This window comes from Staurois parvus, unplaced genomic scaffold (genome assembly GCF_062004578.1).
Source record: "Staurois parvus isolate SC_StPar_1 unplaced genomic scaffold, SC_StPar_1.0 ptg000154l, whole genome shotgun sequence".
Taxonomy (NCBI): domain Eukaryota; kingdom Metazoa; phylum Chordata; class Amphibia; order Anura; family Ranidae; genus Staurois; species Staurois parvus.
Genome location: NW_028317950.1, coordinates 17,651,666 through 17,723,754, shown reverse-complemented (window position 1 = coordinate 17,723,754; position 72,089 = coordinate 17,651,666). Strand labels below are relative to the sequence as shown.

General features: G+C 43.5%; 3 protein-coding genes across 4 annotated transcripts in view; 2 read left to right on the top strand and 1 right to left on the bottom strand.

The window, feature by feature from the left end:
* Nucleotides 1-7,670, top strand: part of TPRN (taperin) — an 84,888-nt gene extending 77,218 nt beyond the window's left edge. The window contains exons 3-4 of the mRNA XM_089675134.1: nt 192-298; nt 2,880-7,670. Coding sequence (XP_089531260.1) covers nt 192-298; nt 2,880-2,942 — 170 coding nt within the window. The 3' untranslated portion in view covers nt 2,943-7,670. The remainder of the gene's footprint in view (nt 1-191; nt 299-2,879) is intronic.
* Nucleotides 7,671-31,836: 24,166 nt separating this feature from the next.
* On the bottom strand, nt 31,837-37,696 carry TMEM203 (transmembrane protein 203). Of its 2 annotated transcripts, none has more exons than XM_089675131.1 (2): nt 37,602-37,696; nt 31,837-32,411 (listed from the first exon to the last, which is right to left on the bottom strand). In XM_089675131.1, exon 2 carries the CDS (start codon nt 32,331-32,333, stop codon nt 31,923-31,925), a length of 411 nt encoding a protein of 136 aa, XP_089531257.1. In that variant the 5' UTR covers nt 32,334-32,411; nt 37,602-37,696; the 3' UTR covers nt 31,837-31,922. The 2 variants fall into 2 exon arrangements, with proteins under 2 accessions (XP_089531257.1, XP_089531258.1); XM_089675132.1 differs by having other exon boundaries at nt 37,584-37,646.
* Nucleotides 37,679-70,413, top strand: NDOR1 (NADPH dependent diflavin oxidoreductase 1). Its single transcript, XM_089675130.1, has 15 exons — nt 37,679-37,761; nt 41,521-41,655; nt 45,043-45,120; nt 49,012-49,109; nt 49,986-50,084; nt 50,680-50,781; nt 53,737-53,940; nt 54,287-54,408; nt 55,334-55,554; nt 56,052-56,159; nt 57,469-57,583; nt 62,642-62,785; nt 62,872-62,990; nt 63,785-63,879; nt 67,309-70,413. Exons 1-15 carry the CDS (start codon nt 37,741-37,743, stop codon nt 67,451-67,453), a joined length of 1,806 nt encoding a protein of 601 aa, XP_089531256.1. The 5' UTR covers nt 37,679-37,740; the 3' UTR covers nt 67,454-70,413.
* The last annotated feature ends 1,676 nt before the right edge of the window (nt 70,414-72,089 follow it).

Genomic DNA, 72,089 nt, shown 5'->3' with positions numbered 1-72,089 from the left:
GAATTGCTTCAATGATAAAATGTAGAGCTTTATTGACAAATACTGTTACGAGTGGAACACCTAAGAAATTAATTCACACAGAGTCGTAATGTTACTGAAATGTCCACTTTAAGAAGTATGGGAGGGGGCACTTGTATGCATATAGATGTAAGGATACTATGTTTTATTTAATCATCTTCTTATCCTTTCAGGTCTATCTAGTTACACCCCAAAGCACTCCGTAGCGTACAGTAAATGGCAGGATGAAAAGACACAGGAGCGACCGGCCTCTCCAGACAGTTTGGACAGCGAGGGCATGGTGAGTACACGGAATAGGGGATTTCATAGGTACATATTATCAAAAGGGGGGCATCATGGAAAGCAAACGAAATTCTATATGTGCCATGGTGTGCTCATCTGATATCAGCTAGCAGACCTTCTTTAATTACTGCACGCTAAACCTTGATTGGCTGCTGTAGATTACCGCATCTCCTTGCTTGATACTTAAGCCAGCCATACACGGGTCGAATTCCAAAACAATTTTCTTTCTAAAATCTTTTCTAAGAATTTTCGTTTGAATTTCACATCGGTGGTGGGCCACAGCAATGGCCAATTTTCGAGCAACCATCGAATTTGAGTGATCGGGCATGTTGGATATTTTTTGAAAAACGAGCGAAGTTCTAATCAATAATGGGAGAATTGTGTGAGAAATGTAATCGAAAAAGAAATGAGCATGAGCTGGAAAGAAAAGAGAATTCTTAGCCACGAAAATTCTTTTCCGTAGCAACATGAGGTGAAATTAAAGTCTTGGTTGGTCGAATTTCAATATCAATGGTGGCACCATCAAATTACAAAAGATTTGCTAAAGAAAATTTGTTTGGAAATCGACCCGTATATGGCCTGCATTAGTGGGTGAATGGTGTGTTGTACAGTAACGTTCAGCAGGTGCTGTGCTGCCACACAATGTTCACTGCCGTCTAGTAATCTAAAACCTATTCCTTTTCTAAGAAATGATTCCTCTTTGTATTACACCCTCGTACCGCTAACGATTATGGAAGAATGTGATTGCTTTGTTTGTATTTGGCCACTCCTATCTAGGCAAGTGTGAACCAGGAAAATAAAAATATGAGGTCCTATGATGGGCATTCAGTGTTGGCTTTGCCTGTTTGTCACTCTCCCATAATGGAGATTGTTGGGAAGATGATTGGCCAGTTATAATGAACACATCTACGAGAGGGAGAGCAGCTGACATGCAGATCCAGTTTTTTTTTGCCTCCAGCATGGCTCAAAAAGAAGCTCAAAAGGGAATAGTCCCTTTGCATTATTGGAATTTTTCTCAGACCTGCTCGGCTATACCATCAAAGGGAGGTCACACAAAAACCAGAGTGATCTCACTGGGAAGTGAAGCTGAGATCCGACCAACAACCTTGGAACAATGACCGCTCCTAGGTTGTATCCTGGAAAGTCCACTTCAAGCTATAGGCAATATGTAGTGTGGCCTTTCAATAGACATATAGTACTTTAAGGCAAAAAACTGAACACAGCTCTAATATGAGGCCTGCCATCTTTCTGCCAAAATTCAATTCCAGTGCCCCCTTGGATTTTCTGACCCAGGTAAAAGAGTATATATGTATAAATCTCATGGAGAGAAGCCAATCAATCCATGATCTTCCCTTTTTTTTTATCTTTTTAAGTAGAGTGAGAAAATTTTAGAACTTGTCACCCATTGGGGGAGATAATCCCTCACTTCCTGTCCCATTGACCACACAGTTCAATGGGACACAGCAAACCTGTGTTTAATCCATGCAGGGCAAAGAAACAGGGGAAAAAGGTTTACTTTAATGCCACCCCCACCCCACTTTTTTACACTCCAGAGCTGAGCCAATTACTATGAAGGGGGGGGGGTGCAACATGCACTGTAAGAAGCAGGTATTTTCTAAATGAAGTGGTGCGAAAGGAAGGGTTTATGTACTGCTAGGGAATTGGGGGGAAGTGAACCTGTTACTTGGCCTGCTTGGTTCAGCCTAACTGTATTGTTGGGCATGGCCAACAAGTATAGCTATTTGATTATCCTTTTATTGATTTCTGTGTGCCTGGGAGCATCTAGATCTTGGGTGCAAGCTGTACACATAGATTCTAGTGCGCAGTGGAATGTTAAATCCAAGGATTTGAAAGAGAAATATGGGTTGTGGGGAGAAAAAAAAATTATTCTCCCCTATGTAGATGCAGCATCGATCCTATGCCGCATCTGTCCCCTGCAAGCTCTGCACTGAGAACTCCGCAATCAAAGGCCGATGATCACTCAGTTCTCCCGTTAGCTCTGAGCAGGGAGCGGTCATTGCTCTGTGCACTGCCTCTCCAGGGTTCACTGGAGCGCTGGGCTGTGGAAGGGGCAGGAGGGGCTAGCTCAGGCTCTAAGCAGCATGCTGCGAGGCTGAATCAAATGCTGGTCTTTTCAGAGCCTGGACTGGCTCTGAGGCATCAGCCAACGGCAGACTTTAACCCACTAGTGGCTGAAAACAGGTCACAGGACTGCAGAACAAAGTGCACTCCTGTGATCCATAGGAGAAGTAGGGCCAGAATAGCTTTGGCCATACTTCTCCTCCTTTTATTGTCAGGTGGTGGCTGTAGCTCGAGCTGGCCAGAATCTGTTATGTCACATGTACGGCCTGGTTCCTGGTGAAGGTACTAGAAGTCACTTTAGGATGCTAAACTTTTTGGTAGCACATTGACCATCCTGACAAGTTTCCTTTAGAACACTGGACTCTTATTACGTAGAGATGTTAGTTTTTTTGGATGGCACATTCCCTTTAATAGGTTGCATGTCTGCTTTTCCAGCTGTCACAAGTTATATAGAAAGATCTTGCAAGGTCTCACGTTATCTATCTTCTCCTTCACAGCTCACACCTGACTATGGCGACTCCCACTCTCATTTCCGCAGCGAGCCGGCCCTATACTTCTAGCGATGGAGGACGTATGGACACTCACAGTAGTATTTTCACTGCCCTCACATAGTTTCCTCCAGCTTCTACTCAGGATCCTACCTATACAGAGACTGAGGCCTGGCCATCTTTGTGCCCATGCTGCAAAGGATCTTGGGAAAGTATGCTTGCACTCTTAGCATCAAGATTGTCTTGGAGCCTCTGCACTGCTCTTCAATCACAGGAACATAATCACAATGTCGATTCCAATTTCTGATCCCAAATTCGGAAGCGTAGCAGATTCTCTTGGTGCCTGCAGTGAACCAATGTTAATTATATTAATTAACATGGTGTGTGTGTTGGATGAAAGATAATTGTATCGTGCGAGAATTTCTCACTCCCAGGCTTTGTCTCTAAGATGCCTGAGATTTGTACATTCGTTCATTTTCTGTAATGGCTCGTTGGTTGGGGAAACAGTGATTTTTATTTTCACTGTTCCATTTTTTTGGTCTGACATTCTGCTGAAGTCTGGAAAGAGGATGATTTGGGGTTCATTGTTGTAATTAGGCTAGTTGGTACTTAAAGGGCAGCCTCACATGTCTCGCAAAAGACAATTATTACCCATCTTGATTTGTTATGCTACTACAAGCCTTTGGAATATCCACTGCGACTAGTAGAAGATGCTGGCGTAAATGCATGAAACAGCCCTAAAAAGCCAGTTGAAGATAGCAATGGTCTCTCACAATGTGGTAAAAAAAAGAAGAAAATGTTTCTTCTTGGTCACTTCAATTATTCTCATGACATATTCTACAGACTTTTGAACGGTTTTCAGTTGATAATACTGCCGTCTTAAAACTTGATTTGGCATTTTGTACAATACACAAGAAGATTTAAGGATCAGGTACATTAAAGCCTAAGTTTAGTCTAAATTAGAAACAGAAAAATTGGCACAAGGGACATAACTTCCATTTAGTATGATGTGTCCCTTGTGCTGATTCTTCTTGTTTTAGGAGAAATCCTCTTTCCAAACCCCACCCCCACTGCCGTAATCTTTCAGCATGGCAGAGGTTAATACAGCTGAGGAGCTCTCATTAAGAGAGGCTGACAATGCCCGCCCCTTCCTGCCAGATCTGCCATTTATAGAAGCCATACTACAGCTTCTGTGAATGGATCTCTGAATTGGGAACAGGCAGATGATTAATAGATCTTGTTGGCTCTGATGTGAAAAAACGGACAGCTCTTTCTAGAGACACATTTTAAAGAAAAGTACCTGTATGTCAGAGGGTCACTCTCCCATTTGTAGCAATTTTCATACCACAGTTGAATGGTTACTCCAGGAATTCTTTGCCATCATCATGTGAGCTGTTGCATTTCTATGTAGTCACTCCAGCACTGCACTTTGTGAGGACCTGTCTACTTTTCTTACAGTGGGCTTTAGCAAGTGGAGCAACACCTAATGACAACTATTCATTGATTCTTTCCTTTAATAGCAGGCCTCTTTTGCTGTGGGTTACACATCATTAATATTCTTTGCACTTCATCAGTCCTGTGATACTGTTTTTTGCTGGGAGTCTCTCCAAGCAAGTTACTGAAATCTACTATAATACCCCTTTGTGTCCCTCACTATGCACCTTCTGTGTGTCTGATTTAGAAGTCATAGCACAGTAACCTCCACTGACCAATCTGCAGCCATCTCCCACTATTTTGAATGAAGGATGCAGTGGGTTAAAGCACTTTACATAAACACCACCTGCACCTTGCCATGCCTTACTAAATAGGTTCAGAAAAAAAAAATGGTTTGATCCAATTTCTCTTTTTATTATTCAGATAGCAGTATGATTAAGGCCTTGGTTAATTGTACACAATTTATAATGGTTATTTCAACAGAGTTGGTTAAATACATAGGGGGGATTAATCAAAATGGAGCAGCCATGCATGGCCACCCATCAGCTTCTAGCTTCATTTTGTTCAGCTTTGAAAATTAAAAAAGGTTGATTGGCTGCCATACACAACGGCTCCAGTGTTGATAAATTCCCCTCGTTGTATGTCATTTATCTGACCAGCAAGCTGAAATGTTCAGTTCATGTTGTCACTGAGTAAAGGCCAGAAATGTTCAAGGACCCCAAGGCTGTCTCTGCTTTATATAGTGGGGAACTTTGAGGCTCCTCTCTTTTTTGAGAATTCTAGTTGTCTGGTTGTCAGGCTTCATTACATTGAAACACTGACCTAGGACAAGCATGTAGATTAGAAAAGTCAGAGTAAGGTAAGTCTGACCTCCTAAGCTGCATACTTGTTTCAGGTCATTGTCTTGGAAAGTTCTGAAGCCTTAGAATCGGTTTGACAGCCAGGGAATTAGTATATTCAGAAAGTAAGCAATGGTCACCTTCATACTTCCCTACAAATTTCCCTAAACCCAGGCCATTAGGATATTTAGGGACTGATTACTAAAGAAGTAGTACCCCCGCTTGTGCTTGCTGCATATGTCCATTTAGTTCCAGTTCAACCTTTATTTCTTTAAATGTCTCTGGAATCTGTATAGATGTTGAAGCCAACAAAAGCAGGAGTACACTTGTCAATCCTATAATACCTTAGCCCAGGGGTGTCAAACTAGAGGACCTCCAGCTGTTGCGAAACTACAAGTCCCATCATGCTTCTGCCTTTGGGAGTCATGCTTGTAACTGTCAATCTTGCAATGCCTCATGGGACTTGTAGTTTGGCAACAGCTGGAGGGCTGCCAGTTTGACACCCATGCCTTAGCCCCTTAGGTATACCATATGAAAAGCACAGAATTGAAGTATGTCGAAGTGATCAAGCGTGTCATTGCAGGTAGATGCTGGTAAGTAGCTCTCCTTTATTGGCACTCATCAAGCAGCATTGTGCATCTTTGCTGAGTAGCTGACACTTCCAGATTTATTAAAGCTGAATTCCAGGAATTCAGCAACTTTGCAAAAAGTGCAGGCACACAGTCAGTTAAGTCCAATTAGGTGCATGTCACATCCGGGACTTCTCTCTATTATTTATATGTGACAGGTTTATTACACTTCTACGCTTGGGCTGTGAGAGAAGAGAAGCACAAAGAGCAGCTATGTCCACCCCTTCCCTCTGCACATAATATAAAGTCTTCTGTAAATGGGTATCACTTATACACAAAATACAAAGGCTTCTGTGAATGGGCATAGCAGTTCCAGCATCTCTATCTATCTGAGACCACAGTGAGCAATGGAGCTCTGGAAGTTATCTTCCCAGAGCATAATAAATTTGTCAGATGTTGAATAACTGAGAAGTCTAGGAGGTGGCAGGCATCTCGTTAGACTGAACTCATGGCATACCTGCAGTTTTTATAAAGTAGCTGAATTCGCTTTAAGTACAAGGCAAGGAGGAGCTATACAGTGCAATAATCAGGTTCTAAAGCCTGATTGGCTGCTCTTGGCCTATTACACGCTCTGATTTACTGAATGAGCCTGTTGGAAGGTGTTGCTGACAGCTCCTAATTGGTTTGCTGATCTTGCACACTCCATTGCTTGCAATAGTCACACACTTTTGGGCAATTTAAACGAGCTTTCAGTTTCAAAACACCTGAAGAGATTAAACAATTTGCCACTGAGATCTTGGATCATTTTCATGTCACTGGAAACTTTCCGTGGTAGGTTGCATTGATTCATTCACACGTTTTGTAAAATTGCAAATGACAAACCTTCTAATTTCCATGTGTGTGGTTAGCTACAGGCTGCATTCACACTTGAGTGTTTTGTAGCTTGAAGCTCGAAGCTCCAAAACAGCTCAAGTTTAAAAAAATCAGTTGTTCTCTATGGTGCCTGTTCGTGCAATCATGTGTGAACAGGCACCATAGAGAACTGTTGATTTTTTAAATTTGAGCTTTTTTTTTTTTTTTTTTTTTTTTTTTTTTTGGAACTTTTGAGCTTCAAGATTCAAGCTACAAAACACTCATGTGTGAATGCAGCAGAGAGCAGGACCTTCACCGGGTTTACCGATGGTCTCTTGTATACAGGTTTCCTTTTTCTAAATTTGCACAAGTGGAAAGCAGTGGTTAAAAGAATGGCTAACCAGAAATGGGTTTCAGTTTTGTGTGGAGTCACATTCTAGCTTCTTTTGTCTCCACACTGGACCGTCATAGAGAGTAAGTCAGCGGGTGGTTCAACCTGTCTCTTTCCGTTTTGAGAGGTGCTGACCCCTTTAAGGGAACACATTCACATGGCATGCTGGGAGATATAGTCCCCTTGCAGCTAGATTGGCATTGTGCTCCTGCTCTGCAGTTATATGTGGGGCATTTTTACACATTCCAGGGACTTTCTGTACACTCCACCCTCTCACAAAATAGTGCATTTACCTAGGGTAACCAATCAGAATCCAGCAGCTTTTTTTTTTTTTTTTTTAAATTTGAAGCAGTCACATGATTGGTTGCCATTGGCAACACTTGCGCTTTTTTTTATTATCTGTTTAGTTATTTTGTGTTGACTTTATAAAGTAAAAGAAGTCTACTTTGCACTTGATTTTGTAAAGTTTATAAGAAATAGAATTAATATATTAAGAGATAATAAGATTTCTATAAATGTTTCTAGTCTGTTCGTAGCCAGTTGTGGTTATGTGGCCAAAGTCTGTCCTTCTGTATCCTCCTGTAAACTTCACATGTAATTCCTGGCTGTCATTTTTGTATTATTACAGCTGTAGATCCAGGACATTTACCGACCTTGTAACAGAATATTGATGTAAGCAGCTGATTGAATAAATATTTTCAATGCAGGAAAATCATCTTTTGTCTGTGACTTTTTATTTTTAAATGCACTCCTGTCAAGAGTGAAAATTGATAATGGGGAAAGATCACTTAACTCTTAAAACTGCACAAAATTCTTTCATTTTAATCCTTAAAGCTGAACTCAGGCACAAAAACTCACTTTAACCTCTTGCCTTCCAGAGGACTTACCCCCTTTCCTGACCAGGCCATTTTTTGCGATACGGCACTGTGTTACTTTAACTGACAATTGCGCGGTCATGCAACACTGCACCCAAATGAAATTTACGGCCTTTTTTTTCCCCCCCCCATAAGTTGAGCTTTCTTTCGGTGTTATTTGATCGCCTCTGCGTTTTTGTTTTTTTTTTAATTTTTTGTGCTATAAACAACAAAAGACCGACAATTTTGAAAAACAAAACTATATTTTGACTTTTTGCTATTAAACATATCCCGTAAAAAAAATGTTAAAAATCAAATTTCGTCATAAATTTAGGCCAAAATGTATTCTGCTACATGTCTACTAGAAAAAAAAAAATCCCAATACGTATAAATTGGTTTACATGAAAGTTATAGCGTTTACAAATGGCAGTATATATACGGTTTTTTTTTTGCTAGTAATGGTGCTCAGCGACTTGTAGCAGAACTGCGGCGGGCATTCTGACACGGGGGGGACTGACTTGTCACTGACATCTCCAGTGACACCAAAACGTGATCACTGCTAATAAAAAGCACTAACGCTGTACTGACACTGGACAGGAAGGGGTTAATGTGAGGGGCGATCAAAGGGTTAAATGTGTGCTGTTTTACTATGTGGGCTGTGTGTGTTTCACTGTAAGCACACTGTATGGCTGTGCTATGTAGAGCCATACAATGCAGTGTGCAAGAGCTGACGGGGGGGAGAGATCTGCATTGTTTACATACAGGTCTCTTCCCTGTCGGAAATCCTCAGAGATCGTTTGGTGCCAGCGGGGAATCACCGGCCAGGACCCATGATTGACAGCGGAGGCCGCGAATGGCGATGCGGGTAAGGCGCGCACATTCCACCTACATGGAACTGCAAAATCACGTATAGACACATGCTTTTGCGCACCCGAGCCGCATACTGCTACAGGGTGGCACGGAAGTTAATAGATGCCTCAATAGCTATGGGGGATGAAAATCTTTGTTGTGAGCACCAAACACCTTTTCAAACCCAGTTATTACTTTGCATAAGTAGCATTACCATTGTTGTGCTGTACACAGCCTGTGCAGCCTCTGTTCCTGTGAGCTGTGTGAAGGAGCGGTGTGTCCCTTCCCTCCAATCACCTCTAAGAGTTCTCCTCGCTGATGTAACTCAAGCTCCCCACCCACTGCTTTTCAGAGCTGAGAGCGCCTGTGTAAATTCTGTACTTTGAATGGATGTATGGGTAGCACAGTGGCTAAATTGTTAGCACTTCCACCTGGCAGTACTCGGGTCGTCGATTTGAATCCCAACCATGGCACCACTTGCCAGGAGTTTGCATGTGCTCCCTGTGCCGACGTGGGTTTCCTCTGGTACTACGGTTTCCTCCGACAATCCAAAGACTTGTGTGTATTTATTACATTCACATCAGTCCCTAACCCTCTACGGGTGTACAATCTAAGGTCCGTAACGCACATACATACATACATACATACATACATACATACATACACATACTAGGGCCAATTTAAACAGGAGCCAAATAACCTATTAGCATGTCTTTGGCGTGTGAGAGGAAACTGGAGTACCCAGAGGAAAACCACGCAGGCACAGGGAGAACATGCAAGCTCCAAGCAGGAGGTGCTGTGGCTGGGATTCAAACCAACCATAGTACAGGTGCATGGTTAGCTACTGTATTTCTGTGTTAAATTACACATAATAGGGCCAATTTAGACAGGAGCCAAATAACCTATCAGCATGTCTTTAGAATGTGGGAGGAAACTGGAGTATCCGGAGGAAACCCACGTATATACATTATATATGTGTGTGTATATATACGCCTATACAATGTGTATGTACAGTGCTGTGTAAATTGATGGCGCTATATAAGCACCTGTAATAAATAAAAATGTAGGAGATAGACAGGTACAACTGATTAAGGGTGTATTTGTTTCATCTCAGTGTATAACCTGAGGCCATTGACTGCACTAAGTATATGTAAGGGTTTACAACCACTTTACCAGCCTCCCGCCTGCCATATAGTAAAATGATGGGCGCAAGGCGGTTCTCTCATTCTGGGAGGATGTCATATGACACAGCGGATCACTGATCATGGAAAGAGCTGAAGATGTCCGCTTGGTCATGTCATCAGCTGTGTCCAATCACAGCTGATCACATGTAAACAGGGAAATGCCGGTTATCGGCATTTCTCTCCCCACAAGCTGTCACGCTGACAGCTCATGAGGAGAGGAGAGCCGGTAATCGGCATTCCTCGGAGGGGACATGTACACTGATCATCAGAGCACTGATGATCAGTGTGCCCTGATGATCTGTGTAGCCCCAGCAGCGCCACCTGTCAGTGTCCATCAGTGCTCATCCATGCCACCTGCCAGTGCCCATCAGTGCCACATCAATGCCAGATATCAGTGCCTATCTGAGCTGCCTTTCAGTGTCACCTATCAGTGCTGCCTAACAGTGCCATATGAGTGCAGCCTTTCAGTGCCCAGCAGTGATGCCTGTCAATGCCCATCAGTGCCACCTACCAGTGCCTCCTCATCAGTGTCCATCAGTGCAGCCTATTAGTGCCCATCACTGCAGCCTCATTCGCGCACATCAGTGAAGGAGAAAAATCACTTATTTGCAAAATTGTATAACAAAAAATAAGACAAAATGTTTGGTTTTTTTCAAAATTTTCAGTGTTTTTTGGTTTGTTTAATAAAAAATAAAAAATCCAGAGGTGATTAAATACCACCAAAATAAAGCTCTATCTGTCACAAAAAAAATGATAAAAATTTCATATGGGTACAGTGTTGCATGACCGTGCAATTGTCATTCAAAGTGTGACAGTGCTGAAAGCTGGAAATTGGCCTGGGGAGGAAGGGGGTATAAGTGCCCTGTAGGCTAGTGGTTAAAGAAAAAAATGCAGCACCTGCATATCACCAGCAAGGAAATTCCCTTTGCAGGGGCTGTTTGCAATTTGACTTCAAAATCTGTGCAGGCGTCACCAATCACGAGCAAGAGACTGGAATTTTGATAAGTCAGCACAGAGTACCGTGGCTGTGGTTCAAGGACCCAGAGTTTGTATCTGCTAAAGATTTGTACTTCCTAAAACTGCACTGAAGTTCCCCTTTACAACAGACCTTCATCCAAAGCAATGTCGTTTGGTTTGGCTGGGAGAACTGGTAGACTATGGTTTTCATATGGTCTTCCTGTAGTGAGCGCAGCAAAGTGACATACAAGCTGAAGACAAGGAACAAGCCTCGGGGGATCTTTAGTAAAGCTATGCAGGTGCTAGAACTGTTGTCAGTAAATTGTGCCAGAGGGCAGAACAAGGCACGGCATTTATAAGGTTTCTTTCCATTGCTTTGAAAACACTGATCCTTCATGCCTAAAGAAAAGTGTCATTGCCAGCCGTCCCCACACACCAGGAAATGCTCTTCATTTTCCAGATTGGGCAACTCTACATTAACCACTTGCCCTCCAGAGGATTTTCCCCTCTTCCTGATCAGGCCATTTTTTGTAATATGCCGCTGCTTTACTTTAACTGACAATTATGCAGTCATGCAACACTAAACCCAAATGAAATTCACATCCTTTTTTTTTCCCCCCACAAATTGAGCTTTCTTTTGGTGGTAATTGATCACTTCTGTGGTTTTTAATTTTTTGTGCTATACAACAAAAAAGACTGACAATTTTGAGAAAAAAAAATATTTTTGACTTTTTGCTATTAAACATAAATTAAACAATTTAAAAAAAAAAAAATCAAATTGTGTCATAACATTAGGCCAAAATGTCTTTGCTAAACAAAAAAAAAATTCCAATACATGTAAATTAATTGGTTTACATGAAAGTTATAGCATTTACAAATGGCGGTATAGATAATAGATTTTCTTTTCTATACTAGTAATGGTGGCGATCAGCGACTTATAGCAGGACTGCAGCGGCCATTCTGACACTGTGGGGAACTGTCACTGACATCCCCAGTGACACCAATACAGTGATCAGTGCTAATGGCACTAAGCAGGAAGGGGTTAACATCTGGGGCAATCAAAGGGTTAACTGTGTGCTAAGTGTGTGCTTTAGGCTAGGTTCACACCTATGCAGGTTGCGTTTGAGCCATTTCTGCATTGAATTTTGTGTTGCATTTTTTACATTTTTTTTTTGCTGCGTTGTGCTTTTTTTTTTTTTTTTTACTTGTTGCTGGGCAGATTTAAAATGCATTAAAAATGCAATACATGCTTTTCTGCAGCGTTTCCATTGAAATCTATAGAAAAAAAAAACGCAACTTTTTGCGTTAGAAAAAGTCCCTGACGCTTTTCAAAAATTACATCGGGTGAAAACGTGGAGATGTGAACATGTCCCATAGGAAATCATGTTAAATGGCCTGTACTGTGTTTCTGCAAAATGCAGCAGAATACGCTTAGGTGTGAAGCTAGGGTTACTGTGTAAGCACAGTGCTTTGTATGGCATCTGCTGTGACTGCTATAAGGGGCTCCCACCATCCCTGCTGGATTTGTATTTCTTTTATACTATGGAGATTGTAACAGAAGAAACTGGAACACACAAATGTGGAAGGGAACCGAGTTGGGAATTATGGCTCACACTGTTTGACCATCCAAGACATAAGAAGCCAGGGGCTGCCTCGGTCCACTAATCAGTCCCCCGTAACTAAAATATGGCTTTAGTTGGACAGACCATTTTAAGATCACACAGACATCACTGTGCTTCCAGCCTGATTAGACAGTGAAGAAGTGGCAGCACTCTGGTAAAGTCATCTTTGTGCTCCACCCTCCTGTAAGAATGTTCACTGTGCTAGATTGGCAGCATTGTGCAAAGACAAAAGGGCTGACTGGCTGACGCCGCTGGCCCCTCCTTTCTGAATGCCGCTGTGCAGGAGGTTACAGAAAACTGACACCAAACTTACCGCTTTCCCGACGCCCTATAGCAGAATTACTGCTACAGGGCGGCAGGACTGCCCAAAATCATGTATATGCAGTATACATGATTTTTCATTTCCGGGTAGGGTGCGTACACATGCCCTGCCCACGCCGCCATTGGCGGCTTCAGCTGACGATCACTGGGTCCCAGATGGTAATTCCTCGCTGGCGATCGCAGAGTATCACTGACAGGGGAGAGACCTGTATGTACACAATACAGATCTCTCCCCTGTCAGCTCCTGCACATTGCTTTGTATTGCTTTGCATAGCAGAGCAATACAAAGCAATGTTCTGACACAATGAAAAACACACAAAGAACACAAAAACAGCAAATAACCCTTTGATCACCTCAGATGTTAACCCTTTCCTGCCCAGTGTCATTAGTACAGTCAGTGCTTTTTATTAGCACTGATCACTGTACTTGTGTCGCTGGGGATGTCAGGGACACCAAGTCAGTTCCCCCCAGTGTCAGAATGCCTGCCGCAGTCCCGCTATAAGTCGCTGATCGCCACCATAACTACCAAAAAAAAAAAATTCCAGTATCTATACCACCATTTGTAGACGATATAAGTTTCATGTAAACCAATTAATTTACACGTATTAGGATTTTTTTTTAGCAAAGATATGTAGCATTTTCGCCTAAATTTAGGATGAAATTTGGTTTTTAAAATTTTTTTACTGGACATGTTTAATAGCAAAAAGTGAAAAATACAGTTTTTTTTTTCTCAAAATTGTCAGTTATTTTTTTTGTTTATAGGGCACATAATAAACACAGAGGCGATCAAACTAAAAAAAAACAAACTCAAAAAAGCCTATGAAAACGGTATCAGGGGCATCTCATGGGGCCCCCTACTGACCTCGGGCCCTCGGGCAGTGCCCGAGTTTCCAAATGGTCAGTCCGCCCCTGCTACTGAGGGAAATCTCACCACTGTGGGAGGGGCGGAGACAACTACTGCAGGGACAACACACCAATGGGGGAGGGGCGGAGACAACTACTGCAGGGACAACACACCACTGTGGGAGGGGCAGAGACAACTACTGCAGGGACAACTCACCACTGTGGGAGGGGCGGAGACAACTACTGCAGGGACAACTCACCACTGTGGGAGGGGCGGAGACAACTACTGCAGGGACAACACACCACTGTGGGAGGGGCGGAGACAACTACTGCAGGGACAACTCACCACTATGGGAGGGGCGGAGACAACTACTGCACGGACAACGCACTACTGTGGGAGGGGCGGAGACAACTACTGCAGGTAAAACTCACCACTGTGGGAGGGGGGGAGACAACTACTGCAGGTAAAACTCACCACTGTGGGAGGGGGGGAGACAACTACTGCAGGTAAAACTCACCACTGTGGAAGGGGGGGGGAGACAGCTACTGCAGGGACAACTCACCACTGTGGGAGGGGGGGGGAGACAGCTACTGCAGGGACAACTCACCACTGTGGGAGGGGGGGAGACAACTACTGCGGGGAAAATTCACCACTGTGGGAGGGATGGAGACAACTCACCACTGAGGGGGAGGCGGGGGGGGGCAGAGACAACTACTGCAGGGAAAACTCACCACTGTGGGAGGGGAGGAGACTACTGCGGGGAAAATTCACCACTGTGGGAGAGGAGACAACTACTGCGGGGAAACCTCACCACTGTGGGAGGGACGGAGACAACTACTGCAAGGACAACTCACCACTGTGGGAGGGGAGGAGACTACTGCAGGGACAACTACTGCAGGGAAAACTCACCACTGTGGGAGGGGGGTAGACAGCTACTGCAGGGACAACTCACCACTGTGGGAGGGGGGGAGACAACTACTGCGGGGAAAATTCACCACTGTGGGAGGGATGGAGACAACTCACCACTGAGGGGGAGGCGGGGGGGGGGCAGAGACAACTACTGCAGGGAAAACTCACCACTGTGGGAGGGGAGGAGACTACTGCGGGGAAAATTCACCACTGTGGGAGAGGAGACAACTACTGCAAGGACAACTCACCACTGTGGGAGGGGAGGAGACTACTGCAGGGACAACTACTGCAGGGAAAACTCACCACTGTGGGAGGGGGGTAGACAGCTACTGCAGGGACAACTCACCACTGTGGGAGGGGGGGAGACAGCTACTGCAGGGACAACTCACCACTGTGGGAGGGGGGGAGACAACTACTGCGGGGAAAATTCACCACTGTGGGAGGGATGGAGACAACTCACCACTGAGGGGGAGGCGGGGGGGGGGGCAGAGACAACTACTGCAGGGAAAACTCACCACTGTGGGAGGGGAGGAGACTACTGCGGGGAAAATTCACCACTGTGGGAGAGGAGACAACTACTGCGGGGAAAACTCACCACTGTGGGAGGGACGGAGACAACTACTGCAGGGACAACTCACCACTGTGGGAGGGGAGGAGACAACTACTGCAGGGACAACTCACCACTGTGGGAGGGGCGGAGACAACTACTGCAGGGACAACTCACCACTGTGGGAGGGGTGGTGACAACTACTGCGGGGACAACTCACCACTGTGGGAGGGGTGGAGACGACTACTGCAGGGACAACTCACCACTGTGGGAGGGGTGGTGACAACTACTGCGGGGACAACTCACCACTGTGGGAGGGGTGGAGACAATTACTGCGGGGACAACTCACCACTGTGGGAGGGGTGGAGACAACCTCTGCGGGGAAAACTTACCACTGGGAGGGGCGGAGACAACTACTGCAGGGACAACTCACCACTATGGGAGGGGCAGAGACTACTACTGTGGGAAAAAGACAAGTAGATGTAACCATGAGACTTCGCAGCCAAAACTGAAATATCCATTTCTGATGGAGCTTGATGATTTGGTGAACTTTTGCCATAGTTCACACTATACTGAAATCACGGGACTTCCACCATCTCAATAAGTGGTGCACCTTAACTTATCTTCTATCTTTACAGGAATTCATCACCGCTTTCCAATTCCAACACCCAAGGCTACACCATATCATGAGATCCCGGCTGGAGGAGCAATAAATGCTCTTTTTTTTTCCCCCTCTCTACTTCCTTGTTTGTACTTTACTTAACAACAATAAAATGTTATTTTTAAAATAAACTTTAGCATTTCCTCTACATATCAAGGTCCCAAGGGTCATACTGTGAAATACTAAGCATGATCACTAGAGGTAGGTGCCGGATGTCACAGATAAACACCTATTCACAAACCCAAGAAAAGCCAAACACCTGAGTGCTTAGGGTACAATGGAAGCTTGCAAGAGCTTCCCTGGGAGATTTAGGCTCCGTTCACACCAATGCATTTTTTAGTGCTTTTTGCAGAAACACTACAGTCCATTTAACATGATTTCCTAGGTGACATGTTCACATTTCTGCTTTTTTAATCTGCTGCATTTTTGGAAAGTGTCAGGGACTTTTTTAAAAGCAAAAAGCAGCATTTTTGCTACAATAGAGTTCAATGGAGAATCTGCTGAAATGCATGGTAGTGCATTTCGCATTTTTATTCTGCCCAGCAAAAAAACTTCTACTTTAAAAAAAAAAAGCAGGACAAAATGCATCAAAATGCGTACCCCTGAAGATATGCATGCACACGAAACGCGTTGGGTGGAGCCTTACGTGCTGACGTCATGCCGCCGCAGCCAGGGTTCGGAGCGGTGGCCATCTTGGTATGCTTTTATGCATTTAACTCTTTGCTGTATCCAGGTGGATTGCTTTTAACTATTTGCAATAAATACTACACTATATTACCATACCTTTGGCTCCTGTGGTGAGCTTCTCCCCCTAGGAGGATCCTTTGCTGGTTCTGCATAGCCCTGACCCTGGAGAAGTCCGGTCCCTATTTATGGCATCCTGAGACCCCCCATCCTAATAGCATTAATGCTATTATACAAGTAGCATTCTGGTAAATGCATATCCATAGAAGGTGGTGGATTCCCGTGTTGGATCATGTGCACTCTCGAACATTCCATCTGGTATTGCTGCACCTTGTAGTTCCACGATCAGCGGGCCTTACTGTGACCTGTAGTGCCACGGACTATGTATAATCACTAATATTGCTAAAAAGCACACATGTATCACTTGGCACTTCTGTGACCTGCAGTGCCATGGACTATTTATATACAGATTTTTATGATTCTATGATTTTATATGATCTGAGCCTTTTTATTGTATGAACACTTCTATTCACATAAGCACTCTATGATTGCATTTGTCACTTGTGCTTTAGCGTTGCACTTACATTTGAATTGAAAACACATCAAAAGCGCATCAAAAAACGCGTGTAGAAAAATGCAAAATGAACTGCGAAATGCACTGCAAAACAGACAAAAAGCAAACTGCATAGGTGTGAACGGAGCCTTAAGAAAAGCTAATATTCATTTGTGCGATGCCATTAATTTAGAATAATTTAACACATAAATACAGTAGCGAACCATGTACCTGCACTATGGTTGGCACCTCCTGCCTGGAGTTTGCATGTTCTCCCTGTGCCTGCGTGGGTTTCCTCCGGGTACTCCGGTTTCCTACCACACTCCAAAGACGTGGTGATAGGTTATTTGGCTCCTGTTTAAATTGGCCCTAGTATGTGTATGTATGAATGTGAGTTAGGGACCTTAGATTGTACACCCCTTGAGGGTTAGGGACTGATGTGAATGTAATAGATTGTACGCTCCTTGAGGGTTTGGGATGGATGTGAATGTAATAGATTGTACGCTCCTTGAGGGTTAGGGACTGATGTGAATGTAATAGATTGTACACTCCTTGAGGGTTAGGGACTGATGTGAATGTAATAGATTGTACACTCCTTGAGGGTTAGGGACTGATGTGAATGTAATAGATTGTACGCTCCTTGAGGGTTTGGGACGGATGTGAATGTAATAGATTGTACGCTCCTTGAGGGTTAGGGACTGATGTGAATGTAATAGATTGTACGCTCCTTGAGGGTTAGGGACTAATGTGAATGTACAATTTTTACACTGCTAAAAAACAATTAAAGGAACACTTTGAAAACACATCAGATCTCAATGGGGAAAAATCTCATGCTGGATATCTATACTGATATGGACTGGGTAATGTGTTAGGAAAGTCAGGATGCCCCATTATTTGATGGAAATGATCAACCCACAGAGGACTGAATTCAAAGACACCCCACCGCCAAGACATTCACACCAGTGGCCTGCTGGAGGTCATTTTGTAGGGCTCTGGCAGTGCTCATCCTGTTCCTCCTTGCACAAAGGAGCAGATACCGGTCCTGCTGATGGGTTAAGGACCTTCTACGGCCCTGTCCAGCTCTCCTAGAGTAACTGCCTGTCTCCTGGAAAATCTCCTCCATGCTCTTGAGACTGTGTTGGGAGACACAACAAACCTGGCAATGGCACATATTGATGAGTTGGACTGCCTGTGCAACCTCTATAGGGTCCAGGTATCGCCTCATGCTACCAGTAGTACAAACAAGAGATCCCTGTGCTCAAATCCCAACAGCTAGTGCATGCATTTATCCATCAGGTGCTAAAGGGGTGTAACCACATATTAACACTAGAAATTCTGAGGACCCTCTGCACACTGGTATATACCCTTTCAAGCAGACTATGCAATAAATAGGGATATTTAGTTCACACATATTGCAATACATGCTTAAGCTGGCCAACTGCGTCAAAGTAATCCCTCTATGGCCAGTCCTACTCTGCTCTGCCTACGCAAGTGCTACTGTGGACACAATGCTAGCATAGGGGAAAAGACACAATGGGGAGAGCTACAAGGTTCAGGTCTGGCTTTGACGCAGTTGGCCAGCTTAAGCATGTATTGCAATATGTGTGAACTAAATATCCCTATTTATTGCATAGTCTGCTTGAAAGGGTATATACCAGTGTGCAGAGGGTCCTCAGAATTTCTAGTGTTAATATGTGGTTACACCCCTTTAGCACCTGATGGATAATGCATGCACTAGCTGTATGGATTTGAGCACAGGGATCTCTTGTTTGTTGTAATGTTGGGTCAGTAGCCAGACCTGAACCTTGTAGCTCTCCCCATTGTGTCTTTTCCCCTATGCTAGCATTGTGTCCACAGTAGCATTTGCGTAGGCAGGGCAGAGTAGGACTGGCCATAGGGGGATTACTTTGACGCAGTTGGCCAGCTTAAGCATGTATTGCAATATGTGTGAACTAAATATCCCTATTAATTGCATAGTCTGCTTGAAAGGGTATATACCAGTGTGCAGAGGGTCCTTCAGAATTTCTAATGCTACCAGTAGTGACACTGACCCTAGCCAAATGAAAAACTAGTGAAAAACTGTCAGAAAAGATGAGTAGGGAAACAAAATGTCAATGGCCTCCACCTGTAAAACCATTCCTGTTTTGGGGGTTGTCTCATTGTTGCCCATCTAGTGCACCTGTTGTTAATTTAATTAACACCAAAGCAGGTGAAACTGATTAACAAGCCCCTCTGCTACTTAACAGACCAGATCAATATCCCAGGATTTTTATTGACTTGATGCTATACTCTGATTAAAAAGTGTTCCTTTAATTTGTTTTTGCAGCGTGTGTATATATATATAAAACTCTGCATAATTTGATAATTTGCACTATATAAGTACCTGAAATAAATAAATATGGTGCAGAACACTTTCTAATGCATTGAACTGCCTGCTTTCACCTGATTAGTGATGAGCAATCGTAGCAAATTAAAATAAATAAAAAACCCACAAACCCTGCGTAGCGCCCAAACCCCATTGAAGTCTAAGGGAGCCAAGTCATCTGACTTTTTCTTTGCCCCTTTTTAAAGCCAGTCTGCAAGCACCAGAGGGGAGCAGTCTTCTAATAGAGTGTAAAGGTTGACATTAAAAATACAAAATTGTACTGGATAGTTCCTTAAACCCGCCATGAAGTGTCATGCCTGTACAATGAGCACCAAGAAAAAAAAGACACCTGTGGCTGTCATTTCCCTCATTACCACTAGTGGTTGGGAAGGGGGCATAAAACCATGTGGTTCTGCTGCATTTCTACTACCGCCGAACCACTCCCCCTTTAGCTGAAAAGGTAGTGGCTGGGGGTGTACTCATGCCGTGGGCTTCACGATTGCAACAAGAATTATACTACCTGAATGGGGCCACCATGCAATTGCAGGCAATGCACATGCTTGCTGCCCAGTAGACCAAGATTTGGGGGGTTGGAACAGGTGGTGAGTAGGCAATCCAAGACTTCTCAAAGTGTAAACAAGGCCTAAAAAAAAGTCCAGGACACCCTTCCCCCACCCACTCAAAATCCATATTATACTTCTATCCTTGGTAGAGTCTTCTATGTATTTGGAGGGGACCCCAAGCAAAAAGAAAAAAAAACACAGTGTGGCCTCCCCACATTCCAAACCATACCAGGCCACATGACCTCAACATTGCAGGGGCCGGATAGTGTAATTCACCATATATGATCACTGATGCCACCTGGCTTGTTTAGAATCCGAAACAAAATGGCGGACAGAAAGTCTTTATTCAGTGGCGGTGTTAATGACTTCTGGGTAAGGCGAATTGACCAAATCTGGCCATTTAGTTGCATGTTAGGCAAACTTCAAACAGCTCGGGTTTGGGTTGAACTCATGGTTGACCCGAACCTCATCCCTTCTAGTGATTTAGAAAGTACTGAAGCCTTGGAACAGAATGAAAGCCAGGCAACCGGCATTTTAGGAAGAAGTTCTAAATATATCAGTGGTTCATATAGTGAACTCGGTGTGGAGTTATTCACCCTGAGGTCATCATAGAGGACAAGGGGGCACTCTTTATGTCTGGAGGAAAAGAGATTTAATCTCCAAATATGGAAAGGTTTCTTCACAGTAAGAGCTGTGAAAATGTAGAATAGACTCCCTCAAGAGTTGGTTCTGGCCAGCTCAGTGGATTGCTTTAAAAAAGGCCTGGATTCTTTCTTGGATACACAGAATATAACTGGATACTAACATTTATATTGGATCATACTGTGCTGGGGGTTTTTTTTTGCCTTCCTCTGGATCAACTGTGGGTATAGGATTATAACTTTTTTTTTTGGTTGAACTGGATGGACTTTTGTCTTTTTTCAGACAGACTAACTATGCAACTAAGCCATCCACAAAATCTTTAGGTTCAGGGGCACGCTGGCCTAGAATGCACAGGTCCTTTATAACCCTCCTTGTAACAGTATGTACTATTTTTTTGTCCCTGACTTACACATGAGATATAAAACTATTTCACATCAGCATTATCTATCTGATAAAATTCCAGAATGTTGTCACAGTGGATCAGTTATAGAATGGGACCTTGGTCTCGTCATTCTCTGCAGAAAGAATGAGCAATGTGTGTGATCCTCAGGTCACAGTGACTCATCCATTGTAAAAGTGTCTATAAGGAAACCATGTGTTGTCCAGAGCAATCAATCCAGTTCCTGATGTCTCTGTCCCAGAGCAGGTACATAGAGAGGAGCTGACTGGCAATCACCCTGCAGCTTCCTATATGTGGGAATAGGTCTTGAACATAGAGTCTCACTCCTCCTGCTGCATTCTGCTCCCATCTGCATCTGAAAAAGGTAAATCACATAACTCCATAATAACAATGAGTAAATTACAAAAAGAACATATTCAGTCTATTGTATACTCACATTTTATCAGGTTAAAAATGCCTTAAAGCGGTAGTAAACCGCAACCCTTTTTCTTTAAAAAAAAAAAAACCCTGCAAGACAATATCATTATTTATCGCATGCTAGCACATTATGGGAAACTTATCTTAAAGTGAAGCCCCCCAGTGGCGCACTGTCACCACGGACAGGGCTTCCTTCTTCACCCGGTCTTTATTCCTGGTTTGTGGGTAATGGCAGCTAGAATGCCACGATGACATCACTGCCGTGCGTGTGCGTGGGAGTCACTTTTTACGGCACACAGCTCTGAAGGAACGACATGCCTGCATGTGTCAGTGCTCTGCAGAGGTAAATATCCCCTAAATGGTACACATTTAGGAGATATTTACAGTACCTATAGGTAAGTCTTATTATAGAAATAAATTGAATAACTCAAGCGCTAACTATAGTGAAATAAAAACAAAGAATTAAAATTAAATATTGTAGCCGCTAGTGCACACAATCCATGTCTCAGTGGGGCAAATTATACAATCATAATATGAAGTGAAAAAATGCTGCGCTACGTGAAACAATGGCACAATCCTTGTATAACCAAAAAACAAAGAAAACAATAAAAATATATTAGGAGATAAAATAGCAGAAAAAATATTAATATTGAAATAAAAATATATAAATATATATATAAAAAACAAAAACCACACACAAATTAAAAAATAAAGAATAATTTTTAAGTAGGAATCAAACAAAAGCCATTCAAAAACTCAAGTTCAATCAAAGTGTTCATTCAGTGAATCCTCCTTTGGATAATATGTGCATCTGTCATCAATTCCTGTGCAAAGACATCCTCCACCATATATCTGCTCAACTCACATTATACAATGTTACGGTGTAACTGCACTTTTGGTCCCATATGGACTCAGAAGATCAGCTTGCTTAATGAAGACTTCAAAGTAAGCTCCCTCCTGATAAGCATCTTTGTATCAGCCGTATTCCTCATTAAAAAGAACTCAACATAGTGCTTTATCCTTTTAAACTTTTATTCATCAATTAAACATAAGAAATACACTCACGTTCCGGAGGTGTATTTTGCACCAGGTATGATGAATATCCAGTGATGTACTGATTAGACACTAGATGGCAGTATCATCTCAGCAGCAGAATCCTGTATATGCTCAAATCAGACACCATCCGTAATGTAATGCAACGCAAAGCACGGGCCAACCTAATGAATGCTATTGCCTGCTGTAATGTCGTTCCAAGAGCCATTTGTAGAGTACTACAACCGCTATCCCGAGGAATGGTAACGTCATGACATCATCTGCACACTCCCTCCGACGCGTTTTGTCACTAGTCACGTGACTTTATCAAGGGGATATCGTAGCCATCTTGTGTTTAATCAGTACATCACTGGATCTTCATCATACCTGGTGCAAAATACACCTCCGGAATGGGAGTGTATTTCTTATGTTTAATTTATGAATAAAAGTTTAAAAGGATAAAGCACTATGTTGAGTTCTTTTTAATGAGTATTACGGCTGATACAAAGATGCTTATCGGGAGGGAGTTTACTTTGGAGTCTTCATTCAGCAAGCTGATCTTCTGAGTCCATATGGGACCAAAAGTGCAGTTAGACCGTATCATTGTATAATGCGAGGTCACACTGCGTGAGGTGAGCAGATATATGGTGGAGGATGTCTGCATGGGAATTGATGACAGATGCACATATTTTTCGTTATCCAAAGGAGGGTTCACTGAATGAACACTTTATTGATTAAACTTGATTTTTTGAATGACTTTTGTTTGATTCATACTTAAAAATTATTCTTATTTTTAATTTTTTTGTGTGGTTTTTGTGTTATACATATATATATTGTTTATATATATATGTATATATATATATACAGTGAAGGAAAAATTTATTTGATCCCCTGCTGATTTTGAATGTTTGCCCACTCACAAAGAAATGATCAGTCTAAAAATCGAATGATAGGTGTAACACTGAGAGACAGAATAGCAACAAATAATTCAAAAGAAATGAAATGCATGCCTAACAAATTAAGCACTGATTTGCATGTTCATGAGGGAAATAAGTATTTGATCCCCTATCATTCAGCAGAATTTCTGGCTACCAGGTGTCTTTCATACAGTTAACAAGCTGAGATTAGAAGCAGTCTCTTAAAGGGAGTGCTGCTAATTTCATTTTGTTACCTGTATAAAAGACACCTGTCCACAGGAGCAATCAAACAATCAGATTCCAAACTCTTCACCAAGGCAAAGATCAAAGAGCTGTCCAAGGATGTCAGGGACAAGATTGTAGACCTACACAAGGCTGAACTGGGCTACAATACTATCGCCAAGTAGCTTGGTGAGAAGGTGACAACAGTTGGTGCAATCATTCGCAAATGGAAGAAACACAAAACAACTGTCAATCTCCCTAGGCCTGGTGCACCATGCAAGATCTCACCTCATGGAGTGTCAATGATCATGAGAACAGTGAGGAATCATCCCAGAACTACACGTGAGGATCTTGTCAATGATCTCCAGGCAGCTGGGCCACAGTCACCAAGAAAACAATTGGTAACACACTACGCCGACAAGGATTGAAATCCTGCAGTGCCCGCAAGGTCCCTCTGCTCAAGAAAGCACATGTCCAGACCCGTCTGAAGTTTGTCACTGAACATCTGAATGATGCAGAGGAGGACTGGTTGAAAGTGTTGTGGTCAGATGAGACCAAAATCAATCTCTTTAGCATCAACTCACTGTGTTTGGAGGAGGAGGAATGCTGCCTATGACCCCAAGAACACCATCCCAACTGTCAAACATGGTGGTGGAAACATTCTACTTTGTGGGTGTTTTTCTGCTAAGGGGACAGGACAACTGCACCGCATCAAAGGGGCGATGGACGGGGCAATGTACCATCAAATCTTGGGTGAGAACCTTCTTCCCTCAGCCTGGGCATTGAAAATGGGTCATGGATGGGTGTTCCAGCATGACAATGACCCAAAACACATGGCCAAGGCAAAAAAGGAGTGGCTCAAGAAGAAGCACATAAAGGTCCTGAAGTGGCCTAGCCAGTCTCCAGACCTTAATTCAACTGAAAATCTGTGGAGGGAGCTGAAAGTTCGAGTTGCCAAACGTCAGCCACCACACCTAAATGATTTGGAGAGGAACTTCCAAGAGGAGTGGGTCACAATCCCTTCTGAGATGTGTGCAAACCTGGTGGCCAACTACAGGAAACGTCTGACCTCTGTGATTGCCAACAAGGGATTTGCCACCAAGTACTAAGTCATGTTTTTGTGAAGGGGACAAATACTTATTTCCCGTCTGCTCACAGTGCTCTCTACAATGTACACCAAGATGCACATGAGTTCCATAGGACTACATGGTCACACGTTTTCTTCCGCTTTTTTTTTACCGCAAAAGCAGAATAAAAACAGATCAGTATGAGAGCAGCCTAACACATGCTTCTATTACCAGCACCACCTTCATGCGATAAAGAAAAGCTGAAAAACACCCCAGTTCTAGTCCCCCTGAGAACATCTGAAGAGGTAGTCCACTCTTACAGCCTTAACAGTCATCAGCTGATATGGCCAATCCAAAGGCTCCGTTCACACCAATGCGTTTTTTAGTGCTTCTTGCAGAAACGCACTACAGTCCATTTAACATGATTTCCTATGGAACATATTCACATCTCTGCTTTTATGAGCTGCTGAGTTGTTGGAAAGGGTCAGGGACTTTCCTGCAGCATTTTTGCTACAATAGAGTTCAATGGAGAAGCTGCTGAAATGCATGGTAGTGCGTTTTTGCCACGTTTTGCATTTTTATTCTGCCCAGCAACAAAAAAAATTTCAGTTGAACAAAAAAAAAAAGCTGCACAAAATGAGAAATGCGGTAAAATGCGTCAAATATGCATCAAAAACGCATAATGAACTGCGAAAAGCACTGAAAAACAGACAAAGACAAAACTGCATAGGTGTGAACAGGGTGTAAAAGACTGATTACTTCTACAGGAAAGATTTCACTTTTTGTTAGTGTATGCCCAGGTATTACCCAACAAACCTCCCCCTCCCCCTACTGTATATTCCAACTGGGTTTTTTTTTACATAACCTTTGTTCCAGTAACAAGAACGTTTTTTCACTCTCCAAGACACCACCAGGCTTGTAAAATTTTACAAGGGCAGCTGCTTGGATCTCAGGTTACAATGAGGTGGGCATGCTCCCCAGATCTACATCTCCCAAGAGCCCTTTTCCTTGTGTGGGCAAACTCTAGGGGGGGTCAAAGAAGATGCCTTGTTTGACTGAGAAAGAAATCTATGGATTGTGCAGTTATGCAGGAAGGGCTGGCGATGCTGCTTGGGATATCATTGGGGCAAAGACAGTCAGCCCAAACAGGCAGTTAGGAGTTACACACATTTCTGTCAGATCAATAGATATTTTATGTACTTGGAGCATAATTACAAGAATAAAACATGCAGGATGCTTTCTCAGTGAAGTTCTTATTTAATCTCCAGTCCGGATCAAATGACACCTCCGGAATGTGATACTAAGGGGACAATATATCTTTCCTGGTCTTCTCTCAGAACAGTGATATTTAAAAGGGTCTCTTCCTTGTGCTTTGTGCTGCTACATCGTCCCTCCCTGCTTGTGTTACAGACCTTCCCCTTTTAATGACAATAAAACTAAATGGGGATTAAAAGCAATAACACTGCCATTTAGAAATATTCATCCAATGCTTTAGAAAACTGAAAAAAGAATGAAACTCAATAGTCAGCCAATTCACAGAGAACTGATCTGGTTTAGAGAAGGATTTGTGATGGCACCTGTCTCCCCCTACTGTCCAGCTGGAGTTCTGCAATCTACTGCCAAATACAGACTGAGCTCTGCACAGAAGTATCCTTATCCAGGGGCGGACTGACCATTCGAGCACTCGGGCACTACCCGAGGGCCCAGGGTCAGTAGGGGGCCCCATGAAATGCCCCTGGTACCTTTTTATATGCTTTTTTTGGGTGTGCTTTGAGTGTAGGCAAGGACACAGGGGCCACATGATCCCCTATTGTCCAGGGGCCCCATGAGTTGTCAGTCCACCCCTGCCCTTATCCACGCTTCATCATAAGAGAAAAGAGTATAATTGCTGCTCTTCAGATATTTCTATATTCCTGTGCAATGTGGCAGCAGCATCTGAAAGTATTCTGTTCTCTTTGTTTTGTTTCCTTTGTGTGTAATCCCTGCCAGTCCCATTACATTCCTATTAAAAGCTGACCACACTAGGCATGAGTGCATGCTCAGTTTTCTGTGCTAGGAACTCAGCCTGCACTCCTCCAATGATAAGGCATCTGCTGACCCCCCACCCTGCACAGCCATTCACTGGGACATTCAGTGTTCTGTTGTTTCTCCTCCCTCAGCTTTCTGAGCTCCTTATGCAGCTGAGAACAGATGGTATGTGATCATCTATAAAAAAGAGGGGAGAGGCATTTCTAATGTTTTTTATGTCAGTACATAAATGTTTTGCCTTTCATTTCTATTTAAAACTAAATGTGCTGTTTTACAAGGTGAGGGTTTAGTATATTTTAAAGTGTTACTAAACCCAGGACCCTGCATTCTCTATATCTGGTCTCCCACAGTACACAGAACATGGAAATGCAATTATTTAGTAAATATAAACTGCCAAATACCTTTTCTCATCAGCAGTATATGACAGTCTTGTGACTTCTATCAGTGTCCAGCTGGGCTTTGGTTAAAGCTTGTAGGAGGTGTTTCCATTCTGCTCTGACTGTCCTATGAGGCTGCATAACCCCTGATCCTTTGTCTGGACAGTGCTGATTGGCCCTGTGCTGATCACATGCACTGTCTCAAAGAAGAAAAAACTCCCTAGTAATACACACCAAACAGAGCATGTGCAGAGTGACTCCTATGGCTCTGTACTATCAGCAGATGGATTGGGGACAGTGGAGGATCAGAGAAGACAGGATCAAACAGTCTTTTTACACAGTGCAGAGGATTAACCCCTAAGATTACACAGTGAGTATAACAAACATGCTTTACTGCAGATACAGACTGATTTTACTGTTGTGGGTTTAGTAACACTTTAAGAAGCTCCTCCTACCAGGCCCTTTTAGGTGACAAGTTCTCTTTAAAACTTAACCTTATACAGAGCTCCTGCCACAAAATACCCTGTGTTAACTCTGCCGGGAGCATACACTGTGGTGATGGTGTCACCCCCTCATTCATGTTACGGCTAATCCCCCGGGGGGGGGGGAGATTAAAGAGACCCTGTCACTTGGCCCTGAATAGGCAGAGTGACAAGCAGTCTTTAAAAGAAACTTGTGATGAGATTAACACAAAATATGCCATTGCTGATCTCTCCTTTCTGAAATTTCTGTGCTGAATGGTTTGCACACCTGATGTGGCTGGCTTTTGTTTTTATGGAAAATGTGGAGCACCCCAAACTTCCAGGTGGACCGGAACACAGGTATGCATGCCAAAGGCTGACTCAGCCAACCAAGCTCCACAAATAACTAATATTCCACTTTGGTGTGAATCAAGATGAGGTGTCATGACAGAAACATGTAGGCTGCCAATTTTTGAAAATGCTATCTGCCTGGCTAACACTAATGATTTGCATCAGTATTTTCTGAGATGCAACAAGTTGACATTAGGAATCCTGCTTTTCATTGCTTTATGTCTGATAATTTAGATACTTCCGTGCTATAATATATAAATGACACAAATAAATTGATACAAATAAGCAGCCACCACAGTATTGCAGGCAACACATAAATATACAAAACACAAAGGTGCGGCGCTTTGGATGATCACAACAAAATAAAAGCACTTTTTGACCCATACTCAATTGAGGGGTCATTATGGTCTGGTAAGAAGCATTTTTTGGGGAGTTGGTGATGATAGATTCTCCCAACCTATTGGACCTTTTTATTGGGAAATTTATATGACATTATTACTATTCCAGTAAAGAGGCCTCTAACTCTATCTATACCAGACACCTTTGGACTTTAATTTTATATATTTTCTTTTATTTTGTTGTGATCATCCGAAGCACCGCACCTTTGTGTTTTATATTGCTTCATATCTGTTTAAAGTGTGCAATTCAAGAGTTATAGAGCCAGACAACGAGCATATCCAGAAAGCAGCCAACAATGGCGGTCTTCACATTGTTCTAATACCAGGTGTACTTACCACAATGTAGGGCAATGACCACTGCTTTTTTCCACTGAGAAGTTGATTTATGTGGCAAGTATAGGAGCAGATAGGACTTAATATATACAGGTGCAACTCCATAAATTAGAATATCATCAAAAATTTTATTTATTTCAGTAGTTCAACTCAAAAAGTGAAACTCATATATTCTATAGATTCTTTATACCAGAGTGATATATTTTAAGCATTTCTTTCTTTTAATTTTGATGATTATAGCTTACAGCTAGTGAAAACCCAAAATTCAGTATCTCAAAAAATACTGAACAGTGGTCCAAAAGACAGTCATTGACATGCTCCACAAGGAGGCTGTCACAAAAGGTCATTGCTGAAGAAGCTGGCTGTTCACAGAGTGCTATATCCAAGCATATTAATGGGAAGTTGAGTGAAAGGAAAAAGTGTGGTAGGAAAAGGTGCACAAGCAACAAGATAACTGCAGTGGAGAGGATTGTGAAGCAAAGGCCATTCAAGGATTTGAGGGAGATTTACAAGGAGTGGACTACGGCTGGTGTCAATGCTTCAAGAACCAACACACACAGACATATCCAGGACATGGTCTACAATCGTCACATTCCTTTTGTCAAGCCACTCCTGAACCAGAAACGTCAGAAGCATCTTACCTGGGCTAAGGAGAAAAAGGACTGGACTGATGCTCAGTGGTCCAAAGTCCTCTTTTTGGATGAAAGTAAATGTTGCATTTCATTCAGAAATCATGGTCCCAGAGTCTGGAGGAAGAGTGGAGAGGCACAGAATCCAAGTTGCATGAGGTCCAGTGTGAAGTTTCCATAGTCAGTGATGATTTGGGGAGCCATGTCATCTGCTGGTGTTGGTCCACTGTGCTTTATTACGTCCAAAGACAGTGCAGCCCTCTACCAGGAAATTCTAGAGAACCTCATGTTTCCCTCTGCTAACCAGCTTTATGGAAATGCTGATTTCATTTTCCAGCATGGCTTGGCACCTGTCCACTTTTAAAAGTACCAATACCTGGTTTAATGATCATGGGATCACTGTACTTGATTGGCCAGCAAACTCGCTTGACCTAAACACCATAGAGAATCTGTGGGGTATCATCAAGAGGAAGATGTGAGACACCAGACTCAACAATGCAGAAGAGCTACAGGCTGATCACCTCCATGCCACGCATGGTTCAGTAATTCGTGCAAAAGGAGCCCGACCAAGTATTGAGTGCATACTATACATGTACATGGACATACTTTTCAGTTAGCCAACATTTCTGTATTAATTTTCTGAGTTACTGAACTTTAGGTTTTCACTAGCTGTAAGCCATAATCATCGATATTATAAGAAAGAAAGACTTGAAATATATCACTCTGTGTGTAATGAATTTATATATGAGTTTCACTTTTTGAATAGAATTACTGAAATAAATGAACTTTTTGATGATATTCTAATTTATTGAGATGCACCTGTAACTAAAGCTGAATGGAGTGGAGGGATTAGAATGCTTGTCAGTTTTTATTGCTATCTGTGTCCCCGGGAGATTCACTCACTCTATTTGTTCTGTTTACTGTTATCACTGAGTGCGAAAGTGAAGGAAAATCCCACATTTTTGCTTGTCACCAGAAAGGGAACAGAGAGGAAATCTTCCAATAAAGAGACTAGCTTTGGTGACCCTGGGGACAGCCAGGAATTCCTTAATCGCTTAAGCACTGCCCTATAGCAGATATACTGCTACAGGGCGGCACCTGTGCACAGGATCAGGTATATATGCGTCATTCTGCATTTCCGGGTAGGGGGTGCACACGATCCGTGCGCGCACCCCACCTGCGCCGCCATTCGTAGCCGCGGATGTCAAGCTTGGTAATTATCCACCGGCGCCTGGTGATTACCGAGCATCTCCGATGAGGAGGAAGATTGTTTTGTTTGCAAACAGTCTTCCTCCCTGTCAGCTCGAACACACGACTCGGGATGGCTGTGCACAGTACAGCCATCCCGATCAGTGTGCTTACAGTAAAGAACACAACCGCCCCTCCCCCTAGTAAAACACTCCCAGCACACAGTTAACCCTTTGATCGTCCCTCACATTAACTCCTTTCTGCCCAGTGTCATTGCTTTTTTTTTAGCACCGATCACTGTATTGGTGTCACTGGGGTGTCAGTGACACCAAGTTAGTTCCTCTCCAGTGTCAGAATCTCCGCCGTAGTCCCGCTAAAAGTCGCTGATCGCCGTCATTACTAGTAGAAAAAAAAATCCCATCATCCATACCACTGAAAGAAAGCTCAATTTGTGGGGAAAAAAAGGACGTAATTTTCATTTGGGTGCAGCGTTGCATGACCACGCAATTGTCAGCTAAAGTAACGCAGTGCTGTAACGCACAAAATGGCCTGGTCATGAAGGGGGGTAAATCCTCAGGAGGGCAAGTGGTTAAGCCAGGTTCACATAGCAATGAAGCACTGCTGGAGCACTTTACCACTCTGGCAGCTGTCCATTCCTGGCTGTGGTAGAGGGAGGTGTGGTGCAGGATTCAGTTCATTGCATGGACAGCGCTATAAAATTCACATGGCTCCTTTTTTTTTAAAAAAAAACCAAAACTTTATCTGAAGTGTACAAAACATACACTTCATTCATGGCAATGTATGGCAGCTGGATGGCTGCTATACAGTGCCATGCGATTCAGCACGGTGCCCTGCGATAAAATGCAGCATGTCTACAGCACAGCTCTAGGCTGCATTGCAGTGTGAATGGGATACATAGGAAGCAATCTTTTCGCACACAGTTGATATACACATATTTAAATGCCAAACGATTTATATTTCTGTCCATCACTGCGAGACTGAAGATCCGATTTTTCACTATTGCAGTAAAGCATCAAAGCTTGGTCACCTCCCTGCCCCCAGCCTGTGACCCGGACAGTGAAGGAGCAGCAAGACAATCTCTGCTCTCTCCTAGTACACCTACTGTCCAAAGTAATACAGAAAGCTGAAATCAAATCAAGTTCAGAGATTTATACTGTTTACATTGTTAATTGTAAAATACATGGAATGTTTCCAATAAATAATTAATATTGATTTTGAAGATTTGGTTTTTTTAGTGTCTGCCTGGAATTCAGATTTGAAGTACATGTTACACTTGTTGGGATGCCCACCCACCCATCCCAAAACATATACTCAGCTGTCTCTGGCCTGTCAAGATCTTGCAGTGTGGCCCCCTCTGTATTATATACTGCCTATTCTAAAGATTCCCTCCTTTGCACCACAATCTCCATTCAGTCCTATAGGGAACTTTTATTCACATTTAATACATTTTAAGTGAACAACAGAAAAAAAACATATTCATGGTGATCCTATGGTTAAAGTTTTAATAAATAAACATACAGGAAAAGATACTTGAGAGGGGAAACATTATAATACAACCGTGTTTTGCTCATTTAGTTGACCCTACAAGCTCGGATCATGAGCAGCTGGAGAAGTATGAAGATGGGAGACATGATGAGTCCAAACCACAGTTCCTTGGCCTGTTCCACCAGCTTCTGGCATAGCAGCATTTCAAAGACGAACTTGAGGCTGAGAATGGTGAGGATCCAGAAGAGGCGCAGCACAGCCTGGCGCTTCTCTCCTTCTTGGAACAGCCGCACGGTGACAATGGCGGTGAAGTAGGTGCTCAGTCCATCGGCGGCGAAAAAAGGAATAAAGACATTCCACCACCCTAGGCTGGGGACGAGCCCATCTACTTTGATGGCCAGCAGGACGGTGAATATCAGCAAGGCCAAGATGTGGATGAAGATCTCAAACTGGGCGAACCCCAGCCATTGGACCAGCTCCCGCAAAGAGAACAGCATGGCGCTGGATCAGGAAAATGGCCACTCTGACTTCAGCATTGGAATACAGTACCAGTCTGATTCAGTTCAGTGGTGAGCCTAAGTAGATAAAAACTTAGTGTGAGCATCTTGGCTAATATAACATACAAATACAAAGTGGTGCAACTTTGGAGAGGCATTCCCAATGTTTTGAGGTCAAACACATATATGCTCACTATTTTCCTTGCCAAAGGAATGCTTTCTGCTAGCTGATAAGAGGTAATATGATTGTGTAATGAGCAGGTAGGTAGTGGTGACAAAGCAAGCTGAAAAGACAAACCATAACAGTAGAGTGTCACCTACCTGTGTGTAATATCTGAATCACAAAATGGGTTGGACAGAGTTTTAAATCTTTTGTTTCAACCCTGTATTAAAAAATAACTCCAGGTATGGATATTTTATACATAGTTACATTGGTCCAGCTTGGCCCATTGTAACTACTGTATGTATGTACATGACATGACTACTACTGTATGTACATGACTGAAGCCTTGGGAAGCTGGAAATTACTGAAGTAGACATTGCTACTCCAGTGATCTCCACTTGCTTCTGGGTCCCGCACTCTGCAGCAGAACTTACTGAACACAAGAGGTCAACTGCTTGTCATGGGCACCATTCAAAGAATGCTTTGTATTTTCTCAATGAATGCAAAGTATTCTCTGATTAGATGAGGTGGAGAGTGTGATGTCACTGCCCTGCTTCTCCACCTCGTCCAATCAAAGAATGCTTTGCAATCAGTCAGAAAATGCAGAGCATTCCCTGAATGGTGCCCTTTCCAAGTGGTTGGTATCCTGTGCTCAGTAAGCAGAAGGCCAACTCTTTGGCACGGGACCAGAAAACAAGTGGTGATCAATGGAGTAGCAGTATCTACTTCAGTGATTTCAATGGGGATCAGCCAGGTATAGCATATGCATAGTTATAGTGGTCCAAGCTGGACTTATGTAACTATGTATAAAATATCCATACTTTGAATTCTTCTTTAAGCCTGGAATTCTGCATAAATAAAGAATCCCCACTTTTGACCAAAAGCAACAACCTGACATTGATTACTGATTTATTTTTATTGATCTCCAAACCTTCTCTCATCAGTGTAACAGAAAAAAATTAAAACTTGATGGTAGTTTTAATTCTTGCCTTCCCTGACCCAAAGTTGCAGTTCGGCTTTAAAGGCTAAGTCCACCTTTTGTAGAAAAAAATCAGCTTGCAAAGCATTGCGATCGTAGGTGTAATGTCAGGCTCCTGCAGACTCTTCCTCTCTGTCTGTTCCTCTGTACAGTTCAGTTAGAGAGCTGGAGGAAGTATCAATGGGCTATGAATATGGTGATCACAGCACTTGTAGTCCAGTGACAACTACAAGTCTGTCTACTCTGCTAGGCACCGTGTTACAAATAACATCCTAAATAAGGGTGTAACGGTCCTAAATTTAGAGTTACCTTTAAGTATTAAATTTATTGTTGGTTTTATGGTCGAACTTTGTTGAATCAATGGGTTTTTTTTAATTATAATGTTCATGGTTTATTTTATGTAAAAGTCAATTCACAAAGATTAAAGGTTTTTTTACCTTCATGCATTCTATGCAGTTAGAGAAAAAAATATTTAGTATGCAGCTTCCCCCGCAGTCCCCCCTAATACTTACCCGAGCCCAATCACGATCCAGCAATGTGCATGAGAGTGGCTGCTCTCCTGGGTCTCTGCCTTATTACTGGCTGAGAGACAGCAGCAGAAGACATTGTTTCCTGCAGCTCTCACTCACAGCCAGCAAGGTGGGAGCAGGGGCAGAGCCAAGCCCCGTTCTGTGTGTTTTATGGACACACATTGGGGCTCGGGAGCGAGCACACGAGTGTCCTCAGAGAAAGCGTTTTGTTATGGGGGCACTCATAGAAGAGGAGGAGCCAAGAATGCTGACTCGAGAAGAGGAGGATCGGGGCTGCTCTTTGCAATACCACTGCACAGAGCAGGAAAGTATGACATGCTTGTAATTTTTTTTTAATTCTACTTTTAATATCACTTTTATGCTCACATTATGATCAGCAGGGATAAAGGAGAAGTTTCTGGAGACATCTACCAAGGAAAGCAGAAATCGGAGCTGTTTACGGTGTAAATAACACAGATTCCTGAGACATCACTAAAAACTATTTCCTGCAAACAAATGTCAAAAGTACATTTGTGGTTTTTAGGTTGGTGATCTGTACATTTTTTTTAAAATAGGAAAGTCATCATGAACTACAGCTGGGCATACACTTGTAGATTTTTGTGCAAAAATGATCAATTTAAAGTGGAGCTCCGCCCAAAAGGGGAAGTTCCGCTTTAAGACACTCCCCATTAAGGATTGGCACCTTTGGGGAGCAGGTACCTGAATTTGACAGATACCTACTCCCACTTCTGGTGTGATCGCCCAAGACGAACAGAAGCGGAAGGTGTCCTCCCTCCTCCCAATAGTCTTCTGGGACCTGTCAAGGGACTGTTCACTAGGTGTAGTGCAACTCGCGCATGCGCAGTGGGCACCCAGCTGTGAAGCTGCAAGCTGTCACAGCGGGGTGCCCACACTGAAGATGCCGGCTCCCGGGAGAGAAGACAGCTGTGGTGAGGACACCGCTGGAACGAGGGACAGGTAAGTGGCTGTATTTTAAAAGTCAGCAGATACAGATTTTGTAGCTGCTGACTTTTATTTTTAATCCAACTGGAACTCCGCTTTAAGTACATCTGATTGATTTTAGAACAGTTAGGAAAGTTATACTGACAATCAGATTTGGGGAGCAGTACAGCGCACACCCATTGATGTCAATCACAATGCAGTGGTTGCAGGAATACAGACGCTGCTCCCAATCTGACATCCATCTGGGGGGGAAGGGGTGTCCCTGACCATGGGCAGTGTCTGTTTGGGACCCGCACCCCCACAAGGGTTGCCACCTCATCCCTTTAAACCCAAACACATTAATTACATAGATTCTGAGGCTGATATAGTGCAGATAAGGCACTAGGTGAGTTTATTTACCACCGTAATCAGCTACAGAACCTGTGTAATTACCGTATTTTTCGCTCCATAAGACGCACTTTTTTCAGTGCGTCTTATGGAGCGAATATAAAGCGGCCGGTCCGGTATTTCTGCCGTCACCGTGTCAGAATATCGGGCCGGCCACTCAGCTCTTCTCTCCTGCAGGGCCTTACCTGTTCTTCGCTCCAGCGCTGTACAGTCTTCCCGCGCTGGCTTCTGTGATACCTGGGTGCCCACTGCACACGACAGGTCCCAGAAGGCGCCGGGCCATTCACAAAGTGCAGCGCTTCTCGCGCATGCGCAGTGGGCACCCGGCTGTCACAGAAGCTGGCGCGGGAAGAAGAGGGAAGGATAACTCCCCGAAAGTGGGAGCGGGTACCTGTCAAATTCAGGTACCCGCTCCCCCTCCCTCCCCAAAAGTCCGCAGTCTCTGGTCATCTGTACTATGTCCCTGGTATTTTCCCTGTACTGTGTCCGCAGTCTCTGGTCATTCCCTGTGCTGTGTCCGCAGTCTCTGGTCATTCCCTGTACTGTGTCCGCAGTCTCCGGTCATCTCCTGTACTGTGTCCGCAGTCTCCGGTCATCCCCTGTGCTGTGTCCGCAGTCTCCGGTCATCCCCTGTGCTGTGTCCGCAGTCTCCGGTCATCCCCTGTGCTGTGTCCGCAGTCTCCGGTCATCCCCTGTGCTGTGTCCGCAGTCTCCGGTCATCCCCTGTGCTGTGTCCGCAGTCTCCGGTCATCCCCTGTGCTGTGTCCGCAGTCTCCGGTCATCCCCTGTGCTGTGTCCGCAGTCTCCGGTCATCCCCTGTGCTGTGTCCGCAGTCTCCGGTCATCCCCTGTGCTGTGTCCGCAGTCTCCGGTCATCCCCTGTGCTGTGTCCGCAGTCTCCGGTCATCCCCTGTGCTGTGTCCGCAGTCTCCGGTCATCCCCTGTGCTGTGTCCGCAGTCTCCGGTCATCCCCTGTGCTGTGTCCGCAGTCTCCGGTCATCCCCTGTGCTGTGTCCGCAGTCTCCGGTCATCCCCTGTGCTGTGTCCGCAGTCTCCGGTCATCTCCTGTGCTGTGTCCGCAGTCTCCGGTCATCTCCTGTGCTGTGTCCGCAGTCTCCGGTCATCTCCTGTACTGTGTCCGCAGTCTCCGGTCATCCCCTGTGCTGTGTCCGCAGTCTCCGGTCATCTCCTGTACTGTGTCCGCAGTCTCCGGTCATCCCCTGTACTGTGTCCGCAGTCTCTGGTCATCTGTACTATGTCAGCAGTCTCTGGTCATCTCCTGTACTGTGTCCGCAGTCTCTGGTCATCTGTACTATGTCCGCAGTCTCTGGTCATCTCCTGTACTGTGTCCGCAGTCTCTGGTCATCTGTACTATGTCAGCAGTCTCTGGTCATCTCCTGTACTGTGTCCGCAGTCTCTGGTCATCTCCTGTACTGTGTCCGCAGTCTCTGGTCATCTCCTGTACTGTGTCCGCAGTCTCTGGTCATCTCCTGTACTGTGTCCGCAGTCTCTGGTCATCTCCTGTACTATGTCCGCAGTCTCTGGTCATCCCTGTACTGTGTCCGCAGTCTCTGGTCATCTCCTGTACTATGTCTGCAGTCCATTGGTTCAGAATATTTTTTTTTCTTGTTTCTCGCCTCTAAAACCTAGATGCGTCTTATGGTCAGGTGCATCTTACGGAGCAAAAAATACAGTAATATGTGTTCAGTTTTAAAGGGATGAGGAGACAACCCGCACATGGCTGTCAGGTTGGGAGCAGAGACCGTGTCCATGCAGCTGCTGCATCCCAATTGACATGAATGGGACGGCCTGACTGGAATGAGCCATGTGTCCTGTGCAGACAAGCCTGGCCCTCAGCTGGGTGGTCGCTCTACTACGCCCTCTGTGATCGAGGCCTAACACTGCAGGTGGCTTTCATTTGTTCCAAAACTGAATGTTAAAGGCAAGCACCATTTTGAAGGCCATTGACCAGCCATCCAGTGTGCAGAGAATCTTCATTCAGACCAATAGCAGCTGTAAGAAGGAGCTCGGGAGTAATGAGCTTCCATTCCACAAATGGCCCTGGATGGAGGGGGGGGGGTAGGTGTTGGGGGGCCTGTACACCAGTCAGAGGAGCTCTGGAAAGATCCTCAACACTAACATACTGTGTCCCCCCAATACAGGGGGGGCTCCAACCAATACAGAGAGCCCCCAACAACTGTTCTATGGAGGAGAACACAGGGCTCTCCGGGTACGGGGCTCCACATACACCGCAACGTTCATTCTCACCGACATCCAGAGCCGCCCCGCTCCTCTCACTTCCGCCATCACTGGCCCCACACGTCATCTCAGTGCGCCAGGGTCAGTGACTGTGCAGGGGGAGGAGGAGGGACCAGTGTCACCCTGTGTGTCCTGAGTGTGTGCCGGCATGGAGGGCTCAGGGGGACAGGTGAGGGCGGACAATGGGGAGATAGAACAGAGGGAGACACTGGAGGGAAAGGGTTAATGAACGGGGCAGTGAGGAGAGATGAAGGGTGGGGGAGCAGCTGAGGGATGATAAATAGGGTACAAGGGGAATAGTGAGGGGGTCATGGAGAAGATTGGACAGGGAAGGAGGGGAGGGGAGGACAAGGAGAGAAGATAGGAGCAGTGTTGACAACCTGCGGCAGTTCTTACTATGAAAACATGGAACATACTGAAAAACATGGAGCATACTATTAAAATGATTAAAACATGGAACATACTATTAAAACATACTGACAGAGCACAATTTTTTACTGGCAACCTGAAAAATGACGTTGAAAACTAAGACCATCCATATTTCCATAGTATAAACACAGTCTGGAAACACTGACCCATAGCAAGTCATTTAACTGGTTTACATTTACTAAGGTCAATGCAGCATGAGAAACGATCAGATATTTACAGACATAAAAAATCACTTCTACAAACTGTCTGTAAATTTCCTGACGGTTGGCAAATCTGCATGGGGGGGGGGGGGGGGTACACAGAAAGAATTGGGAGTAGGGGTGGCAAGGACAAAATGGGGCAGAAGAAGGGGGAAGAGGAGAAAATGGGACTAGTGGAGGGGGAAGAGAAGAGAGTGGGACTGGAAGAGGAGAGAGTGGGACTGGTGGAGGGGGAAGAGGAGAGAGTGGGACTGGAAGAGGAGAGAATGGGACGGGTGGAAGGGAAAGAGGAGAGAATGGGACGGGTGGAAGGGGAAGAGGAGAGAATGGGACGGGTGGAAGGGGAAGAGGAGAGAATGGGACTGGTGGAGGAGGAAGAGGAGAGAATGGGACTGGTGGAGAGGGAAGAGGAGAGAATGGGACGGGTGGAAGGCGAAGAGGAGAGAATGGGACTGGTGGAGGGGGAAGAGGAGAGAATGGGACTGGTGGAGAGGGAAGAGAAGAAAATGGGACAGGTGGGGAGGGAAAAGGAGAGAGTGGGACTTGTGGAGGGGGAAGAGGAGAGAATGGAACTGGTGGAGGGGGAAGAGGAGAGAATGGGACTGGTGGAGAGGGAAGAGGAGAAAATGGGACAGGTGGAGAGGGAAGAGGAGAGAGTGGGACTGGTGGAGGGGGAAGAGGAGAGAATGGGACTGGTGGAGAGGGAAGAGGAGAGAGTGGGACTTGTGGAGGGGGAAGAGGAGAGAATGGGACTGGTGGAGAGGGAAGAGGAGAGAATGGGACGGGTGGCGAGGGAAGAGGAGAGAATGGGACTTATGGAGGGGGAAGAGGAGAGAATGGGACTTGTGGAGAGGGAAGAGGAGAGAATGGGACGGGTGGAGAGGGAAGAGGAGAGAGTGGGACTGGGGGAGGAGGAAGAGGAGAGAATGGGACTGGGGGAGAGGAGAGAATGAGATGGGTGGCGGGGGAAGAGGAGAGAATGGGACTGTGGAGGGGGAAGAGGAGAGAATGGGACTGTGGAGGGGGAAGAGGAGAGAATGGGAATGGTGGAGAGGGAAGAGGAGAGAATGGAACGGGGGGAGGGGGAAGAGGAGAGAATGGGACTGGTGAGGAGGAAGAGGAGAGAATGGGACTGGTGGAGAGGGAAGAGGAGAGAATGGGACGGGTGGAAGGCGAAGAGGAGAGAATGGGACTGGTGGAGGGGGAAGAGGAGAGAATGGGACTGGTGGAGAGGGAAGAGGAGAAAATGGGACAGGTGGAGAGGGAAAAGGAAAGAGTGGGACTTGTGGAGGCGGAAGAGGAGAGAATGGAACTGGTGGAGGGGGAAGAGGAGAGAATGGGACTGGTGGAGAGGGAAGAGGAGAAAATGGGACAGGTGGAGAGGGAAGAGGAGAGAGTGGGACTGGTGGAGGGGGAAGAGGAGAGAATGGGACTGGTGGAGAGGGAAGAGGAGAAAATGGGATGGGTGGAGAGGGAAGAGGAGAGAGTGGGACTTGTGGAGGGGGAAGAGGAGAGAATGGGACTGGTGGAGAGGGAAGAGGAGAGAATGGGATGGGTGGCGAGGGAAGAGGAGAGAATGGGACTTGTGGAGGGGGAAGAGGAGAGAATGGGACTTGTGGAGAGGGAAGAGGAGAGAATGGGACGTGTGGAGAGGGAAGAGGAGAGAGTGGGACTGGTGGAGGAGGAAGAGGAGAGAATGGGACTGGGGGAGAGGACAGAATGAGATGGGTGGCGGGGGAAGAGGAGAGAATGGGACTGTGGAGGGGGAAGAGGAGAGAATGGGACTGGTGGAGAGGGAAGAGGAGAGAATGGAACAGGGGGAGGGGGAAGAGGAGAGAATGGGACTGGTGGAGGGGGAAGAGGAGAGAATGGGACTGGTGGAGAAGGAAGAGGAGAGAATGGGACTGGTGGAGAGGGGAGAGAGTGGGACTGGGGGAGGAGGAAGAGGAGAGAATGGGACTGGGGGAGAGGAGAGAATGAGATGGGTGGCGGGGGAAGAGGAGAGAATGGGACTGTGGAGGGGGAAGAGGAGAGAATGGGACTGGTGGAGAGGGAAGAGGAGAGAATGGAACGGGGGGAGGGGGAAGAGGAGAGAATGGGACTGTTGGAGGGGGAAGAGGAGAGAATGGGACTGGTGGAGAAGGAAGAGGAGAGAATGGGACTGGTGGAGAAGGAAGAGGAGAGAATGGGACGGGTGGAAGGGGAAGAGGAGAGAATGGGATGGGTGGAAGGGGAAGAGGAGAGAATGGGACTTGTGGAGGGGGAAGAGGAGAGAATGGGACTGGTGGAGATGGAAGAGGAGAGAATGAGACGGGTGGCGAGGGAAGAGGAGAGAATGGGGATGGGGAAGAGGAGAGAATGGGACTGTTGGAGGAGGAAAAGGAGAGAATGGGATGGGGGGAGAGGAGAGAATGGGAGGGGGGGGAGGGGGAAGAGGAGAGAATGGGGCTGTCGAGGAGGAGAAGGAGAGAATGGGATGGGGGGAGGGGGAAGAGGAGAGAATGGGACTGGTGAAGGGGGAAGAGGAGAGGAGGAAGAGGATAAACTGGAACAGAGGGAGGGGAAAGAGGAGAGAATGGGACTGGTGGAGGGAGAAGAGGAGAAAATGGGACTGGTGGAGGGAGAAGAGGAGAAAATGGGACTGGTGGAGGGAGAAGAGGAGAGAATGGGACGGGGGAGGAGGAAGAGGAGGGAATGGGACAGAAGAAGGAGTTACGTGGATGGGAAAAAGAGAAGAAGGGGACATAGGGAGTATTAGACAGGCATGAGGGGGACAAGAGGAAAATGAGATGGGAGGGTAGAAAAATGAGAAGAGTAGGGAGGGAGATAGAGGGAGCTGTGTGACAAGGGAAGAATGAAATGGGGGGAGGGAGCATAGGAGGAGAATAAAAGTAGACAATGAAGAGTATGGGGGGGTGGGGGGGGAGTATGGTACAGAAGGAAAATAGGAAGGGGGTACAAGAGAACAATGATATGGAGGAAGGGGGTTGACACAAGTAGAATAGGACGAGGGGGCCAGGGGAAGCATGGGACTGAGGATGGAGTTAAGACTTGGAAAGAATGGGATCGAGTAGAGGGGGCAGTAAGAATAATGAGATGGGAAGGGGATGAAGGAGACTTGGGGAGAATAGGACAGGAAGTTGGGGGAGTAGGATAACATGGATAGGAGGAGGGAGACTATGCGTCAGGCACATCAATAGAACAGTGTGAAGCAGACATACATGTTTCTGTCAATGCAGATGTACCCCCCCATGTTCTCTATAACTGTATGCTATATTTCTTTTTTTCTGGCATCTCAGATGGCCGAGAGGAAGATCCTGGTACTGTTTGGAAGTCAGACAGGGACAGCGGAGGATATGGCGGACAGGATTGGTAGAGAAGCCCGGCGGAGACACTTTGCCTGCAGAGTGGAAGCTTTAGATAGCTACAGCGTGGTCAGTGTTCCAATACAGATATCATACAGGGGAGAAGACAGCAACCTATTCTTAGAAATTAAATGTACTGAGATAATCTTTGGTGGGGTAGCATACTATATAAACATGTCCAGGCTGATTGAAATATGAATGTTTCCAAAGACACATCCTTTAGAATGATACTCTGTATCTTAGCCCTGACATCACACTCCAAGGAAGTCAAAAAGACATTCTATGTGCAATACTATAGATCAGTGCTTTGACTGTGTGCTGTGACTGACATCTGGTGGAGGGTGAGATACACTGGTAACTTATTGCAGCAAACATTTTGCTGTTCTACAATGATGTCTATAATGCAGGTGGCATTGTGTCTTGGAGTTTAGTTTGTGAATGTTCTCCTTGTAGTTATTAGGGTTTACTCCAACACATAGTTCAGTCAGTGCCGTTCACATATTTGTGGATTGGATGACCGCATCTAATCCGCACGACATATGAAAAAACATTGGTTCCTATGGTGTCTGCAAAGCGAAATAAAAACGAGAAGCGCACAAACCTTGCGCATTACCTCAGTAAACAGAAGTTTATTAAAAAGAAAGGTACTCACAAACAGCGAATAAAATCAGGCATGTAAGTCCTCACAGGGACTTCAGAGATAGAGGGCCAGCGCGAGTCCCATCGTGGGGGTAAGCACTCAGTTCAACTGACGCGTTTCGAAGGCCAGACCTCTGATGAAGAAGGTCTGGCCTTCGAAACGCGTCAGTTGAACTGAGTGCTTACCCCCACGATGGGACTCGCGCTGGCCCTCTATCTCTGAAGTCCCTGTGAGGACTTACATGCCTGATTTTATTCGCTGTTTGTGAGTACCTTTCTTTTTAATAAACTTCTGTTTACTGAGGTAATGCGCAAGGTTTGTGCGCTTCTCGTTTTTATTTCGCTTTGCAGTGTTGGTCGGGCTTCCCCAGCCTTGTTTGGAGCTGCACAACCTTTGAAGCACTGGTGGTCGCTGTTTTTCCAGTTTTGGTTCCATCTATTTGCCACCTGCCTGGGTCCTAGAGCGCAGAAGAATTCGTGTTTTGTCCTATGGTGTCTGTTCACATATGTCCAGTTCACTGGCAGTGCGATTTTAAAAAGAGTCATGTCCGATTTCTGAGTATTGTGGCCAGGTTCAGGTTCTGATTACAGTCAATGGAATTCTATGGGAACCATTAATAAACCGCATATGTGTGAACAAGATAAGATCCTGAGCTAATCCTGTCCTGAACCTGACATGAACCTGTGAACAACTACTGTATCAATAGCTGTGAAACCTGAGCTTCAATCCGCACCACACGTGTGAAAAAGTCATGTAACAGGCTATAGCTGGTCAATTAATTAGTTATCTGTGCCATCCTATTACAATTCATCTGAACAGTAATATGAGTAAATTGTAATATATATACCCCAATAAAAATTCACCGAAATGAAAATTCTGGACTAAAACTGAAAATTCAAGATGCACTTGGCCGAAAACCAAATGGACAGTTTTTTAAAAATATATATATTTTTTCTATATAATTGTTTTATTTGACTTTTTAATTAATATCATGAATTTAAATGAATATGAATTTAAAAAATACAATCCAGTAACATAAAATAACTTTTATTAAAAGTAACGCACACAAATTGGACAGCAAATAAAATGAAATATACATAAAATTAAAAAAACTTAGAATCGTTTTTGCAATAATGTCAATAGGGGGCATTTTTGCATTGAAGTCAATGGGACACAATTTTGCAATGAAGTCAGTAGGGGACATTTTTGCATTGAAGTCAATAGGACACAATTTTGCATTGAAGTAATTTATCATTATTGGCACCTTTTTTTTTTCTATCAGCAAATGCTGATAACCCTATTTTCGTCAGCTAATATATCGGGGCATCACTATTTATTGCAGATACTTATTTAGCACTCACATAAAAATTGTATGTTCATATCAGTCCCTGCCCTCATGGAGCTTACAATCTAAGGTCCTTAACTCACATACTAGGGCCAGTTTAGACAGGACCTAAATAACCTACCAACATTTCTTGGAGTGTGGGATGAAGCCAGAGTGCCTGGGGTAAACCCACACAGGCACAGGGAGAACATGCAAACTCCAGGTAGGTTTTGCCGTGTTTGGGATTTGAACCAACAACCCTGGTACTGCTAGGCAGAAATGCTAACCACTTAGTGTGTGTGTATTTTTGAAAGGGCACTTTTAAAACATCTTATCTTTCCTGCTATTTAATGTATTTATTACATTATAATTTTTATAATATATTTATCCATTATGTTTAAAATGTATAAAATCAAGCACCTAGGCATGCAGACTGCTTCTACAAACATTTGTGAAAGAATGGGTCGCTCTCAGGAGCTCAGTGAATTCCAGTGTGGTACCGTGATAGGTTGTCACCTGTGCAATAAGTCCATCTGTGAAATCTCCTTGTTACTAAATATTCCACAGTCAACTGTTAGTGGTATCATAACAAAGTGGAAGCAACTGGGAACAACAGCAACTCAGCCACCAAGTGATAGGCCACGTAAAATGACAGAGCGGGGTCAGCGCATGGTGAAGCACACAGTGCGCAGAAGTCACCAGCTGTCTGCAGAGTCGATAGCTAAAGACCTCCATACTTCATGTGGCCTTCAGATTAACACAACAGCAGTGAGGGTTTCCATTGCTGAGCAGCTGCATCCAAGCCTTACATCACCAAGTGCAATGCAAAGTGTCAGATGCAGTGGTGTAAAGCATGCCACCACTGGACTCTAGAGCAGTGGAGACGTGTTCTCTGAAGTGACCAATCACATTTCTCTGGCAATCCGATGGACTTGTCTGGGTTTGGAAGTTTCCAGGAGAACCATACTTGCCTGACTGCATTGTACCAAGTATAAAGTTTGGTGGAGGGGGGATTATGGTGTGGGGTTGTTTTTCAGGGGTTGGGCTTGGCCCCTTAGTTCCAGTGAAGGGAACTCTTAAGGCGTCAGCATACCAAAACATTTTGGACAATTTCATGCTCCCAACTTTGTGGGAACAGTTTGGGGATGGCCCCTTCCTGTTCCAACATGACTGCGCACCAGTGCACAAAGCAAGGTCCATAAAGACATGGATGAGCGAGTTTGGGGTGGAGGAACTTGACTGGCCTGCACAGAGTCCTGACCTCAACCTAACAGAACTCCTTTGGGATGTATTAAAGCGGAGACTGTGGACAGCCTTCCCAGAAGAGTTGAAGCTGTTATAGGTACAAAGGGTGGGCCATCCCAATACTGATCCCTACGGACTAAGACTGGGATGCCAGTAAAGTTCATGTGTGTGTAAAGGCATACTTTTGGCAATATAGTGTATCTTCCAATATTATTTTTGCACTTATGTAGTTATTACCATTTTGCAGGTGAATCTCATTCGTGAAACACTAGTCATCTTTGTGTGTGCAACAACGGGACAAGGTGACCCACCAGATAATATGAGGGTAAGTGACATATTGGTAAATTGTAAAAAGAACATAATTGTAAATTAGAAGTTGTTGAAAATTGTTAAGCTGAACTTTAGTTATGACAACACAATATTTGGTTCAGTTACTCTTTCAATAAAACATATTTATTTTTAACCAAATCAGTACCGGGCAATTTTACCCCCTTCCTGCCCAGGCCATTTTTCAGGTTTCAGCGCTCTCACACTTTGAATGACAATTGCGCGGTCATACAACATTGTACCCAAACTAAAGTTTTATCATTTTCTTCACACAACTAGAGCTTTCTTTTGGTGGTATTTAATCACCGCTGGGGTTTTTACATTTTTCTTTGTTTCTGTTTTAAACGTTTACAAATAAATAATTGTTCTTCATAAATTTAGGCCGAGATGTATTCTGCTACATGTCTTTGGTGAAAATAACCCAAATTAGGATGTATTATTTAGTTTGTAGGAAAGTTATAGAGCTCACAAACTATGGTATATATCTGAATATTGATCAATCCTGAAGTACTGACAGCCAATCTAATTTCTTGAGGTCCAAGAATGTCAGAACAGTACAGATATCCCCCAAATGACCCCTTTTTGTAAAGTAGACAGTCCGACGTACTTCATAGGAGAAATGGCGAGTTTTTTGAAGTTGTATTTTTTTTGTCATAATTTTTCGGAAATTATTTTTACTATTTTTTTTTTTACATACTGTCACCAGTGCAGTACAGCATCATCATATAACTGGCATGGCGGTGAACAGGGACACTGACTGGTGACAGTATGAAAAAAAAAAATATATATATATATTTTTTTTAATTTGTTTTAGTTTTTTTATTATTTTTAATTTTTTATTACATTTTTTTTAAAAAAATTTTAAGATTTGTTTTTCATATTTTACTATGACCAAAGTAGTACAATGTTACCATAGTAACATTGTACTACTTTGGGGAAGTGATCAGTATTTTTTTTTTTTACACAATTTGCTTATAGCAAAGAATTACTTTGCTATAAGCAAGCATTTACCTGAATGACATCGATTCATTCAGGTTTTTTTTAGTGCTTAGCTGTGATTTGGCCACAGCTAATCACATGACATGTGCATGTGACCTGCTGTGACCATTCACAGCTGGACACTAGTATACAATGGATGGCATGAATGAAGCTATCCATTGTATACAACTGTCATGTGACCTGCTGTGATTGGTCACAGCAGGTCACATGGGACCAGCAACAGGGGTCGGTACTCAGATCTGTCATCGGCAGTGTCCGAGGTACACGGCCGGTGACAGATTGTGCCGCTGCGCGGCTCTGCAACCGTGCGAACTGCGCATGTGTGGGAGGACGCCAAATGGCGTACACCCCGGAAAGCTAATGCATTTTTGCGGCCGCCAAACGGCTATAGGCCGGGCGGCTAATGGTTAAGCAAAACTAACACCTGAATATGTCCTAATATTTGCCTCCTGCATATTCCTGCACAGTACTCTGTGGTTTTGCACAGTGATGTTGGGCTAACACTAGGAACAGGATCACAGGAGGTGAGAGCGAAGGGTTGGCCTCATAAGTGTTCTTCTGTTCCTCCTTGTCCAGTCACCATCTGGGGCTTGTCCTGGATTCGTTTGTGTTGTCTAATTTCATTGAAGTGTACAGGGAGGTCCAGGACAGGACTTTGTTGCCTGGTAGGGGTGCTTGGATCACATATATTTTGACAAGTAAATAGTGTCTAGCTGTTCCCTGATGCTCTGCATTAAAATGTGCAATAAAGCAATAAAGGCTGTTTACTTAGATAAATAAACAATAACTGAGCTTAATAAATATGGTGAAGTTGTGTTCACTGCAATCAATCATGTTCTAACAAAAACCCTGTTCATTTAATTGCCCTCATGCATTGAATAGTCAGAGTGAATTCAAAGTAAATAGCCTCTTTTTGTTTAGTAAACCAACTGCTGTGTAACTTGTGTTTGTGCCTCTGTCTCCTCACAGAGCTGAACATTGGGCCATGGTATATTTTGTCCAGGATAAATCCTGCCAGTCTGTGAGACGCAGAGCAAGCATGCAAATTTTAAACATGTTAGTGCCATTGAATAACCTAAAAATCACATGGTTTTGCTTTCAGAAAAAAATATTTCTTCTAAAATTACAGTGAGAATACTTTGAAGAAGAAACTTCACTTAGCAAGGTACATTTTCCCCTAGTAAATACCATGAAGATGTGTTTCCTTTGAATGGTTTTCACAAGAAGCAATCTTGTGCAAGGGAAAAAAATATATATTTTTTAATGCATGTGATTGGAAAACCCACTTTTCCTTATTCACTATGCACAGTGAGGAATCTTTATTACGCTAGTAAAATCACCTAATTTAGTTGATGCTATGCAACCATTTCAGATGCAGTGTTTAACCGCAAGCCTACAGGGCACTTATACCCCCTTCCTGCCCAGGCCAATTTCCAGCTTTCAGCACTGTCGCACTTTGAATGACAATTGCGCGGTCATACAACAATGTACCCATCTGAAATTTTTATCATTTTGTTGTGACAGATAGAGCTTTATTTTGGTGGTATTTAATCATCTCTGGGATTTTTATTTTTTCTTAGACCAAAAACCACTAAAAATTTTGAAAAAAAAGTTTTTGCTTAATTTTTGTTATAAAATTTTGTAAATAAGTGATTTTTCTCCTTCACTGATATGCGCTAATGAGGCTGCAGTGATGGGCACTGATAGGCTGCACTGATGTACACTGATAGGTGGCACTGATGAGAAGGCACTGGTAGGTGGCACTGATGGGCATTGACAGGCATCACTGATGGGCACTGAAAAGCAGCACTGATACATGGCACTGATAGGCGGCACTGATAGGCGGCACAGACTGGCACTGATAGGTAGCACTGACTGGCACTGATAGGCGGCACTGACTGGCACTGATAGGCGGCACTGACTGGCACTGATAGGCAGCACCGATAGGCGGCACTGACTGGCACTGATAGGTGGCACCGATTGGCAGCACTGATAGGTGGCACTGATTGGCATTGATAGGTGGCACTGACAGACACTGATAAGTGACACTGAAAGGCAGCTCAAATGGGCATTGATATGTGGCTTGATGTGCACTGGTAGGCGCTGATATGTGGCATTGATGTGGCACTGATGGGCACTGGCACGAGGCACTGATACAAGGCACTGATGGACATTGACAGGTGGCACTGCTGGGGCTACACTGATCATCAGGGCACACTGATCATCAGTGCCCTGATGATCAGTGTAGATGTCCCCTCCGTGGAAAACCGATTACCGTCTCGCCACTCCTCACAAGCTGTCAGCGTGACAGCTCGAGAGGAGAGAAATGCCGATAAACGGCATTTCCCTGTTTACATGTGATCAGCTGTGATTGGACACAGCTGATTACATGACCGAGCCAACATCTTCGGCTCTTTCCGTAGATCGGTGATCCGCTGTGTCCAAGGGACACAGCGCACCGTCGATCGCCACGCTGCATGCTCCCAGAGCCGCGCATGCGTGGTGAGAATGGGAGGACGTCATATGACGTCCTCCCAGAACGAGAGAATCACCTTGCGTCCGTCATATCACTATATGGTGGGCGGGAGGCGGTTAAAATGAAAACACACTTGGAATCATTATGGAGTCTAATAATTTACTATCCTGTCAGTGCTGATCTAATGCATTCCACTCAGTGGGGTTTATTTACTAAAGCTGGAGAGTGCAAAATGAGGTACACTTCTATATAGAAACCAATCGGCTTCCAGGTTTTATTGCCAAAGCTTAATTGAACACACTGAGGTTAGAAGCTGATTGGCTACCATGCACAGGTGCACCAGATTCTGAGTGAAGCATTTTTCGTAAATCTCCCCAAGTGTTTCATTGTATCTTCTCATCCATGTCATTCCAGAACTTCTGGAGGTTTATTTTCCGCAGAAACCTTCCTCAGAATTCCCTGTGTCGGATGGATTATGCTGTTCTGGGTCTTGGAGATTCTTCCTATCCAAAGTAAGTTTAGTGCAATTAAGAGCTGCACTCCTGGTACATAAAGACAGCTTAGCTGTGAAGTGTAAGGGCCATCATAGTTGACATATATTTTAATTATTTTTACATATTTCTTCATAATGTATTGTTTTTTCCTATCCAATAACACTCTCTTAGTATATTTACTCTTGCCCGAAGATTGGTGTTTCCTTTCAGTCTGCTAACAGCTGTAATACTGGTCCCAGGATTGACCCATTTTAGAACCAGAACGGGAAGTTTGTGATAAAAGTTGGAAAATGACATCATAGCAAACACTGTCTAGTGAATTTGCTTTTGTTCCTTCATGCCCTTGTGCATTAATTGACATCAAAACCAAACTGCTGGGCTCTGGGGTCCATGTAGCAGAAAAAAAAGCAGTGACAGGAGTATTCTCCGCTGTTCTATCAATTCCCTGGCACCACCCACGTTCATTTCTCTCAAAAAAAGATTGACCTAAAAGATGCCAGGATGTTGTAGTCTTATAGCTCTGCCTCCTCCTATACAGTGATGTTGCTTGAAAGGAAAAAGGAGAGCAGTGCTTTTTCATGCATTTTAAATATCTTCAAATCCATTTGCCATAGAAGTCAGTAGCTTGTAATCTGCTCCTGAACCTGATGGCACTGCTCAGAAATTATACATGACTCTATTTCAAACCGCACTGATTCCGCACCGCCAGTGCACTGAACATATTTGAACAGGCACCATGTTATTTCAAATGTCATGCGGATTGGATGCGTTGCAAACTGCACCCAATCCACATAAATGTGAACTGAGTACTGTGGAAACTAGTAAAGTATCTGATGTCGGCATTGCTTGTCTTTTCTCAGAATCTAATATTTCTACTAATTCATATTATATCAGGTTCAACTTTATTGCCAAGAAACTACACAAGCGGCTTCTCCAACTGGGTGCCAACCCAATTCTGTCACCTGCTCTAGGAGATGATCAGCACGATCTGGGGTAATTATCAGACAGTGGGTTGTATATTCAGTGATCTGTCCAGTGGGGATGGAACAATCGCATACTTACTTTGGAGTTCCAGAACAAAAGTCCTTAAGCAGTGCAAAATACTAATCAAGACCATTACAGCATTCCTTAAGGTTTAGGGTCTCTTCTATTAGAATTGAATGAATCAAAGCTAATAATACAATTATAGTTGAAATCCCAGAATGATGAAACACGTTTGCTGTCTGAGATACTTGAAGGTCACAGAAGGATGACACATTGACACTTGACTGCAGTACAATGAAACACTGATGCTTGGGGGTCCCAGAACAAAGGCACTCTGACCCTTGGGTGTCCCAGAACAATAACTCACTAGCCCTTGGAGATCTCAGAAAAATGACACTTGCGGGTTTCAGGACTATGAACACACTTACATTTGGGGGGTCAAGACATACTGATGTTTGGGATCCCAGAGCAATGAAACACTGACACATGGGGGTTCCAGAACAATTGCACACTGTCATCTGGGGCCCCAGGCACACTGACACTTGATGTCCTTAATCAGTGTGAATATTATGACTTGACATTATGTGTTTGCTTTCTTAAATAGTCCAGATGCTGCAGTGGATCCATGGCTGAAAAATCTATGGAATAAGGTCCTCTCTCTGTATCCCTTACCTCCTGGTATCAGCATAATCAGTGAGGATATCAGGTCAGTTCCCTCAGGCAGGGGAATTTCTGTTGTTGTGGAGTATGATTTGGATAGGCAAGCAGTTCTTCATTCAGGATTCTGTTGTATTCAGGGGCAGATTTTGTTTTGCCTTGATGATGACGTTTGTCTTTTTCCTGCACAAATAAGCTCATTGTTCCTAAGATAATTCAATACTGAAGATAGTATTATTATTATTATTGTGGTAACCTAAAAATGTCCTGTGCAGATATCTGCTGTCAGCCATTGCATTAATATCAAATACAGTACTCTTTATCACCACTTATTTAATTGCATAGTAAAATATGAATAGTATATCTAAGCTGAATAAATGTGTTCTGAGCTAAGACCAGAAGATAAAATTACAGGTGTACCTCGGTTTAAAAACGCCTCGGTTAACGTAATTTTCGGTTTACAAACTGAAAACCATTGAAAATAATGCCTTGGTTTATGAATTTTTTACGTATTTTTTTCGCAATACGAAGTGTATGTCGGTGACGATTTTTAAATGCAATTGCCGGCTTTTTTTTTCTTCACTATTGCTCACAGAATTGGCTGTCACTTTCCCCAGAGTTAAGAAACTAAAAGGAAACATTGTTTCTTTTAACTGGGGAAATAAACTAAAAGGGAACTTTCTTTCTTTTAGCTGGGGGGAAGTGACAGCTGAATCTCTGAACTATAGTGAAGGAAAATAAAGTGGTAATTACATTTAATAACCAACACCGTAATAAATTAAAAAACGGTGTGGGATCCCCCCTCCCATCCATACCAAGCCATTCGGGTCTGGTATGGATTTTGAGGGGAAGTCCCACACCTAAATTCAAAAAACAAATGGTGTGGGGGTTCCCCTCAAAATCCATACCAGACCCTTATCTGAGCATCCAGCCTGGCAGTTCAGGAAAGGGGGATGTCACATGGGGTGGGGTCACTCAATTGATGTCCCTGGGTGGCCCCACCCCATATATATTTAAGAACTGTCAAACCACCGGAGCAGGCAGATGGTCGGGGGCTATCGTCGGAAGCAGAGCCTTTTTTTAAAATTCTTTTTTCGGGTTTGCAGCGGACATCATGATTGACGTTGGATCTACTGCCGGGGACATTGTTTTAGGTTTTTCTTTTATTAAGGGACTGTCAAAGACCGTGTCCTGTCTTTTTTCACACTACACTTTTTGTTTTTTTGTGAATGAGTAGCGGTACCATGTACCCCATACTCATTCACATGGAGGGGGGGGCAGGATCTGGGGGCCCCCTTCCAGATTTCAATAAGCCCCCCACTCGCAGACCCCCACAACCATTGGTCAGGCTTGTGGGGAAGAGGCCCTCGTCCCCATCAACATGGGGACAAGGTGCTTTGGAGGAGGGAGCCCCCCTTCCCCAAAGCACCCCCCCATGTTGAGGGCCTGTGGCCTGGTATGGTTAAGGAGGGGGGGGGGGTGCTTGCTCGTCCTTCCCCTTTCCTGACTTGCTGGACTGCATTCTCGGATAAGGGTCTGGTATGGATTTTGGGGGGGACCCCCACACCATTTTTTTTTAAATTTTGGCATGGGAGTTCCCCTCAAAATCCATACCAGACCTGAAGGACTTGGTATGAATGGGAGGGGGGGGACCCCACGCCGTTTATTTATTTATTTTTTTTAATTGCCAGCAATTCTTTTACATTCAGCTGTCAGTGGGGAACCCCACTGACAGCTGAAACAGTAACACATGGTTGTCACTACTAAAATACCACATGACTTGATAAAATAACTCATGCGGTATTTTAGTAGCGTTTACTTTTTCCTGACCTCTGGAACAGATTAATTGGTTTTCAATGCATTCCTATGGGAAACGGCATTTCGGTTTACAAATTTTCTGCTATACGAAAAGTCCCGCAGAACGAATTAAATACGTAAACCAAGGTATGCCTGTATATCTAAGACTTGTGAGCTGCTATAACATATGCTTAGTGCCAAACCAAAATATAAATTACCGTATTTTATCGCCTGCACCTAGCACATACTCATACAAATGTGCCTAATTACATAAATACCAAATTACCAAATTGTGCAACGTCCACTATTGCCAATAAATTATAAATACATGAATATGTGCAAATTTTATATAGTGCAATTTTACAAAAATCCACTGTGAATATCAAAAAATGTCCATATACAATTCTTCACAATTCTCGAGTTATCTTTAAAATACAGAAAAACTGTGCTTCTTAATTCACCTCCAGTGTCAAAATTCACTTCAAAACTCGTGCACCCCCACCGGTTGTGCTCTCACCTCAAATATATGACCAAACCGTTAAGTGAGGTCATTTACAGCCTGTGTCCCTTTAATTGGGCCAAATGTGGATGGGATGGTATCCTGCTGAATGGGATCCCTTTTGCTCATCTAATGGCTCTTCTCCAGTGGTGGGTATGTTAAGAGAATACCCAGATCATAGTGATTTATCCTTAAACACTCATTTATTAATATAAAGTAGTACACTCACACGATCAATGTACAAAAAGTGCTTTGTGCAAGAAATTGCCTCCTGAATGTTAGCAGTGATGATATCCTGTGTAGAGCCAGCTGGTGTCAGTATAGAACCATCGAGCATCCTGAGGTCAAAGCTCGAAAGGGGCTTTGACGTCAAGATGCTCGATGGTTCTATACTGACACCAGCTGGCTCTATACAGGATATCATCACTGCTAACAATCAGGAGGCAATTTCTTGCACAAAGCATTTTTTGTAGCTGTTCTCTGTTGTTTTGTAATTGAACTGTAAGTTAGAAGTAGGTTTAATAGTTTTATGGCAATTGGAGCTGAATTCCAGGACAATGTTGTATTTTGTATTGTGTATCTTTTTTTCTAGTCAGGGGAATACAGCAACAAAAAAACTAAACAGCTATAAGGTCACGAGTAGCATATACTGCATTTAGAATCCTGACAAATATTCAGCCAAGAGTTTAAAATATTCTTGCTTTGCAGGTTACCTCCAAAGTTTATTCTCCGTTTTTTGGACCAAGAAGTAGTAACGGAGGATGGTATTGTAGAGAAAGTTGATGCTCATGAGATTCCAACAGAATTACACCCATTCCAAGCTTCATTGGTGTCCAACCAGCAAGTAACTGCAGCTGATCACTTCCAGGATGTGAGGCTAATTGAGTTTGATATTAGCGGGTCTGGCATTCAGTAAGTTATGCTAAACTGACCAATCATGGTTAATTAGGCTGCAACTGTCATTTCATGTCTAAGTGCCTTGAGCAGTCATTAGGATGTTGTGGTAAAAGAGACAGTTGCTAATATAACTAACTACTGCAAAATAGTTTTTACCTCCTGTGGTAAAGATACTGATAGCAAACACGCATGGTTTAACTCTACACTTCTGCTGCATTGTGCTAGGTGGCAGCATGGATTTAACATTATAAGGAACTTTTTTCCCTGTTTGATTGTGACATGCTGAAGAAGAGCATGTTACATGCATTCTACTACAAATAATAAATGTCTAATTGGCACATAATGATCTTGCTGCCTGCAGGTTTTCTCCTGGGGATGTGGTGATGATCCAGCCACAGAATTCCTTGCAGGATGTGGAGAAATTCTGTACTCTTCTTCAGCTTGATCCAAAGAGACTGTTTCTTCTGGAGCCCCAAAATTCAGGTAAGCACTGACCTTGTGATTGAAACAGGGCAGCCTAGGAAAAAATGAACAATTTTACAGTCTATGAACACTTATCCGCCAGTGTATTCTGGGTCTACCTCCAAGATGGATGTGTCTGCAGTGGCTTCTTGGGGAGTCTATGTAAGAAGGAGCACATGTATAATTTTTATTCTAGACACTAGATAAGCACCACTCTATCCAGCCAAATACTGTGTGTGTGTGTGCACAGATTGGAGCCTTAGCTAGGCAATATATGAATCACTTGTTTTCGTTCAGCCAGCGAGTTGAACGAAAATAAATGACTCTATTTCCCCATCTGCACACTCAATGTGGATGGGGGAATCCTTTCCCGCTGAGCTGTTGTGTTCTGGCGGCAGGAAGACTTCCAGGAAAAATCCAACAGGCTGGTTGTACAGAAGTCAGTAGGTAGATCAACTTCTGTACTGCCCATAGATGTATTGAAATTCGTCCGCTCCCTGCTGATCGGGCCAAGTTTCAAACCAGGTATGGCCGGCTTAGGAATTTGGAGGAGCGCCAGCTCTATTCCAAGATGTTAGCTATCAGACGACAGCTATTATGAAGTACAAAACCAGAAATTCTGTGGAGAACCTCATTCACATTGCCAGCACCGACCTCGCATATATAGAGGAAAAACAAAAGGACAGCACTTAGCCTGTAACTAGTCAAGGAAAAGTGTATACAGCTGGGTAACTGGCTGTAACTAGCAAATAGAACCCTAAAAATGAAAACAAAGGTTTCACTTTCATACATTGCATACAAATATATGTAAAATTCTAATTCTTTTCACAAGTCGTTCTTGCTATGCTCCCCAATAGTTATGAGCAGTGTTTTGTGTTATTAGTAGGTAATTAAATACAAATTAGTTTGTGTACTTATTGCAGTGTATTCTTCTGATGTCTTGCAGACACTCCACTTCCCCCACAGTTACCCCAGCCATGCACAGTGCGCTATCTAGTGGAAAGGTATCTGGATATCTGCTGTGTACCTCGCCGCTCCTTCTTTCAGCTGCTTTCCTACTTCTCAATGGATGAACAAGAGAGGGAAAAGCTACAGGAATTCAGCTCTTCTGCTGGGCAAGATGAATTGTATACCTATTGCAACCGGCCCCGGCGCACCACCCTGGAAGTATGCTTAGTTTTTTGCCAAGCCTCTTAAATTCTACCCCTCAGGGATACGGGCTGTGTGGGGATTCATTAGCTGGCTTATTTGAGCAATTGAAATTTTGCAGGCATTGTAATGTTAAAAAAGTCAGGGGGTGGGGGAAAGGTGTTTTTGACAGGTTGATTATTAATAACTCTGAACCAGCCTGTCTCAGACAGCTATGAAGTAATCCTTTCAATTGGAACTCCAGCTCCCTGCCTATCCACAAGGTGATGCAGGAAGCTGGATTAGTGAACCAGGAAGATGTATTGCTTATGTATGCTGACTGTCTGGCTGTGTAGTGGGAAAAATGTGTGTACATCACAAGACTAGCTGGACAGAATTACTAGCAGCTGTAGATTTGTTTGCCCTGATTTTTGAAAATATTTGCAAATTTATTCAAACCAATAACAAAATAACTGAAATAAATGAGTGTCACTATTGATAGTGGGTCTGATACTAACCCTTCTGTGATCTACCAGGTCCTGGTGGATTTCCCACACACCACCTGCAACATTCCAGTTGACTACCTCCTGGACCTCATTCCTCGCATCCGTCCCAGGGCTTTCTCCATTGCCTCCTCCTTACAGGTGAGAACCGCATGCATTGCATTGTGAGCATTGATGTTGATGGATAAGTTGAGATCTTTTGAAAGGGAGAAAGAGATTGAGGACACAAAGTCCTTATTATCCTTCTCCTCTGCAATCCCCCACTCACTATCACTGAACATGGATGTGCTCAGTACAGAGCACTTCAGTGTTCAGTCATAAACTGAAGAGATAGTAAACATGCCATTCATTACTGTTGCTTAGTTATGAATAAACACCAAAGTACATAGTACTTAGAACTCTGGTGTCCAGTCAGGAAATTGAAGGATCTGAAAATATGACAGACATATCAACCAATCTCCTGATCCATCCCAAGATGGCCATCGCTCAGATTTTCAATGAAAGGCTGCAATCAGCTGCTTGTCAGCCACTAAACACAGCTATTAATCAGAAGATTTGAGTGGACCCTTCTGCTATAAGTTCATGGTCGTAGATACTTCCCTTCCTTTTCCTACCCTGAAATTTTGTTAAGCTGCTGGGAGCAAAATGAAAGGCCTGTGTGAACTGCAGTTACTGGAATTATAGCTCACACAGGGCTTTGGACTCTAATATTAAGTTTTCACTGGCCCAGCGTTGTCACATGGGTGAGTCCATACTCAAAAATACTGGGTATCTCTTTTGCTCCCAATTGGTTGGAGCACCAGGAAAGTAAGAAAGGATAAGTGTATGGTGCTGGGAATTGTCAGTGTTAAACCAAATCTGCCCAATTTTACCTAAATAGGCAAAGCACAGGTTTGCTATAGAGATAACTGTGGTGTATTTCCATTTCATTTAGTACACATTTTGAGTGTAATAATAATTTTCCATATGATTTTTCCCTTTCTTCTTCTTGGCTTATTATTCTATATATTCATCAGTGTATTTTATATTGTACATTGCCACTTTATGAGGAATAGGAAGTTGCAACATCATATTACAGTGGGAAAGAACAGGCTGGCAAAAGAACAGAAGAGAAGCTGGTGAAAAGTATTAAATATTATCACTCTACCTCAGGGAAAATTCCAAGTCCTGCTTTCCTCCTGTGAAAACAGTGTGCTACAACAGGTTTAATATATTGTACATTATTGGCAAACATTTAAAAGACTGATTGGTAATGATGTAACAAAATAAAAGTGAAATGTAATTTTGGATCTTTATTGGAAACCTCTGCTTTTGATCACGATTGGTAATCAGTGGTGTATGGTATCCAAACATGTTCTGTGCATGTTGCGTGATTTGTTCTCCTTGTGTTCTGATTCTTTTCAGTTATGTTACATGTTGGTGATATGTTGTATTGTTCTGCTTTGTAAAGGCCCATCCAGACAGATTGCAAATCCTGATGGCTGTAGTTCAGTATAGAACCAGATTACAAGAACCTCGTCGAGGCCTGTGCTCAACATGGTTGGCTTCTCTCAATCCCAGCGGTGGTAAATTCACTTCCTGAATGGGAGAAAATTACTTTTCTTTAATTTGGAGTTCAAATTTGTGTACTCTTTTAAAAAATAATGCACGAGTAGCTTGGTTATTGAAAACTATTATTTAAATTGAGTATATTCACTCTTCAGATGACAGTATATGATCACCTTTATATATACACTAAAAAGTGTGCTTGTTCAATGAACAGGATTAAATGTTTGGTGCCAGAAACATTGCAGTCACCATTGGTTGGTAGGTCAATTCACTGTCCAACAGTAACTGTATAATTTTGGCACCAAAAATATAAAGTTAGTGTTCAAATGATCCACTAAGGTTGACAGTGGCCTTGTTTTGCATCAACAGCACTCTTTGCCAGCATGTTTCCAGGGACACAGCATAACATTTATATTTTCCCCAGCAACATGGTGATAGCATTTTTGCCAGAAATTTGTGAGATCTGCATGTTTGCATTGGTACTTATTATTAGTCACCATCACTTGACACACAGATCTGCAATGTTCAGTGACTTGATCCACCGCCTAAAGGTGACAGCAGTGTTTTGTCACTGACCACCAACTTAAGAAGGGTACTTTATCACTAAGTACCAGTAAAGGAGGACTGATGAAGCAGATGTGCTTATCAGTACTATATGGGCAAGATCACTCAGCACATCGATCTGCAGCTGAGGTGGGTGGATTCACTAACTGATGGTAAAATAATCATAAATAGTGCAGCGCTTAAATCAATGCTAAATGCAATTAAAAAAAAAATGTGCTCACATACAAACGTGTCAATATTATACAAATGATATTAAATATATTAAATAAATAAATAAAATATATCTTGAATATATAGTGCCACTCAAAATAATCTCTTAATAGTGCCCACACAATAAAACAATAATACAAGCCCCCTTCAAAGGAGGATAATCAAACAGTGCTTAAGTGCAATAAAGTGACCACACTTCAAATACCACTCAAATAATCAAACAAAATGTCCATGAAGTATTCAATAGGTGATATAAAATTCATGCAATGTGCTGATAGTGCTTGTACTCCGTGAGCGTGTCCACACTTTTCACCTACTAAGGCTAAATTGCCTCCTCACCTCCTCCAAGTGACCCCCAGGGGCTAAACAGCTTTCAGGATCACCCTGGATCCCTATTCCTGAAGACAAGTACCTCTCCTCACGATGTGGATCTCTTAAGGGACTCCCGTTGCTCCAGACCGGAAGCTTCTGAAGAATAATCGCTCACCAACCCAGTGAGCCAAAAAAGAATCCTCTACGTGTAGTATTATTTTCACCAAGACTCTTTTTATTGCCAGTAAAAGAAAAACCCACTCACATGATCCCGCAGTCCTCCTTCCTCACCAATGTGTGGGTGTATTGCATGTATAGGAACTTCCTGGGTATACCAAGATGGCGGCTGGCGCCAGAAGTGCGTCACCGCGCACCGGAAGCTGCGTAATAGCGTACCTACGCGTTACGTCACAAGCTACTCGTGACTTCCTCGGGTTATTCACGAGTAGCCTGTGACATAACGCGTAGGTACGCTATTATGCAGCTTCCAGTGCACGGTGACCCACTTCCGCCGCCAGCCGCCATCTTGGTATACCCAGGAAGTTCCTATACATGCAGTACACCCACACATTGGTGAGGAAGGAGGACTGCGGGAACATGTGAGTGGGTTTTTCTTTTATTGGCAATAAAAAGAGTCTTGGTGAAAATAATACTACACTTAGCGCAGTGGTTCTCAACCTTCCTAATGCCGCGACCCTTTAATACAGTTCCTCATGTTGTGGTGACCCCCAACCATAAAATTATTTTCGTTGCTACTTCATAACTGTAATTTTGCAGTGGGAGGAGTAGTGCCACATCATTGGTGTCAGTGAGAGGAGTAGTGCCACATCACTGATGTCAGTGGGAGGAATAGTGTCCCATCGTTGGTATCAGTGGGAGGAATAGTATCCCATCATTGGTATCAGTGGGAGGAATAGTGCCACATTGTTGGTGTCAGTGGGAGGAATAGTGCCCCATCATTGGTGTCAGTGTGGGAGGAATAGTGCCCAATCATTGGTGTCAGTGGGGGGGGAATAGTGCCCCATCATTGATACTAGTGTGCGGGGGAATTGTGCCCCATCATTGGTGTCAGTGGGGGGGGGGGGGGGTAGTGCCCCATCGTTGGTGTCAGTGGGGGAAGGAATAGTGCCCCATCGTTGGTGTCAGTGGGGGGAGGAGTAGTTCCCCATCGTTGGTGTCAGTGGGGGGGGAGGAAATAGTGCCCCATCATTGGTGTCAGTGGGAGGAATAGTGCCCCATCATTGGTATTAGTGACACCAATGATGCGGCACTATTCCTCCTACTGACACCAATGATACTTACCTTGCTGACTCCTGCTCCAGCCTGGGCTTGCTCCCTCCCTCTCCCATCTACAGCCAGCATACCTGGCTGCAGCAGCACCATCTGCACGCTACAGACACTTACCTGTCAGCTGTCTTCCTTCTCCGGCCGCTTCCTCGCTCGATCCTCTTTGATCTTTGCGCTGCTGCTCGGCTCCTCCTCCTCGCCGGTGATTGGTTGCCTGTGTGCCTCTCCTGAGCTACAGTTCCGGTGGCCAATCACTGGCAAGGAGGCGGAGCTGTTGAGTGATCCCGGGGATGTGGCCAGATGACAGGGGCGGCATGTCATCCCGCGCACACATCGCGTCCAGGGAAATGTGGACGTATCTGCATGTGGGCGGACCTGCCTGGAGACTGATATAGGAGCGGTGTCTCGGTTCCTAAGACCATTGGAAATATGTGTTTTCCGATGGTCTTAGGAGACCCCTGTGAAAGGGTTGTTCGACCCCCAAAGGGGTTGCGACCCACAGGTTGAGAACTGCTGACTTAGAGGATTCTTTTTTGGCTCACTGGGTTGGTGAGAGATTATTCTTCAGAAGCTTCCGGTCTGGAGCAATGGGAGTCCCTTAAGAGATCCACATCATGAGGAGAGGTACTTGTCTTCAGGAATAGGGATCCAGGGTGATCCTGAAAGCTGTTTAGCCCCTGGGGGTCACTTGGAGGAGGTGAGGAGGCAATTTAGCCTTAGTAGGTGAAGAGTGTGGACACGCTCACGGAGTACAAGCACTATCAGCACATTGCATGAATTTTATATCACCTATTGAATACTTCATGGACATTTTGTTTGATTATTTGAGTGGTATTTGAAGTGTGGTCAGTTTATTGCACTTAAGCACTGTTTGATTATCCTCCTTTGAAGGGGGCTTGTATTACTGTTTTATTGTGTGGGCAGTATTGTTAAGAGATTATTTTGAGTGGCACTATATATTCAAGATACATTTTATTTATTTATTTAATATATTTAATATCATTTGTATAATATTGACACGTTTGTATGTGAGCACATTTTTTTTGAATTGCACTTAGTATTGATTTAAGCGCTGCACTATTTATGATTATTTTACACACTGTTTGGGTACCAGTTGAAGTGTTGGCAGCTTTCAGTAGGTAGACTTCCTTTCGGTGCAGGAGGACTTCTGTCCCTACTAACTGATGGTGACTGCACTCTGTTCTGTACCTTACTGTCTTAATTCATACCTCTGGTCCTGTCCACCTGGGAGGTTTAGATGTCCTTCTCCACAATGGGGTGCTTCAGCTACTTCTTTTACATTCTCCATAATTTAAAATAAAAAGAAGTTCATCAGGGGTGGTGGAAGCCCCTCATAATGGCCACAGCAGGTGTGCAGACCCAGGAACTTGGAGCAGAGATCTCACTAACAGAGTCCCAGGGACAGAAGAAACTTGTCAGGTTAAAGCCTAGTACACACGATCAAAAAATAGGGCGAAAAATACCGCTTTTGAAGCGATCGTACGATAATCTGATTGTTAGTACACAGCTTTTGTCTGAAATTATTAGAAGGGGCAAACACTACATTTTTTTCATATGGTACAATTTTCGTTTTTTTGTACAGTATTCATTTGAACAGAATCGGAAGAGCAAGACCACACATGCTCAGAAATGAAAGGATACATTAAAATACAATACAACACATTACATTTTATCCGAAGTTGTATTCTGTTGTACGAAAATTTTTAAGTAACCTCTTCATTTATGATATGAGACTAGCATGCAAGAAAAAACAGATAATCATTTGTCTGACATTCTCAATGTGTGTACCAGGCTTAAGTCTGCATCATCATCTAGCATTACAACAAAATCTCTGCATTTGCTGACCCCTTAAATTGGAATTCGAGGCTTTTCCTAACTACGCTTAAACCTGCTCCCACCCCCCTTTTATCTACCCTGTAAAAGGAGGGCAATCTCTCCTGTCCCCTGAGGCCAGCCGCTGGGGAGATCACATGATCAAACCGGTATACAGGATTTGTAAGCATCTCCACGGTAGTTAGAAATAGGAGTGTGAAGAGGATGTGAGCAAGTTTAGGCATAGATAAGAAAAGCCTGGACTTCTACTTTAAAAAGTAACTCCAACCAAACATTTTTTTTTAGGTTTGCATAGTGTGGGGAAGAGTTAATCCTTTTCAGAAAGGACAGGATGTCTTCCTAAAAACAAGTTATATAGTGTAAGGAATTTTCTGCTGTCAAAGCGTAAAAAAAACAAGATTTAGATTTTTCCTGCTTGTCCTGGGATCTGCTAGGTTTTGTTGAAATACAATAATGGCTTAACCCAAAAATATGTGTGTTTCATTTAATAGTATAGAGAACTTAGGCCTAGGGCAGGGATAGAGGCCATGGGTGAGAGTTAGTTCTGTGGCCTTGCAGCACAGGGATCCATGATTTTTTTCCTAGTAGGGACAATATGCTACTCATTGTTAGCATGGGTTTCCTTCCATAAAATGTGCTGGCAGATTAATCTGCTTTCACCCATATTATCCTTAGCCCCTGCTTGACTATAATAAGAACACAAGACTGTAAACTCCTCCAGAGGAAAGGGTGTTTTGTCATTGATTCTCTCCTCACCAAGTACTCCTGTTTATTTGTGAGTTTTATGACTGAATAACCAATACATATTTTTCAGTTATCTTATGCATAGCACTGTTCCTCTTGCTCAGGAGTACGGATCCCCCTTTGGGTTAAAAAAGGTAGTTTAAAGTTCCCAAGCGACCCAGACACCCCGATGATAATGGTGGGACCTGGAACCGGAGTAGCCCCCTTCCACGCCGCCATTGAAGAAAGGGCAGCTCTTAAAAAGACAGGTCTGTGACTGTTCCATCTGATGAGAGGTACACCAGCACCACCCCCTTCTGAAAAAAAATAAGTTTATCATTTTGGTGCCTTGCAGGCAGCTGTTTGTTCTTTGGCTGCAGAGGGAAGAACAAAGATTTCTATTTCCATGGAGAATGGACAGATCTGGAGAAGAGAGGAATCCTGACGCTGTTCACAGCATTCAGTCGTGACCAGGTCAGTGTAGTCCCAATGAGCCATTTATCTGCTAAAATTCTCATTGTCATCTGGGAGTTATGCTTTAAACAAACAGTTTTTTCTTCTTTTCCTATGAGGTCTTTTGTGATTACATCTCTGAATTTAATTCCTTTTCACTAGTATGGCACAGATTTTTTTTTTTTTTGCTGTCATTGTGGAGATTTCTCTTCTTTTCTTTTCCTTTCCTGATGTGTCTGTGCCAGGCTATGGACATTAGTGTCTACCCATTCTTAAAACAAACCCTCATTCACCTGTGTAGCTATAAGCGGTCAGGAAAATTATTCTTCACAGTACATGCATGAATATGTAAATCATTTTTTGTCCATAGCCTGGGCACAGGTACATTGAAGGATTGATTGGCTGTACTCATTTGTAGCTGAGGGCAGCCATTTTTGCTTGCTACCTGTGCAGGCTCTGCTTCATGCTTAGTGGTGCGGCAGAATGACGGCACTTTAGGGCTTCTTTTGATAATGTGTCACTGATATATTCAAAAGGAAAGCTGTGAGTACTCAATTTCGTTTTTTCCTCTTTGATCAGCATAGTAAGCTCCAAGGAGCAGGGCCCTCCTATCCCTCTTGTATTGAACTGTATTGTTGCTGTATTGTCTCCCGTTATATTGTAAAGTGCTGAGCAAACTGTTGACACTATATAAATCCTGTATAATAATAATAATTATTTATTATCCCATCTGGAGGGAGATAAAATGTGCTAATATCTTACATTTGTCCATTCTCTTTCATATTTGTTGTTCGTTTCCCAATTTATTCACACAGGAGGATAAGATTTATGTCCAACATCGAATTAGGGAAAATGCAGCATATGTTTGGGACCTGATCAATACAAAACAAGCCTACTTCTACCTCGCCGGGTGAGAGCTTTATATCTGCAGTTATTGATAAAAGAAAAAAATGTCAACTTTAGTTTACGTTTATTTTCTTTAAAAAAAACCCTGTCACCAGACTAAATCAACAAAAATCTTCCTCTAAGGATAAATGACAATTTTATGCATGTTATTTATCTTCAAAACCTCCCTTGTGTAGACATCCAAAACCTCCGAGGTTACTGCTGAATGCCACCATCTTGCACGTGTTGTCAGCAGCCCCAGCAGTCAGAGCTGTCACACTATATTATTTCCTTTACCTTTTCCTTCAGCAATTTCATAAAAGATTATGTATGGAAGTATGGGACGAAGGAGCTGGGACAGCACAGAAAGTAATTAGACACTCCATGAAAAGGGGAAGGCTGTGGCATGCAAGGAAGGAGGGGCTGTGCTAGGAAAATTGACTCTTCCTGGAGATGACAATTTTTCTAGCAAGTTCTAAGGCACATCGTGAATAAAACATTTTTGTAAAGAAAAAAACACTAAAAACAAGCATTTAAAATACTTGATTTTTTTGTGTGCTTTTTTTTCAAACTTGGTGACAGGTTTTCTCTAAGCTTATGTTTAAATACATTTTGAAGATTTTTTAATGCAAAATATTTTACATATTTAAAGCACAGTCACACAAATAGATATTCCCTTTTTTTGTCAAAATGTGTTTGCAAGACTGGATTCTTTTTCATCTTAGCAGCTCCATTGTTCCTAGTTCAACCCCCTTGAAGTCTCATTCATCCTGCTGTATTTTCTCTAATATAAAATAAGTAGGAATCCATCAGATGAGCAGGACTAGACAAATCAGACAGTGATCTGGCCAAACTGATTTGTTGTTTCTGAGCAGATTGCTGTTTTAGAACTGCATTATGTTTTGGGTGGTTTTATACTAGGAAAAAATATATGTTGCACTTCGAACAACTGCTTGTTCATAAACTATACCTAATTAACATATAATACATTTAAAAATATATAACTTTTATTCAGATCACAAAATGATCCCTATACTAAAAAACCTTTGTTTATAAAAACACATTATACTAGAGTCAACATCATCTGAGATGAATTAGCAAGCAAATAGCCACAAGCCCCAAGTTTGTCAATATGACAAATGCATAAATAGTACATCAACTCCCCTGTGCTCACACATTATTATCTCATGATACACCTGTTGGTAGAAAATTGAAGGGAAAGAAATGGGGGAAAGGTTCCAAATGGACTTTAAAGGCACAGAAATCTCAAAATGCACCCTGCAGCAGCAAAACCCCAACATGTATAAGGGGTAGGCCCCCAGAGGAGGCCTACCCCTTATACATGGAGGGTTTTGCTGCTGCATGGTGTATATTGATATCATATAAATTCATATTATGTTAATGTATGATTTTGCTTTTTTCTTGTATTCACATGTTGTAGTTTGATATATTCAGTTTATGTATATTTCTTTTAGATTTTACTATTAAGCCCCTGAAGAAGCGACCATTGTCGCGAAACATGTTGGGCCATTTTCCTGCGGCTTAATGTCTCTCATCCCCCCCTATAGGATCCATCTGGTGGTTTTTACATCTCTAATGTGTTCCTTGTACATGGTGGGCTGTGGGACATTGTCTGCGGGAATAGTATAACTATGATCTTTTAAACTGCAAGATGTTTTTTCATGACTTTTTGTCATAATAAAGTACAAATAATTTTACCAATATGTGATTGAAATTTCTGTGTCTTTAAAGTCCAGTTGCAACCTTTCCCCTGTTTCTTTCCCTTCAATTTTTGACTATTATAATTAGGACGTGGCACCAAATATTACCTATTCTTTTGGAAGTGATCTGGCACCCTGATACACTCCATGTTTTTCTTTTGTTCTATACCTGTTACTAAGGTATAGTTTATGCACAAGCAGTGGTTCAAAGTCCAGCATATATTTTTTAAATATATTTTTATGCCAAGGATTGAACCACACATTTATTGTTCAAGTAGAATTCCAGGCTGGAACTTAACCCCTTGACGCCAATTGCATGCAAATATGCAGCCTTTCGGCGTCTGGGCCTTGACGCCGAGCGGCCGCATATTTGCATACAATTAAAAAATACATATGGGGTGAGAGCGCACGCCCTGCGTGCTCCCAGCACATATGTCCGCTACTCTCGGAAAGGTCCCTATCTCCGCTTTCGATCGGGACCTTTTCGGTTCATGAGACTGCTGTGATGACTAATCACAGCGGTCACATGACCCTAAAACCCCGCCTTCCCGCTTCTGAAACTCTTAAAGGGCTGGGAAGCGCCGGCGCCAAGAGGTTAAAGCGGAGTTCCACCCAAAAAGGGACGTTCTGCTTAAGTCCTCATCTCCCTCTCCCCGTTACGGATTGGCACCTTTGGGGAGCCGGTACCCAGTTCTGATAGGTACCCTCTCCCACTTCCACTGCGGTTGACTAGGCGATCGGAAGTGGAAGTTGTCCTTCCTCCCCGTAGTCTTCTGGGACGCATGACAGGACCATTCACAAGGTGCAGCACTACTTGCACATGCGCAGTGGGCACCTGGCTATGTAGCCACAAGCTGTCACAGCCGGGTGCCCACACTGAAGATGCCAGCACTGGGGAGAGAGGACGGCCGGTGAAACAGGTTGTGGTGAGGACACTGCTGGATCATGGGACAGGTCAATGTCTGTTTTGTAAAAATCTTTTATTTTTTGACTTGAGGTCTGCTTAAGACAAAGCTTAAGCCCTCATTCACACCATACGTGCAGAAAAACTGATGGGCAGATTTCACTTTCAGAGACATCCGTTGTCATGCATTCTTTAATAAGTTTTATACATGTTGCAGATTCCTCTGCTGAAAAAAATCTGCATGTGATGCTATTGTTGTGAAGTGAACAGGGCACATAGAGAACAATTTATTTAGTTTTGCCATTGCAGAACGCGTGCAGAAGTACTGATATCTCTGCACCATGGCTTAAAACTGCTCCCGCCTCCCTTCTGACACCTATACTAACTACCCTGTAGAAGGAAGATGCTTATACTTACCTGTGGTCAGGGCGCTCCAGTCTGGTCACGTGATCAGCTCCCAGCAACTAGCTTCAGGGGAGGAGGGACAGCCAAAAACAGACGCCCCATAGTAAGCCTATAGGAATGCCCAGGCATTCCATCCATTGTCAGTGCTCTCTCCCCTAAGGCCAGCTGCTGGGGAAATCACATGACCGGACCAGAGCTCCCTGACCAGAGGTGAGTATAAGCATCCTCTTTCTACAGGGTAGTTAGTATAAGAGTTGGAAGGGGGCTGGGAGCAGTTTTAAGCTTAGTTAGTTCTTGCCTTAAATATCTCTTTAAATATTTGAAGATATTTGTATATTTTGACTTATTGAAATAGGTTTGATAACAACAGGAGAAAATCTTTAAGGTGGTCCTATGCTAATCATTATTTCTCTCTCTCTCTTAGAAACGCTAAATCAATGCCAACACAAGTGACAGATGCTCTGAAAGAAGTCTTCCAGAAGGAGGGCACCATGTCCTCGGAGGAGGCTGAACAGTATCTGATCATGCTGGAGAAAAGTGGTCGTTACCAGGCAGAGACTTGGTCTTAGAGCACTTTCTGCATCCTTACTGGAACTCTAAGATCTATTACCTTATATCATTCAGGAAATGCTGAACAAGGAAAGGACAATGTGAGGTCAATGAAGGAAGCGTTCTGTCCTATCCTTGAGTCATCTATTGCAGGTTCTACATTCTGGCCTTAGAGTGATAGTTTATTTATTGTTAGACACTGAGAGGCTCATTTGTCAACTGGGCTCAATCGTCAACTGGCTTCTTATATATCTCATGGACTCCGGTAGTGAGATCTCCTCACCTAACTTCCCAGCTAGGCCCAGATGGTGCAACTGTTAAACTGGAACTTCATGTGGATAAGGGTGAAGTTGGGATCTTCTATAGGGCATATTTGTGACCTGCCCTCAAGTTTTATTTTTATATATACTTTACGGCCAATTGTTTGTGGATCCCTGACCATCCAACTCATATAAGCTTTTAAGACATCCTATTCCCGTACCCTAGGCATTAAACTGAAACCACTGTTGTGACTAAAACAGCCTCCACTCTTCTGGAAAAATGTTCCTCAAGATTCTAGAGTTTGCCTATGGGAATTAGATATACACTATATGGCCCAAAGGTTGTGGAAAACTTACCATCACATCTATATGAGCTTATTAGACATCCTTTTACAAAACTTGGTGCAGCCTCCACTCTTCTGGAAAGGCTTTCTACAAGGATGTTGGAGTGTGTGTCTGTGGAAATTTAAGCCAATTTGTAAGGTCAAGTACAGGTGTCGTCTCACAATCGATGTTAAAGTCAGGGCTTTGTACAGGCCATTCCACCAAACCCGTTAAACCATGTATTTCGGAGATGGCTTTATGCAGAAGTGACAGTCATACCGAAATAGAAAAGGTCTTTCCCCTAAAGTTTTACAAAAGCTCCCTCACTGGAAACAGCTGAACTCAGTTGGTTTTGGAATAGGAGATCAACCATGCTGATATACAGTTGTGTTCAAAATAATAGCAGCGTGTTGAAAAAAGTGAATAAAGCTCAAAATCCTTCTAATAGCTTTTATTTCCATACACACAAATGCATTAAGAACACTACACATTCTATTCCAAATCAAAACATGAAGAAAAATATATCAAATTTGTGTTGTTCCTCTAAAAAAATTGAAGAAAAGTGAATATTAGACTGTTCAAAAAAATAGCAGTGTTTGTATTCTTCTTTACAAACTCAAACATTCACTATATAAACTGAAAAATGTTTGAAGATTTTGCTTTCCTTTGAATCACTTAATTAATATTTCGTTGTATAAGCACTGTTTCTGAGAACTGCTGTACATCTGTGTTGCATGGAGTCAACCAACTTCTGGCACCTGTGAACAGGTATTCCAGCCCAGGATGATTGGACTACATTCCACAGTTCTTTTCTATTTCTTGGTTTTGCCTCAGAAACTGCATTTTTTATGTCACCCCACAAGTTTTCTATTGGATTAAGATCCGAGGATTGGGCTGGCCACTCCATAACGTCAATCTTGTTGGTCTGGAACCAAGATGTTGCACGTTTACTGGTGTGTTTGGGGTCGTTGTATTGTTGGAACACCCATTTCAAGGGCATTTCCTCTTCAGCATAAGGCAGTATGACCTCTTCAAGTATTCTAATGTATTCAAACTGATCCATGATCCCTGGTATGCGATAAATAGGCCCAACACCGTAGTATGAGAAACATCCCCATATCATGATGCTTGCACAACCATGCTTCACTGTCTTCACAGTGTACTGTGGCTTGAATTCAGTGTTTGGGGGTCGTCTGACAAACTGTCTCCGGCCACTAGACCCAAAAAGAACAATCTTACTTTCATCAGTCCACAAAATGTTGCGCCATTTCTCTTTAGGCCATTCAGTGTGCTCTTTGGCAAATTGTAACCTCTTCAGCATGTCTTTTTTTCAACAGTGGGACTTTGCGGGGGCTTCTTGCAGATAGCTTGGCTTCACATAGGCGTCTTCTAATTGTAACAGTACTCACTGGTAACTTTACACCTTCTTTGATCTTTCTAGAGCTGATTGTTGGCTGAGTCCTTGCCATTTTGGCTATTCTTCTATCCATTCGAATTTTAGTTTTTCGCTTTCTTCCGCATCTTTCAGGTTTTGGTTGCCATTTTAAAGCATTTGCGATCATTTTAGCTGAGCAGCCTATTATTTTCTGCACTTCTTTATATGTTTCTAATCAACTTTTTAATCAAGGTACGCTGTTCTTCTGAGCAATGTCTGGAACGACCCATTTTCCTCAGAATTTCAGAGAGAAATGCACTGTAACCAGCATGTACAACATTTGCTGCCTTCCTTCCTTAAATAAGGGCAATAATTGCCACCTGTTTTTCAAAGAATGAATGACCTCACTAATAGAACTCCACACTGCTATTATTTTGAACATGCCCCTTTCAATTAGTGATTCAATTACACAGAATCAGCAGCATGCATGTCATGACTGTTGGGTCTGTTGGATTTCTATTACTCTACTACACCTGCTAGTAAATTATTTGCCATGTAGAAATATCATTTCTACCAAAAACAGTGATTGATCAGGTTAGTGATGTCTGACTGCTATTATTTTGAACACAACTGTAGGTGTGACAGTCAGGTATCTATATATTTTTAGTCGCATAATATATCAACTTATTTTTAAATTGTTTCAGAGGACAGGCTCCAAGTCTATAAGTCTTTTGCTTCCTTTACAACGTATGGAACCACTTATCTGGATTACCCATACTGGTTGAGGTCCTGTTCACTGGCTGTATGCTTATTCTGGATAAATGAAGCAGAAATGAGATGACAACCTCAGGCTTGCATTGTTAAAGCCAAGGCAGAAATATGGATTCCAACATTTCTGCTCTGACAGATTCCTTTACATCAGGGCCTATTACTGCACTGTGAATTAAATCTTATGATGATGAAATAAAAAAAATCTATGATTTACTGTTATCCTTATGTTAATAAATGCCATATTTTATTACCCTAATCTCCTTCTTTTTTCTAAGGTGCCATTATTATCCTCCACAAAGCTTGGGGAGCCAATCAGATGGACAGTGTAAATAACTTTAAGCTGACTATACACTTGTGGGCTGAACAAAAGAAAAATGTAACAGGTTCCTCCATCCAAGCTATACCGTGCGGATAAAATAATCTCCCGCTGCTCCTAATGTATTCTGACACTGGTCAGAACACCCAAATAGTATCTGTATATTATTTCATTGGATGCAGTCACTGTTCAGCTGTAAATGTTTTATCCAGATCCTTCAATTTTTTACTCAAAGGATGTGGTGCGGTAAGGTAGTGTCATGGGCAGTCACTAAGCCAATCAGGAAGCAACTGAAATTCAAACAGTATATGGAAAGCTTTAGCAATGGCTATTAAAGGTTTTTAAAACCTTGTATTTTTTTAATAAAGAAATAATGTGAGCGCAATGTATTAATTTCTAAAAGGAGCAGCTAGCATATAAAGGTAAATCCTCAACACCTCAAAGAATAGCAAATAAATGGATATACAGCGCAGTATATCCAGTAACAGTAAGAGAAACTTATATAGAAAAATTGTTGTGGGAGCGCTAATATGAGAGCAACAGTAAGTGCAGTAAAATCACGTCTATGGGTGATGGAATTATACCAACATAACAGTACTAAAAAATCAAATCATAAGATAATAACAGAGAAAAAGGAGAGAAGCGCCTCTAAGTGCAATAAGTCTTTTAATTCAAGTCTAAATGTAGAAACACTCACATGTGTGAAGTAATCATAAGCTTAAAACCCGTGGTTAACTAGTTATCGGTGGGGTGGTAACCCGGGTGAAGAGCCGTCATCTCTCTGCGATGTGGGGAGGGCAGCTCTCGGCTGGAACAGCATGGTGGCTGGAGGGGAACAGCGGTGAGGCCGGCCGGCGTGCACGTCCTCCCTCAGAGCCGGATGGAACGCACGCTGGAACGTAGCGGCGGCGTGGCCGTGATAACGTCAGATCCCAGGGTGCACTGCAACGCGTTTCGGAGCATGCACTGGCCGTGGAAGGAGGAAGTGCACTCCTTTTTCAAGCAGGGGGAGGTGGATGAACGGGTGAATATATAGGAAACGTGAGTCTAATTGATCAATTAACCAGTGATTGACCATTGTTGTCAGGTGAATAGTGTAAAGTCATGGATGTTAAATGGGGGGGTAAAGGAAACCAAATGGAAAAAAGAGAGGATGTAATAAATAAGAAAACGGAAGACGAAAGAAAAATGAGATGGATTAGCAACCACTCCCCCCAACCCCCCCCCCCCCGAAAAAAAAAATATCAGCCAGCCAAAAAATCCACACCCCCGGCCTCACCCCCCCACACTCCCCACCCCAAAAGAAAAAAACCTATCTCAGCCGACCTCAAATTCTACACCCCCGGCTTCGCCACCCCCGCCCCACTCCCCCCACCCCAAAGAAAACCTACCTCAGCCGACCTCAAAATCTGCACCACCGGGCTCACCACCAACTCTCCCCACCCCCCAAAAAAAAATATCTCAGCCGACCTCAAAATCCACACTTCCGGCCTCACCACCCCCGCCCCACTCCCCACACCCCCAAAACAAACCTATCTCAGACGATTTTAAAATCTGCAGCCCTGGCCTCAACATTGGCCTCCACCCCCAAAAAAAAAAAATATCTCAGC

Excerpts from the sequence above, each read along its gene's own strand:
- TMEM203 (XM_089675131.1), bottom strand. The coding sequence starts at position 32,333 with ATGCTGTTCTCTTTGCGGGAGCTGGTCCAATGGCTGGGGTTCGCCCAG.
- NDOR1 (XM_089675130.1), top strand. The coding sequence starts at position 37,741 with ATGGAGGGCTCAGGGGGACAG. Across the intron at positions 41,656-45,042 it reads CTTTAGATAGCTACAGCGTG|GTGAATCTCATTCGTGAAAC; the intron begins GTCAGTGTTCCA and ends ACCATTTTGCAG. Across the intron at positions 54,409-55,333 it reads TCTGGAGCCCCAAAATTCAG|ACACTCCACTTCCCCCACAG; the intron begins GTAAGCACTGAC and ends GATGTCTTGCAG.